Below are 72089 nucleotides of genomic sequence, written 5' to 3' on the forward strand. Positions count from 1 at the left end.
TTTGCCTCCCCAAAGCCATAAAAAGCAGTACTTATTTTGAGCATAATTGTAAGAGAAAGGTTAAATTACAGAAGCGGTAGAATTGAGACGAATTTTTTCTCAAAAGACAAAAATAATTATTCCACCAATAGCAATTAATTGAAGGCATATGAACTCAGCTTAAACTTCAAAGTACATTGTGGACTGCATTTTTATTGTACTTATAACTGACTAGGTTTAAGAAACTGCAAAGTTTAGACCTGTTATTGTCTACCATATTCAGGGTTCAACAGTTCAGTTGTAGAAGGGATTTCTCTCCATATAGGGACTATGTATATGTCTTATTTTTATATAATGATTTCATATACTTTTCTCTCCATTAAATCTTCTGGACAACGGAACACTGTAAGGCAGAAATTATTAATTGACATTTAGCCTCAGAGAGTTAAAGTGACCTAATTGACAAGTATTCTGAGTGCTTTCTCACTATACTCATTTGTGAAAACTGATAAACATCACAGAATATTTAGTTTGTATAATAAGAACAATTTACTCAAATGTCAACTTTTCCTGTACTAACAGGTACAAATTCACCATTGAGATCCCCACCCCCCCTGCAATAGCCAGCTTTTTGGAATGGTAAAAGAAAGATACCGATGTTAACATCTAGAAGAGCATTTATAAACATGTAGGAAATAATAAACCACCACTTTAAAAGGAACCAGACATATTGAGCTTTGCCCGCAAGCACACAGGAAAATCCATTACAGTAACTGGATTTTGATGCAGAGTTCAATGGGTCAATGCCATTGGAAAAGAAGGAATTGTACATTTGTAAAAACAGAGCAGCTGTGAGATGCAGGGTAGCCGGGGGGGTAAAGATGTGCTCCCTGGACTCAGACCTCTGGGCTGTCACCATCCTTGTGACAGTGCACAGCTCCTATGCAGGAGATAATCATACCTCCTTTTAGTAGCAGACTCATGTCCTCCAGAAAAGTTGTCCCATCTTAATCCCTTATAGCTGTGACTATGCTTCCTAGGAGACAAAGGGACTTTATAGATGTGATTACACTAAGGAGCTTGAGATGGAAAGATGAGCCTAGATTATGCCATCACAAGAGCTCTTAAGAAGGCAGGAGTGCAGAGAAGATGTGAACAGGGAAGCAGAACCAAGGGATAGGCTCATGAAACAAAATAAAACAAAACAAACAAACAAACAAACAAACAAACAAAAAGGCAAGGAAATGAATTATCCCCTAGAATTTGTCGAAGGAACACAGACCTGTTGACACCCTAATTTCAGCCCAGTGGAGCTGATTTCTGACCTCCAGAATTGTAAACTATTGTAATTAATAGCATTGTTTTCAATCACTAAATCTACAGTAATTTGTTGCAGCGGCAATAGGAAAATGATATACTACCTGATGGGGTTATGGCTGTAGTAAATCTATAGGAAGCACTTAGAATGGTGCCTCGGATGTGATGTATTATGTATCATCAGCTGTTATTGACATAAATCAGATTATTTAACTTCTCTGCTTAAAACATCAGTCTTCCCTGTACTCTGGGCATGCAATGAATTTGCCGTGTTATGTCTTTGAAAGGTTTGTATGCTTCTGCGCTTGCTGACTTCCCAGAGCCTGTCACTGACCTTCCTCACTCCTGCCCAGCCACGCCGAACCACTCCCAATTACTCCCAACCCAAGTGCTTTTGAACCTCGGGATGTTTGTCACAGCTGTTCTCTCAGCATTGAGAGTTTTTTCCTTCCCGTTTATCCCAGCTAAATCCCATCTCTATTTATATTCACTGAAATAGGTTGTCCTCAAAAAGGCCTTCCTTGAAAACAGAAATTATATCAGAGTATGCCCTTCTTAATGGCCAACCAGCACACAAAAAGAGGTTCAATATTATTAGTCATCAGGGAAATGCTAACCAAAAGCACAATTAGACACCACTGTATACCAACTGAGGGTGTTAAGGTAAAAAAGGCAGATTATAACAAGTGTCAGCAAGACTGTAGAGAAAATGGAATCCTGATATATTGTTGATGGGATTAAAAACTGTGGAGCCACTTTGGAAAATTATTTGGCAGTTTTAAAAATGTTAAACAAGCTCAAACCGGTTTGGCTCCATGGATAGAGCGTCTGCCTATGGACTGAAGGGTCCCAGGTTCGATTCTGGTCAAGGGCATGTACCTTTGTTGCAGGCACATCCCCAGTGGGGACTGTGCAGGAGGCAGCTGATTGATGTTTCTCTCTCATTGATGTTTCTAGCTCTCTATCTCTCTCTTCCTCTCTGTAAAAAAAATCAATAAAATATTTTTTTAAATGTTAAACAAGAGAAATGAAAATATATTTACCTGCATAAACCTGTACAAGAATGACTATTGCAGCATTATTCATAACAGTGAAAAATGTTAACAACACAAATGCATATCAATTAATGAGTGGATAATTACAATATGATACATTCACACAATGCAACATTACTGAGCAACACAAAGGAATAAAGTACTGATACTTGCCACGACAAAAGCGAACCTAGAAAATATACTAAGTGAGAAAACCAGTAATAGAAGCAAGGTCCCATTTACATGAAATGTCCAGAGTAGAAAAATCCATAGAAGCACAGAATAGATCAATGGTTATCAGAGAAGGGGAGTAGGGACTGGGGAGTGACTGCTAGTGGGTACTGGAGTTTCTTTCTGTAAAAAATATTCTCAAATTACGGTGATTTTTGCTAAACTCTGTAATTACATTAAATATACTAAATTGTATACTAAAAAGAATAAGTTTCATAGTATGGGAATTATATCTCACGAAAGTTATAATTTGAAAAGCATTTTAATTAACTTTGTGCTGTTGACAGTATTACAGATGCCCCATATTTCCACCCCTTCATCTCCATCCACCCAATCCCCACCCCACCCCAGGCCTTCACCACACTATTGTCTGTATTAACTGGCTGTACAGACATGCATATACATTCTTTGGCTAATCTCTTCTCGCCTCCCTCTGAGATTTGTCAGTCTGTTCCAGGCATCCGTGTCCCTGAACCTATTTTGTTTGTCAGTTTATTTTGTTCATTAGATTCCACTTATAAGTGAGATCAAGTGATATCTGTCTTTCTCTGACTGGCTTATTTCGCTTAGCATAATACTCTCCAGGTCCCTCCATACTGTCTCAAAGGGCAAGAGATTCTTCTTTTTTAAAGTCCATAGTATTGCACTGTGTAAATGTACCACAGCTTTTTATCCATTCATCTACTGATGGGCATTTGGGCTGTTTTCAGATCTTAGCTATTATAACTAATGCTTCTGTGTACATAAGGGTCCATATATTCTTTCTAGCTAGTGTTTTGGGATTCTTAGGATATATTCATAGAAGTGGGATCACTAAGTCAAATGGCAATTCCATTTTTAATTTTTTGAGGAAACTCCATACTGTTTTCCATAATGGCTGCACCAATTTGCATTTCTACCAGCAGTGAACTAGGGTTCCCTTTTCTCCACATCCTCGCCAGCACTTGTCATTTGTTGATTTGTTGATGATAGCCATTCTGACAGGTGTCAGGTGATACTTCATTGGAATTTTGATATGCAACTCTGATGATTAATGAACTAGATCATTTTTTCTTCATATTTCTCTTGGCCTTCTGTATGTCCTCTTTGGAAAAGCATCTATTCAGATCCTTTGTCCATTTTTTAAATTGTGGAAATAGCATCCCAGGCAAAGACAGAAAACAAGGGCCAACCCCCGAGGTAGAAGTACTCTGGCACGTTAAAAGCACACCAAAGAGGCCCAGGTGACTGGTATGCAATGAGCATAGTGGAGATTAGTAAGGATAAAGGAAGGTAACTCAATCCCACAGGCTGTATGCACACTTTTACTTTGGAGGAGACAGAAAGCACTGGAACATTTTAAAGAATGAGTAGAATGAAATGCTTACTTTGTAAGAGATCACATTGTTGTGCTTAAAATAGGTATGTGGGGAGAGGGCCAGATTCTGTCCAGAAGCCCAACATGCTATGATTCACATGGGTTATGATTCAGGTGACTTTGACCAGGGTGGTAGCAGTAGAAGTGATGTAAAGTGATGAGATTTGAGATATAATGGAAATCTAGATTCAACATGATTGTTATTGGTGGCCTCAATAAAAGGAATTTTAAAGGCATTGAAGGGACAAATCACTGTTCAGTGGCTTTACGACATAGATGAGCAGGAAAGGAATTAGTCAGACGTTATAGACAACAGTTTTGAAAAGTTTTGCTTTAAAGAGACCAGGGATGGAGAGGAAGTGGGGTCAATAGAAGGTTGTTTGTTCTTAGCAAGAAGAAATAACACCTTTTTTTACATTGATAGGAATGATATAGGAGAGAGGTAAGCTGATGGGAGAGAGAGGACAGGAAGCCAAAGCAACTGAGTAGAGGTGAGAGCTACTGCAACAAAAACAGCTGTTTCATTGGGAGCATGGACAATGAATTCATAGTGATGAAGGGAAGACAGAGGGTATAGGCTGTGAGGATGTGGATGAGTAGAGGGGGTCATGTATTTTAGGAATGCTGTTTCTTTTTGTTCCTATTAACTCATGAAATGGGATTCAAGGTATTCAGTGGAAAGTGGGGTTGACAAAAGCAGAGTTGGATATGTGAGGAAACAGCTGAGAGTAATAAGTAATCATCAAAAATGGGGGAAAGGAAAAGAGGGAGAAAGATAGAGAGAACTCAGTACTCAATATCCAAGTACAAGTGGGGGAACAAGTGTCTGAGGTTGTGTGAAGGACATTATTGATTGATGGATGGACAGGAAATCAAGGAGACCAGAGACCAGAACCTTATGTGTGGATTCACTGAAATCAGTCAACAGATATCATTATAGGAAAAGCAATGCAAGAGGAATCCAGAGCTAAAAACTGGATGTTTTACTGCACTGTTGGGTTTGAGTTTAAACCTCAATAAAATATTTTTATTGAACACTTAATAAGAATTTTGAAAATGTTTTATCTTCTTCCAATGATGGCTTTGTTTTCTTAAATCTTTCTTTAAACAGTTAAGAATGGTAATTTATGAATAGAATGTGGCTAGTATGTTATGTGAATTTTAAAAATTATACACATACCCAAACTTGGCATCTAAACTAGTCACCCAGCTATTTATACCTAGAAAAAAAAACGATTTCCATTGACTAGAAAATAAAAAAATAGCAATTTTAGTTCTTTGACCTAGGTGTACATAATAGTTTTAAAAAGCTGTGGCTAGTGAATTTAAAATATTGCATTGACTCCAATTGGTAAATGTCTAGCAAGAGAAGAATGTTAAGTAAAATCATAAAAGAAACAATCATAAAGTGAAATCTATCACAACCCATCATTTCAAATTGAGCCATTAATCTTCAGCAAGATGCCAACTGTGAATCACACGAATATTTGGATGTGAGAGGGCATCATCTATAATACCTAGTGTTAATAGGAAACCATCAAGCCCATGCTCAATTGCTCACTAGTGATGGCCATTGATCTGCTTTTATAGCAAGACGAAGACTTATGAATTCTGGACACCATTTTACAGCAGGTCTCTACATGCTTCCCCTTTAGGCACCTGCAAGATATTAATCAAACTCTAGCTATTTTTAGTTTCATCTGATTCAGTCCTTTCCAAATGGGATGCTGGGGAAGGGATATATAAGATTAATGCAGAGCCTAAGTTGATACTGAAGTGCTGAAAACTAGGCAGTGGAACAGGGATCCAATTAGTTTTGGCTATATTTCAAGTTGTAACTCTAATTCCTGAAGTGAGAAATGTAAAGCAAGCACAGAAATATTTATTAACTTTTGAGGACCCCAGTGACAACAGAATTCAGATGACTTTTTTGTGAGGAATCTCAACTTATATCATTGGAAATTACACAGACTGTGAAGTTTCTAGAATTAATCTTTAGTTCATATGTAGCAATGACTCCAATTTTGTTTAAAGTGTTTTCATTTGCCATTTTTACAAAAGTAAATTTAATGTGAAAGAATCAGAACTATTTGAGAATATGTACCGTATTTTTCGGACCATAAGACGCACTTTTTCCCCCCCCAAAAGTGGGGGGGAAAAGTCCCTGCGTCTTATGGTCCAAATATAGCCTACACATATACTTTAAAAAAAAAGTTTTTTTACTTGCCCGGCTCTGTGTGGTCTCTGTGTGCTTGCCCAGCTCTAAAATGGTTCTAAATGCTGCTGTTTACTTTACAGGGTTGATTACATGTGTTTATGACTGTGATGTTGGGTTTTAATGCACATAAAATATTTTAGGACACTATTTGTTTCAGAATCTTTTTTTCTTCATTTCCCTTCTCTAAAAACTGGTGCGTCTTATGGTCCAGTGCATCTTATGGTCCGAAAAATACGGTATGTGCTAAGGGCACCACTCAATCACCTTCACCAGTCATATATCCACTTATCTCTACATACCAAACTTTCTTTGAGTCCTTTAAAAATATGCTAAATTTAGCCTAAGTTTTTTTTTCCTACCTTCTAATTTAGATGTAAATAGAATGTACCTTCATCTTCTGCATATATACATTTCATAGGATTTCTTTCTAAATACTCTTGTTATTTTCTGAAAAATAAGTGAAAAAGATAGTAAATATTTTCAGTTTTTCAGGACATATGATCTCTGTTGCAGCTTCTCAAGTGTGTCATTGTAGCAAGAAAGCTTCCATTAGCCATACATAGGGAGAGAACTAGGATGGTGGCATAGGTAAACACTGTTACTTGCAGCGTCCCACAACTACATCAAAATTACAACTAAAATACAGAAAAACCATTATTCAGAACTCCCTGAAATCTGGCTGAATGGAGGTTCTATTGTACAATTGGAGAAGTAAAGAGGAGAGCAAATTGCTTTGTAACTAATTTTATTGAACACACAATTTTCAATGAATAATTGAACTGAGTGCTATGCTGAATTTTAAAAAAAAGTATTAAAAGGTAGTTAGCCTTATACTTGGATGATAAAGTTGTAAGATTCAGTCATAAAACTCCCTGCCAACATAATTGTCTACCAGTTTTGACTCCAAAAAAATTAAGGTATTTCTTTAGTTAATTCTGAGTCTTTGGGGAAGTTGGAGCTTGTCTTAGTCAGGATGGGATAGGTTGCAGTACAATAATAAACAACCCCCAAATGTCAGTGGCCCAAAAAAGATGAACCCAAAGAGGCCAACATTGAGACGCATCATAATTAAAATGTCAAGGATTAAAGACAAAGAAAGAATCTTAAAAGCTGTAATAAAAAAGCTGTTAGTTACCTGCAAGGAACCACCCATAATACTGTCAACAGAAACTTTGCAGACCAGAAGAGAGTGGCAAGAAATATTCAAAATGATTAATAGCAAGGACCTAGAACCAAGATTACACTATCCAGCAAAACTATCATTTAGAACTGAAGGTCAGATTAATAGATTCACAGAGAAAAATAATCTAAAGGAGTTTATCACCATCAAACCAGTATTACATGAATTATTGAAGGATATTCTTTAAGAAGAGGAAGAAGAGGAAGAGGAAGAAATAAGAATAAAGAAGGAAGAAGAAAAAGAGAAGAAGAAGAAGAAGCAGAAGAAGAAGAAGAAGAAGAAAAAGAAGAAGAAGAAGAAGAAGAAGAAGAAGAAGAAGAAGAAGAAGAAGAAGAAGAAGAAGAAGAAGAAGAAGAAGAAGAAGAAGAAATAAAAAATATGAACAATAAAATGTCAATGAATACATATTTACCAACATATGAACCTAAAAATCAAAATAAATGAACAAGGAGTCTAATAAACAATATTAACTGATTAATAAAATAGAACCAGAGGCATGGAAACATGGAACAGACTGACAAATCTCAGAAGGATTAGGGGATGAGGGGTGGAAAGAGATTAAGCAAAGATTATACATGCTTATATGCATTACCTGTGAACACAGGCAATAGGGTAGTGAAGGCCTGAGTTGGGGCAGGAACCAGGTGGAGGGGGCAATAAATATTTTTTTAAAGACTACTTGTGTAAAACATTAAAATAAGCAGCAGGCTGATTTTGGCCTTTGGGCCCTAGTGTGCCAAATCTTGCTCTAGATAATATTTCCAGTTTAAATCACATCCACAGAATTCCATAATATCAGCTATCATTATAGCATATATTTGGGACTATATTAATTAAATCAGCATTATATCTGGACAACTTGTCTGATTCTCTCCCTAACCATGAAATAAAATACATACCCAATTTATGCTCTGGGTTTATTTTCTTTTTATAAAAAAATAATTTCTATAATACTGATTCTGTAGGACTAGACATAAAAAAAGAAGAAACTAAACTAAATATGATACTTTTGTATATTCAAAAGCCTATTACCCCTGCTTTATATTCTAAGTAGAATTTTTATGTAAACATATTTCTCTTGTTCCATATAAACACAAAAAGATTTTTTAAAAAACTTAGTGTGATAAATGAAAGACATAATGGTAGCCACTGCAAAGCAGAACTGGATTTGAAACATTTTTTTTCTTCAAAAAATAAAATCATAACTGGCATGATCTAACATCCCTCTATCAGGAAAACACTAGCCCATGCCATATTAGGTCTCTGTTTGTTAGTTCAAAATAAAATAACTCTGAAATAGCCGCATATACAGGAGGCTATTAGGGGAAAAAGGGAGAAAGGGAGAAATACATATGTATATACCTTAATCTCCTAGAAGAAAAACAAAAAAGGTTACTATTTAATTTAAATCTCAGATTAATTTGTTTTCATGCAATATACAGGGGTAGGGAAAAGTAGGTTAAAATAATGGTAATAAATATACAATGATTAATAAATAAATAAGAATATAAGAATTAACTCTCACATGTTTACAACTGTAAGCATACTTTTGCCAACCCCTGTGTTTTGAATTACTGGGACAAAGAAGCAAATAACGAAGCCAATTATGAAAAATTAATTCAAGCATATAGTTATATAAGGGAATAAATTTCAATAAGACACAAGCATATTTTTGTTTCATGCCTCAGATTGCATGGGTATGGGGGAAAAGATATATGTATCCCACAATAGTGCAATGTTTTGGGGAACACATCTAGAACACTAATTAAAATCAATTTTATTGACTTAAGAAAGATCTATGTAAGAACTTTGTGTTCCAATGTACTCGGCTAGTTTGTCTCTGTAGATATTCCTGAATGCACTGATTATCTGGTTTCTAAGGAAACTAACTGAAGTTCTCTTGACCGCTTCATTGCTCACTTAGGGCATAACCAAGGACAAGAACTTAGTTCAAAGGCAGGAACATAGACTGCAGATGGGATGATTCAGTAAAAAAAATAACCCGTAATGTGTCCCAGTGTCCCAGAAAAATGTGGCAGTGCTGCTGTGTTCCAGTTGTTTTGACTGCAGTGTAACTGCCAGCAGCTGCAGAGATCGTGAAGACACTGAGCAGGACTGAGCACTGACAGCAGAGGAGCCAAGGGGCTTGTACACAGACAGATGCTGACTCCAAGCTGGCTCTGCCACTGCAAACCCTCTGAGCTTTTTCAGATTACATATTCATTCAACTGTTTTGGCTTTCTCGACTTTTTAGGGTGACCTATATGAAATTGCAAATATTAGTTGGTTTTTAAGCTATAAAATTAGCAATTTCATAATTCATCTTATATATCTACATCCTTCAGTGCCTATGATTAAATGAAATGTTTCTGTAAACTTGTAGATAGAGTAAAAATGCACTTATCATTTCTTTTACTTCCTCTGAGAAGAATTCTCTCTATATAAAACCCTAATATACAAATATTCCGAGTGGCAGAACAACTGAACAACCGCTTGCTATGACATGCTCTGACCACCAAGGGGCATGCGTGAAATACTGTAGGCATCAGCTGCAGTGGGGTGGTGGAGCAGGTGAGCAGGGGTGCCAGACCAAGGCTGGGCGCTGCTTGCTGTCATCTGGGCGAGCCTCTGGTGGTTACTGAAAATTCTTTGCTTCCATGTGCCGCAGTCCTGCCTAGCACTTGCACCTGCTGCCAGCACTAGAGACACTGCTCACACCTGTTGCCAGCTGCTGCCACCTGGTGCCAGTCCCTATTCCTTGGTATGGTCAGTGGGTATGAGCAGTGGCTGCTGGCCCTGGTTGCCCCTGAGGGCTTCTCCACTTTTCCCCCAGCTCCTGAGGGGTGAATGGGGCAGCAGCTGCAGCTCACACCCACTTCTGGCACTGGCCCCAATCACTCCATGACTTCAGCGGTGTGAGCAGGGCCAGCACCATTAGCACATGGGAGTGGTGGCAGCAGGAGAGGTGCTGCCAGCAGAGAGGGGACTGGGGGGCTGTAGTGGGAGGGGCCAGATGAGGGCCTGGGGATGGGCTGAACCCCTCCACTGAGCCCACTGCAGCCTTGCAGCCCACAGTTCCTTTCAAGTGCACAAATTCGTGCACTGGGCCCCTAGTTTAGTAATAATTGCAATTAATTATTTAATTCATTGATTTATATACATAAATTAACAAGTGACAATTTAATTTTTATCATTAAGGAAATATAAATTTCATTGTAGAATAATTTATTCTGCCATGTGTATACTCTGTAGTCCCGGGTCTTCATCAACAGTAGAGCTTGTGCCTATAGCCATGTCATCAGGTGGGGCATGTTCTGTCCAACAACATGTTGCCCTGATACAGTCTCATTGCTCATCTCTGACACCTGTCTTACTTCATGTTAGCCTGCATTTGGGAAGCTAATTGAAAAATACTGGCCAGTTCTGTCAAGATGTTGCAGTAACACCTCCATCCCCATGAACAAGCCTCCAGTCTAAAGCACAGCTCTGTTATTAACTGAAACGAGTTCTGTAGCTTATACATTCAGCCCCAGTAAAAGCCCGAAAGTGCAGTTCTGAATTATTGAGATGTTTCCTTAAAAATAATACACATTCATAAAATTATTTAACTCTTTGAGTACATATTTTCACAACATTATAAAACCTGAGGCTTTGGGTCCATTTTCCACTTGATACATCTTAAGGCTGAATAAATCCAAGGTGCGAGTTGCATGTTTGTATGGGAAGAGGATAGAGGCATGACAGCAGAAAATGGCCACTAATTCTCTAGGGTCATTACAGAACCTCCAATGGGTAGTTTTAGAACTGAAGAAACAAAGCATAATCCATAATTAATAATGAGGTATAATAGACTTGGTGATGTTTATAATTACAATTAAACCGCTTAAGGCAGTCAGTTCCCATTGGATTGTGGTAAGTGGTATGTGGTTGCAATACACTTCCTACTCAAATTTCTCAGCATGTTCATTAGATACTCTATTAAATTAAAAATACTCCAGAAAAACATGTAAAATCAGAAGCACACTTCACCCTTCACCTTCCGCGTATCTGGGTAATAAGAGCAAGAGAAGCCATAAACCAAAAGGTTTCAATCATACACTGGTTGGAAACCGAGGATGCTAAAGATGTTATTACTTTTTCATTCTTACCTGCTCCATGGGTTTCAGACTGTTCTCTTGGAAATAACTGGAGATATATAACATGAATCTTGGTGAATTTTCTGAAACTTTGAGATCCACCAGAAACTATACTGATACCAAAAATCTTGATCAAATTTTAAGAGAAAACAAAAAATTCACTGGTAATTTCTTATCAGACAAGTTCTGAGGTCCTTCTCAAGCCTTAAGCAGCCATTGACTATAATGGGTTGTTTTGGTATCTACTTTTAATTTTATGTATTATTTTATAGTTTACAATAATGATAATTAACTGAATAATGCATCCTGTTCTTGGTGATAATTACATGTTATCTTCAGAAGAAAATCCAAACAAGTGATGAATGATATACATTTTAAGTATCTTAATAATAAAATAAAAGATGTTTGCTGGTAGATATTTTGAGGAATTTTCAGTGCATCCTATATTTCTGCCATTTGCAGAAATATAAATCAATGTTATAAATCAATCCAGAATCATTTATTCCATGCCCAGTATTAGGGGTTTTGGAGCATTACTGCATAAGATAAAGCCCTGTTGAAAAATATCTACATTTCTTTGAGCCTTCCAGATAATCCAGTGTCCTTTGAGAATGCCCAGCTGCTGAAAGTAAATGGCCCAGAAGACAAAGCATACAGCTTGTAAAAACCTAACCAAAGTGCCATGGGAGTCTTTGGTGGTAAGCACCATATAAACATCTAGTCGGGACTGCATTCAGAGGGCAGAAGTTCCCAGGATAGCTTTGCATAGAGATGCCCAATAAAGAAGGAAGAAAGGGAATGTCACTAAAGATAAACCTGGACGTAATAATGTGTCTTGTACCCCAACTACTGCCTCCACAAGTATTTTATGGAATAAGCATGTGAAGAGACTTGGGAAGGTGGGAGGAGACTCTGTTTTCCTCCCTTTTCCAAGCACCATGTGCAGCCACTCTGCCCAGCCTGCATTTCTGGAGACAGCTTCTTGAGAGTTGAAGTCCTGAGTACACCAGTGTGAGGCATTGTCAGAAAAATCATCCCCAATGCTTCTCGCATTTGTCCCCAACACTGTAACTAAATCCATGCTGAAATAAACAGCAATGAGGGGCAGCATGAGTATGGAAATAAACTAGAAAATGCAGCAACTATGAATAAAGTGATATGGGCTGATGGCCTTTTTTGGAACAGGAATGGCAAACAGACCAGCCAATGGACAATTTAACTGGGAAATGGGATTTTTTTTTGGCCTGCATAATGTTAGATGACAAAGTATTTTTCAAAGTTTTAAAATCCATTCTCTACTACAAACTTCATCTAAAAACCTGAATTTCTAGTTCTTTGAAAACCAAGCAATCTGATGACCCTGGGCCTGCATTCCCCCTCCTCACTACATTGGCTAGAACAGAGAAGCAGGTGCCTGCTTACATCCAGCATGTTCTCTCCAAATTGCTGCCAACCATCACTCTTATTGTCTCCATGACCATGCACCATTTTTTTAGCACCTGCTGGTGTTGGAGATTAAGTCTCTCCAGTAGACTCTTATGTGCCTTTGAGCATCATCATCCAGTAAACCAAATACTGTCCTTCTCCAAAGGAATGCTGGCTCTAAAGCTGTAGTCACTGCCAGCTTCCTCAACAGGAAGCTTGTCCTAGTCTAGGCATAGACTTGGGAAGGAAGAAGAGCCAATCATTGGTGTTTCTGCATGTTGAGTGCCTATCTGGATGGCTACCTGCCTAACAACTAAATGTGCAGGCGTGTGTGCATCACCTCTCCGGGGGTAAATCTTTCTCCCAAATACAATAGAAAATCTGATTAATGTGATGGATTTTTCTCAAATTGCTTTGTTCGATATTTGAAGCAGTAACTCTTGGTTTTGCTTAAGTGGAAGTTTTAATAGTAACTACTACATTTAGAATACTATGTCCCAACCATCTCATATTTCTAACTGCATTTCATTTCCCCAACAACCCTAGAATGTAGGATAGCAAACATCTGTTGTTTTAGCTGACCAGAATCCTTTCTGCCTCCTCTTGTTAATAATATCCCCACTTCTCTTCACGGAATTACCTACCACCTTCCAAATCTCATCATGGTAATCTTTGCAGAGCTGTCAATCATTGTATTCTACCATAAGTCACAGGGTGGACTTATTACCCAACTATAGCCAATCAAACTCTAATGAATATCTGAATCTTGAGCAGAGTTGTGCTAGCACAAATAGAGATTGGTCAGATTCATCTCCATGGTGATTACATTAGTCCCTAGTCTGGATCTCATAGCTACTATGATTGCTATATTTTCAGATGTGAGTTATTCCTTTTCTATCAATACATTTATTTTGTCACTTAAAGTAGTTGGAGAATGCATCCATTGTTATAATCCATTGTGTTATTATTATGAGATAAATAAGATTTTTTGAATCTTGCCATTCTTAAGAAGGGCAAATCCATGGCATAGTGGTGTCAGAGTTCTGTCCTCAGAACTGTAAGATAATAAATTCATATTGATTAAGCCAACTAGATTGGTGGCAATTTGTTACAATAGCCATGAAATACTGATGATACACTAGATTTCACACAGAACATGTCACAGTGGCAAGAGAAATGCCATGAGCTGATTGGCTAAGGCATCAGTTAAGAAACCAAAGGAATTATTCTAGTGGGGAAAGCTGGAATAAGAATCAATGAGCTTACCTTTAGAGCTGAGGGAAGCAGTTACAGGATCCATGGCTGTCCTTCAATGGAGAGCAACATGTGGGTGGGCCGTCTAGAATATGTATTGTGGTTCACTCACCTCAGAAAAGATGTGAAACTTAAGGCAGATACTCTTAAGACTGTGGTTTGTTCAGTTCACAGGTTACTTCAAAATGTGGGTGTGTTTTTTTTCTTTTCTTTACAAGAGGGGTATGGATTAATTTTTCTTCCATGTTTTACAATTTCTCTTGATCAATATATTTTTAATGTCTGAGGAGGCTGTTGTTTGTTACAAGGCCTATCTGAAGTGAGGTGAATTATGTTTAGTGCTTGAAGACTGCTTACGTAATGCCTAATGGAGAAAAGAAGAACTGAATGGAAGAAAAATGAGGCTAAGATGCAATTATAACTGTTCATGAGAGTATGATGTTTTTATTACCTTGAGAGAACAATCTAGGAGCATAAACTCATGAAAAATAATGTAGCAATCTGTTTATTATATAATCTTAGTTCACTGAGGTCCTTCAATAGTTCTTTAAATGTTTATATATAAAGACCTCTATTTGAACTTGTATATTTATTTCTATATACAGTAAATACTATATAAATATTTACTATAGTTAATGCTATAATATATATATATATATATAAAAGCCTAAGTGACCATTCAACCATTCAACTGGTAACTATGACACATACTGACCACCTTAGGCAGATGCTCAATGCACAGACATGGAAACCTGAAACAGACTGATGAATCTCAGAGGGAAGAGGGGAGGGAAAAAGGGGGAAAGAGATTAATCAAAGATCTTATATGCATACTAGAGGTGAGGTGCATGGATTCATGCACTCGTGGGGTCCCTCAGGCCAGGCCAAATTCATGCTCTGGGCCTCCAACACCCCCAAGAGGTCCTGGATTTCAAGAGCCAGGCCGAGGGACCTTACAAATCTGTGCACCAGGACTCCAGTACCTATATAATGAGTATCTCAGAATATGAGATGATTCTGAGGTTCATAGAGAGTAACTATGAAATATAAGAAAGTCTATTTCTCTCTAAAGAAAAAATTAATGTCAACCCCCAGTAGGATGCAATAGATGTGGGAACAGTAAACTTGGTTAGCAATAGCGTTCGGTTTAATCAGTAAAATTAACACAGAGGCATACAGAGGCGAAGGAGAGAGACTCAGAATCAGACATCTTGGCAATTCCACCATGACAGGGCATTTGCCCAGGCATGTCCAGGGCCTACACAACTATCCCTCTAGACTAGGGGTGTCGAACTCAATCAGAGAAGGGGTCAAAATCTAAAATCCAGCCTAAATCGCGGGTCGAATGGTTTACTGAACAGTCATAAACTGTCATTGTGATGGAAACGCAGCGGAGTGCTGTGATGACAGCGCGGTGCGGGCCACATTGCAAGGCCTGGCGGGACGGATTTGGCCCGCGGGCCTTGTGTTTGACACATGTGCTCTAGACCATCATTGCCCTTCACCCACCAAGCCACCATGTGGTTACTAATGCAAATCCTCGGGTTCTTTGATGTCAAGACACACCATAGTGGACAGAAGATATGAACATATACTTACATGCCCCCAAATATACAAAGTAATTGATACTCTTATTACATCTAATTCAATGAGTTTGTCAACCAAAGACACATTGTCCCTGGGTTATACTGAAAGGGTTCAAGGCCAAAATAGATTTTGGACTTTGGCAAATTCGATTCAAGAGGGTCTCTCGCCTGACAATATCCTCACAGCTCACCAAGCCTTTGGCCTTTCCATTCAACAAAGTCTCCAACTTGTTAAATAAATCTTGGAGGTAGAGCGTAACAGTTTCTATGGAAAAGTGTATATAAATTACAAAAATTAAAAACCCTCTTGTAATAACAATTTAAAACTCAGGAGTTTTCTATACTTATGCTATCATTTTTTTAGCCGAATATTCTTTTCATATTCTAATTTTTATAAAATATGGTAAGCTCTGAATAGTGGCTATGCCTAGTAGAATATATTTTTCCAACTATTTCAGTATCCGTAATTTCTTTTTTCTCTTTTTATATATTTTCATTGACTTTACAGAGAGGAATTGAGAGGGACAGAGAGTTAGAAACGTCGATGAGAGAGAAACATCAGCCAGCTGCCTCCTGCACACTCCCCACTGGGGATGTGCCTGCAACCAAGGCACATGCCCTTGACAGGATTCGAACCCAGGACCCTTCAGTATGCAGGCGGACGCTCCATCCACTGAGCCAAACCGGTCCTGGCAGTGTCTGTAATTTCTTATGGTGGATCTCAATTGGCTTGATCTGGCACCACTCTACTGCTCCCCAGGGGCCTTTGGAAATATGGGAGGTGGAGAAGAAAAGGAAGGAGTGTTCTCTTATCACCAGCACTAGGAGGTAGTCCTGGTACCTAGGTCCTGGGTCAGACACAGTTAACTTGCTGCAACATCAGGAAAAGTCACACACAGCAAAGGACAACAGAGAACTGTCTTGTCCTAAAGGCCAAATGCGTTTCTGTTGAGAGACATTGTTCTTGGTGCCTGATGATGTAAGGACTGATGTGACTTTCTGAGATTATGATTCAAAACAGGAAGACGCTGCAGGTTTGAATACATTTCAAAAGCATTACCAGTTTCACTGACCACTTCCATATCACTATATGTAACATTGTGTGTGTGTGTGTGTCGCTGGCTTTGTATAAGTTCCTTTATCTTAACAGGCTCTAACCATAAAAATATTTTCTCTCCTTTTTCAGTGGCTAGAGCCTGATGACATAGCCCCCTGGTCTGTAGGAAATGAAGTTCATTCTAGTTAATCTGATCAATTAAAACGGCCAAATCAGAGCATTCATCTTGACAACAGGAAGCTGCAACATTGGAAACAAGGGCACTGTCCTAACTTACCTTAGCACCGATCATTGTGTTTTTAGCTATTCACACCATGCTTCTTTCCGTTAGACTTAATCATCCAAAGAGGACAGTACAGGGAGAACCTCTGAACACCCATGCATCTTCTCCCCCAGTTTCAAAGCCCAGCGCTCTATGCACACTTTGCTGATGTGGAAATAGGTTGAGATACAACTAGCAGGCGTCCTCAAACTTTTTAAAGTGGGGGCCAGATCACGGTCCCTCAGAGAGCTGGAGGGCCGGACTATATGAACTACTAATTCCTACTGTAACACCTCGGCTGCGCTCACTGCCCACAAAACCTGGCGGGCCGGATCAGACTCCTCTGTGGGCCGCATGTGGCCCGCGGGCCGTAGTTTGAAGACCCCTGAGTCTAGGGGCTGATCAAGTACCAGAGTGGGGCTGACCCTTCACACAAAGGCGCTCATTGCAGGGCCTGGTGCAGCTGGGTCTCACAGGCCTGCGCTAGACAAAGACTCTTCAGCTGAAACCCTTTATGAGTCAGGTCTAAACAATCACACCATCAGTTGGCATTACAGCATTCCATCTTTTTAAACGGGGTGACCAAAGATCAGTCCCAGGCAGTGAACTTTCTAATTGTTGCAAATACCATGTAAATGCCCGACTTGTCGTGCCGCAAGGTTTTCGGGAGATAAAAGTTAATTCGGAAACAAAGTTCTTTTCACGAAACATTATTGCGATGATTTTTTAATCTCTTGCCAAATGAAAAAAAAAAAGAAAGAAAGAAAAAGTTTAATTTCTGCCCAACAATCTCAAAATCAGCAAGACAAAGACAAATAATCCAACCCCCAAAGCCAACAAAAGACCCATTTACTGTCTGACACCCAGGGTGGACTTTGAAGCCACACTTCTCCAACAATCACTGTATTATGCCCGTAGAATAATGCAAACCTGTTAATGCGGGGTTTGTTAAATCAATTTGAATTCAAATCAGAATATATCAGGATAGAATGCTGCCGGAACAACAAGTCACCAGGGCTAATCACACACAGAGAAACAAACTAGCTCACTAACAAAAAGTCTTTCCAGGAGCAGCCAGTGAAAACAAGATTAAAACATAATGGAACTAAATGCTGCCCACATGAGCCTAATTCTATGGTACAAAAGCTTGGTTTCAAAATGAAAGAAAACTTGATCCACATGACTTTCAGGAACTTAAATGTGATTCATGATGTCCCTCCTGCCCACAAACTGACAATTCACAAAAGGACATATTCATCTTGACAAACTTTTCTCAAGTTCTTTATGTTTTTAACTTAAACTATTAATGTGATAGAAGCAAGCTATAGTTTTTAAATGTGTACATGTGTAAACATGTTTCTATTTATTTTTAACATTATTTTTATTGTTGACTATTACAGATTTCTCCACCCCTTTGCCCACCTCCACCCAGCCCCTGTCTCCTCCCTCTGGCTTCACCACACTGTTATATGTGTATCTATGGATTATGCATGTATATTCTTCGGCTAATCTCTTCACCTTCCTCATGTTTTTAAACCAGAGCATGTATTCATTTTTAGAAGGACTAAAGCACACATTGTACATTCTAACATAACTTCTCCATTACTAAAATGCTTCATGTTAGGCCACAGTTCTATTGCATTGAAAGCACTGGTGATCCAAGCCCACTTTTTTTTTTTTTTTTTTAAATAAATGGAATTACAACCAACAAGATATTCAAGATGAAAAGTCAGTTGAGGGTTAAGAAAACTCTGATTGTCATTTTATGAACTCTTTTGAAAGCTTCCCTCACAACCATTACAATATCTTCTGGACATTCCAGATGTTCTCTCTCTCTCTCTTTCTTTCTCTCTCTCTCTCTCTCATAGACACTATCCCTTAAATTTTCAAATTCTGTCTGAAACAAGTTTTCAGATTTTATCAAGTTCAAAGTACTTGATTAGGGATTAGAAACCCCAGTCAACCTAAATTTCTAAATATAATATTGATACAAATACGAGTAATAAAATTACAGGAGACTGTTTCTCTTAAAACTTGGGGAAATAAATTATGATTAAATAGAACAATTTTAAATGTCTATGATTATATTTAAATTCAGCATATATAAAATATGTAAAACAAATCAATCACATGCCTGTCTATATAGTAAAGCATTAATTCAACTCAGAAGATTTTTATGGATTTCAAAGAATGTATTGCATATGAATTATTTATATATCTTAAAAATACAAGAAACTATCAAATCTAGTTTTTAAAATTGACAATAGACTAACAGGAAATGTAAAAATCATTTAACAGTCACGTGATTGATTAAAGTATTACTAATACAAGAGAATGATCATGTCAAGATGATTATGCCATACTATTTTTTAATCAATCTTCAAATTTTGAGTACTTGAGCCAAAAGACTTCTAATCCTCTACAAATTTATAAAATGCAATGAAAAGATGATTTAGCACCAGAATTCTAGGGATCAGAAGTTCTCATAACTATGACAGTAAATAATTCTCTTCTACTAATATCGATATCAATGCAATCTCTTCAATTGTTGCATTTCAGATTGCAATATTTGAGGTACAAGTGTGGAAGCACATTCGGTGAATTATAATAAAAAATTAAGACTAAAAATTGAGACTGTTAGATTTAATTACATAAGAAGTCAGTTTTCTAATATCGATAACAAGGATGAGTGGTCTCCCATGAAGCACAGAAGGTCAGTATAACATTGATAACTTGAATTTTTTCTACCTACACATAACATAAATCTATTGAGGATGAACAGAAATTGTTTCCATTCAAACTTTGGTTCCACTCTACTTACTGCTCTATGCTTGCCTTGGCTTTTCGCATGCCAGCCTTCCCTGTTCCCTGAACTTGCTCTTCTGTCTTCACACAGAGCCTTAGCACAGCACTTCCCTCTGTTTGAGTCATCCCCTTGCCACCTCTAACCCTTTCCTAGTTCTTCCTCAAGGAAACTTTCTGATTTTACCACTAGGTCAGGTTCCCCTCTCACGTACTCTCAGAGCACTTTTCTTTCTTGGCACTACTCAACGTTTTTGCTGAGGAAATGACGTTGAACAGTTGTAAACTGTTAACTCGAAAAAGGACTGAATTATGTCTAATTCCTACACTGTTATGTCCCTGAGATGTAGCACAGCGTGGTATATAGGGTTAACTGCCTGAATGGAGGAGTGAATGAGGGAAAGAAGAAAATGAACCAAGTACTAAAGTGGCTTTGGGGTTACCTGGACTTAATAACTTTAAGATTGAGAAGTTTGAAGATTTAATTGTCACACCCAGATGTTATATTTTGTTGAAAAAACATACATATATGGCCATAGATATGCACATCATATGATGAATGCTGAACTACTAATTTTATGATCTGATCACTGTTACAAGAAAACTACATTTTCTTACTTTTTATTTTGTCCTGGTTTCTTAACTCAAAGTCCCGGTTTTCCATCTGTAATTTGCTAAACAATATTTCTGCATCTTCTTTCAGTTTAAATATTTGCTTATTCTTTCATTGAGCAAACATATAATGAACACCTAGTATGTGTTATCCAAATAAATATAGTATTTTAAAGATTGCTGTGAGTGTACTGGTCAAGTAGTAAGAATTATTATTTATAATCCCTGAAAGGAGACATTCTATTCTTAGAAATTTTTATCCTTGCATGAGAATAATATGTTCCATTTGTCTTTAAAGAAAGAGAAAGAGAGAGGGAAAAGAAGAGGGAGAAGGAAAGGGAGAGGGAGAGAGAGAGGGAGAAGGAGAGGGAGAGGGAGAGGGAGAGGGAGAGGCAGAGGGAGAGGGAGAGGCAGAGGGAGAGAAAGAGGGAGAGGGAGAGGGAAAGAGGGAGAGGGAGAGGGAGAGGGAGAGGGAGAGAGATATCAATCCAAGAGAGAAACATGGATCTATTGCCTCCTGTATGCACCCCTACCGGGAATCAAACCTTCAGAGGGCAACACTACAACTAACTGAGCCACTTGGGGCCAGGGCTATTCTTATATATAATTCTTATTCTAAATCAATTAGGATAAAATGATGTGACCTTGTGTAAGTCAGTAAACTTCTCAGAGGATAAGTTCCAAATATATAAAGATTTGGGTAATAAGGGCAGACTTTGAGATCACTTGGGGCTCTAAAACAATGTAATTCCCATCTATTATATAGGCCCTATGCTGAATGATTTCCCATTCAGAGACTGACAATGTAAGTATAGAGCAAAAGTAGAGCTCAGTAAACGTTCTCCAATTGCATTCACTAAAAGACGTTCTGCTTACTAGCAAGAGAGAAGGGACATTCATAAAACATGATGGTGAAGTTGTAGAAACTTTTAATATGCTGTTCCTTCTTTCTTTATGAAAAAGGTTAGCTGTAATCAGACATATTGGAATATGCTGCCTAGAAAAAGAACATAGGAAGCCAAGACCAACAGAAAGTAATTGAAGGATACTTTCAAGTGCAAGATGAATTCAAACATTAGAAAGAAACTGTCACATTGTTACCCTAAAGAGTGCTCGAAGGCTGAAAACAGTCCATCTATTTTTTAAACAAGGGGGCAGGGTTGAAGAAAAAATGTTCTTGAACAGAGGCATCTTACATGTTTTTATGATAGGGTTTCAGTGCCTATTTTCATAATATTTTCCATGAGGTTTCTACGCACATATAGCATAGGAACCAAACTGGACTGTTCAATTATTCTTCAATCACACCTCATGATTCCTTCCTCTGTTCCTTTAATTAACTCTCTCCTCCTGAAGTGTCCACTTCTCATACTACCTCTCATCAACTCCTGCTGAAACCTATCCGCTGTTACCTCTTAAAGCCCTTCATGATGTCCTCCATCCTGAGCTCTGAACCATTCTAGAACTTCATACCTTCCCACCTGCTATCATGGTTGTTGATTTATTTGTCATATGCCTTCCTTCCCATCCCACCCTCGCCTGGTTTTATAAAGTCTGACCCTAAGCTCTGTGTACTTTCATCTATAGCAGGTAATGGCATAGAACCGTTTCCATACCATGTGCTCAGCTGATGTTTCTGTATTTATGAAGTTGAGTGAATGTTATGAGAGACACTGGGGCATCACAATTGCTGATCTGCTCAGTGGCCAAAACCTAGCTCAAGCATCCTTGAGAAGTTTTCCAAAGACCTGTTACGATGCCTTGTTCTTATTCTTATTCTCCTTCAAATCCCTCAGGGTACATACAGGAAGAAGGGAGAATCCCTTTGAACAGTACTGACTGAGAAAAAGAAGTTATTCTGGCACTGTCAGAACCTGGGTTTCATGTGAAAGATGATTAGTCTGGACTAAGTATCTTTATTTTTCTAGCACTAAAGTGTAATGATTTAAAAACACACACACACAAAAAAAAAACACCATGTTATAACCTGGAAGAAAGATGGTGCTACTCAGCTATGCCAAACAGTGCCGAAACTGGCCAGCAGAAAGCACAGAGAGTGGTCTCCAGCCAGAGCACAGGATTCTCCTCTCCTCCTTTTCTGAACACACAGACACTGAGCCACACGGCCATGCTGTGTCCCCAGCTCACTGTCTCTGCCACCGGATTCAGGCATGTGTCCCACCTGGCAGGCATCCTACGCAGCGCCTGCAACTTGAACTCCTTAAGGAATTCAAATTCTTCAGACGGAGAGGGTTAGCTTTCTGTTGGAAGTTTATGGAATGCCAGTTCAAAGGTAGGATTTGAATATTCGAGTGTTCTAATCAAGATACATAAATATTTTATTACTCCACTACTGTTCTTTCAGTTTACTTAAAGACGTGAAATCACACAGATTTAATCAAGTTCATTGTTTGAAAGGAGAGAAATTAGCATTCAGAGTGCTTCGCATAAGAGTCCCAGCGCTGCAAGGTCAGTGTTCAGACGGAAGTGGGTGACAAGTGCATTGTGCTTGAGGCCTTAGTTCAGCTCATTATTCCTTATAGAAACCCTTTATGTCTACATGCTAGTTGGAAGGTAAATTAAAAACAAAAACAAAAGAAAAGTTAGTTTCTTCCTACTCTGCTCTCTGTTTATTCGTATTCTGTAAATATTTGTTGAAGTAATTTTACATCTGTATCTAAATATTAAAATACAATTTGTTTTAACATAGGATATAGTTTTTTGAGCCATGCATATAAAATAGTACTACGGTATTAAGAAGACTTTATAACACAGTGATGACTGCCTTAAAGGAAAATAAAATTATAAAACACTAAGGCCATTTTTTAAAATTGTGCATAGAACCAGTGATTGTGCATTTAAGGCAATTAAAAGATTTATTGAAAGTTGGGTTAAAAGTAGATTGACAATGGTATTAAAGAATAAAGTGTCATTTATTTGGCGCTACTTTGTGAATGTTTCCCATCTACAAAATCATCTCATGATATAGTATATATACACAATATACTTCCAATTACAACTCAGACGTAATATAACCTACAAAAATCACATGGCTATCATCCACATACAGTGATCCTACTTTGAAAAGAATGAAAATTAGCAATCCGTTAGGGTGCGAGAACGTTTTCTTTTCTCCCCAAAAGAAAATATTAGCACCATACCAGGTAACATAATCTAAAACTATTGGCCTCCTCGGACTTCTTAAATACCTAAATATAAACCTTTTATTTGTTTGTTTGTTTGTTTGTTTGTTTCCCAAAGCACAAATATTAATTTGCAAAAAAATCAGTTCTACAGTAGTTAATAATTCTTTCCTTTGTCTGCATGTCTTTCAGAGTCAGGGGAAAAAAAAAAACATAGGAAGTAAAAACTTTCGCAGGGTATGAAAATAAAAAACCGAAGCCAACCCAGCGCCCTTCAGCAGTGAGTGCCCACCGAGGCGAAGGTGGACATCTCACGGCGGATGGTGCTGAACGGGGACAGCTCCAGCTCCGTGGTGTACTCGTTGTCGTTGTCGTTGTCGCTGGCGGCCGCCGAGGAGGACTTGTGCGCGCACTCTTCGCAGCAGCAGCAGCAGCAGTCCAGGAAGGCGCGGCTGAAGGGCTTGCACAGGCAGAAGAGGACCACGGGGGTGACGCAGGACTTGAAGAACAGCAGGAACTGGCTGATGATGTGCAGCAGGTCCATGGTCTGCGGGGACACGCCGGTGGCCATGTAGGCGGCCACGATGTTGTAGATGTTCTCGGGGACGATGCAGAAGCCGTAGAGGATGGCCAGCGCCACCACCGTGCAGTTCATCTGGCTCTCCAGCTGGATCTGCCGCCGGTGCCCGCGGGCGCAGGCCTTCTCGGCCTGGCGGATCTTGCGCGCCGTCACCAGGGAGCAGGTGATGGTGAAGAGCGTGGGCAGGCAGAAGTAGCAGCCGAAGTACCACCAGAGCCGCGCGCCATCGTAGGTGAGCGCCAGCACGTAGATGGTGTCCGGCAGGTCCGGGGAGATCCGGATGGCGCAGCGCTCGGCGGGCGCCTGGCCCCCGGAGCCCGGGTCCTCCCTGCTCAGCTGGCGGAGGACCACTTCGGGCAGCGCCAGCAGGAGGGCGCCCACCCAGATGACCGCCAGCTTAGCGGTGGTGGAGGAACAGTTCTCGATCATCTCGTAGTACATCTGCACGTTGGTGGCGGCCCTGAAGCGGTCTATGCACAAAGCGCATAAGGTGAAGGTCGTGACGCCCAGCGAGGCCACCTGTGGGAGGAGCACAGAATAAGGGTGATATCACTGTCAGAAGGAAAGTTGAAAATGAGAGGGGGGGAGGGGGAGGAGGGGGGAAGTAGTGCTTCAGGGCCATAGAATAAAAAATAAAAAAATAAAAATTAGAGCTGGAAGGATCTGTAAAGGTCATTTAGTCCAACATCATTTTGTATTTTATAATAAAAGGCTAATATGCAGATAGACCAAACAGGGGAACAACCAAACAACCGGTAGCTATGACTAGCGCTGACCACCAGGGGGATATGATGGGCGTTGGCAGCAGGTGGTAGAGTGTGGAACATGATGGGTGGCAGCTATGGTGGGATGGTGGAACAGGTGAGCGGGAGCGCCAGACCAAGGTGGGACACCAGTTACTGTCATCCTGTTGAGCCTCTGGTGGTTACTGAAAATTCTTTGCTCCTGCACACCATGGCCCTGCCCTGCGCTCACATCTGCTGCGGGTGCTAGCCTCGCTTGCACCCAGCACTGGCCTTGATCACCTGGCACTTTCAGCACTCATGAGTGGCGGCTGCTGGCCCCATTGAGGGCTTCTCCACCTACCTCTGCTCCTGAGGGGCAATCAGAGCAGCAGCCACTGCCGGATCTGTGCCTTCAGCAGGTGCCAGGAGGACTGGAGCTATCAGCAAGTGGGAGCAGCAGAGTGGAAGTAGGGCTGCTGGCAGGAGGGGCTGAGACCCGCCCCTGTGCCCACTGCAGCTTTAAGACCTACAGTTCCTTTCAAGGTGCACAAATTCATGCACTGGGCCTCTAATTATAGATAAGAACACAGGATCCCAAGAATTTCAGTCATCATGAAAATGCCTGCCACCAGTTGGGCTAGATAAGGAGTAAGGATCACTGAGTGTATCCCACTGTCATTAAAAAGGATGGCCATGTTGTCCAGTGTGAGGGTCATTACCGTGCCTTACACACAGGTGTTCAAGAGCTATTGTTTCCAACAAGCTAGATATGAGTAGAGATCTCTTCCAATTTCTCCTAAATATAAATGAAAATATTTTAATACTATTGTTTGCATATATCTATGGGAAACAGAAAAGGGAAATTCACCAGAGGTCATAATCAAAGAGAAAACAAAAATTTCAAACAGGTCAGTAAACTCTCCTCCACACCTCTCCACCCACAGGCTTCAACCCCTATCCCCACCCCATGCTGCACGGTTGCCCTAATGGCATCTGCTAATCCTGGCGAGATTTCCAGGTCATTTACACTAGAAGGATGGGTCCAGGTGCCTAAGTACATAGGTAGCAAACAAAACTGTGGCCACTGGGAGTGGGAATTAGGTCAAAGATTCCTTGTGAATTTGGAAAGCCCTGAATAGTGACATTTTCATGGTTATAAAAAGAAAATAAACAATCAAGCCAGATAGTGGGGGAACCTGTCTGGATTTTAGGATTCGGTTCTAGGTGAATGGGGGAGTTGAAGGGGAAGGAAAAATTCCAACTAAAAGCCTGAATTCACACTGGACTGGAGCCAGAAATCACACCAGCTACGTGGCTCAGAGAAACCCACAATGCAGTTTAAAATCGTCCCAGGCACTGGAAAAGTGAACATGAAGTCGACTTTAAAACCAGGCTTCACAGCTGATCGATGATGTCTCTCTCATCGATGTTTCTGACTCTCTATCCCTCTCTCTTCCTCTCTGTAAAAACTCAATAAAATATATTTTAAAAAAATAAAAATAATAATAATAAAACCAGACCTCAAAAAAATCACTCAGATAAAATCCAGGGAATGTGAATTTACAATTAAAAATCCCAATATGGCCCTGGCTGGCCTGACTCAGTTGGTTGAACTAGTCCTGCATGGAAAGGTCAATGGCTCAGTTCCGGTCAGGGCACACACCTAGGTTATGGTTTGGTCCCTGGTTAGGGTGCATATGGGAGGCAACTGATAGATGTTTTCTCTCTCTCTCTCCCTCTTTCCCTTTCTCCCTTTCTCCTTCTCCCTTCTCTCTCCAAAATAAAAAAAATACATATTTAAAAATAAATAAATAAACAAATAATAAAAATCACAATATACACTAATCCACCACTCTGAGCTCATGTGCCAGAGGAAAAAAAGTTACAGAATCAGACAGAAGTGCAATTATCATGAAATAAATATGCTCATCAAATTTAAAGAAATATGAGAAATATGAGATAATGAGGGGGCATCAAAGAAAATAGGAGATATAAAAAAATAACCATGAAAAAAAAAGCATATAGAAACCAGATACAATGTCTAAATACTCAGCCACAGGAAAACTTCAGATCCGAAAATGCTGATGCTGACTGCATAGAGCACTGTATTCAAAGAGGAACTGCTCTTAAACCCATAAAGTCTAGACATCTCAATAAGTCAAGTTGAAAGTTAAGAACCAAAAGCATGTACGTATTTTTTTTCATACAGAGACTTTTACAAGAATAAAAATACATGTTCCTAGTGAAAACATACTATCATTCAACATTCTATATAAAATATTTATTGAGCATCATACATATCCTATATAATAAAGAAGTAATATGCAAATTGACCATCACTCCAACACACAAGATGGCCATCCTCATGTGGACACAAGATGGCTACCTCCATGTGGACACAAGATAACCACCACAAGATGGCCTACAGAAGAGGACAGTTGGGGGCAACCAGGCCGGCAGAGGAGGGCAGTTAGGGATGACCAGGCTGGCAAAGGAGGGCAGTTAGGAGTGACCAGGCCAGCAGGGGAAAAGTTAAACATCAATCAGGCTGGCAGGGGAATGATTAGGGGGTGATCAGGCTGGCAGGCAGGTGGGCCAGCAGTTGGGAGCAAGCAGTCCTAGATTGTGAGAGAGATGTCTGACTGCCCATTTAGGCCCAATCCCAGGGACGGGCAGTTGGAAATCCCTCAAGGGGTCCCAGATTGGAGAGGGTGCAGGCTGGGCTGAGGGACACCCCTCCCCCCATGCATGAATTTCATGCATCGTGTACTCTAATAGGCATACATTAAGCACAAACACACATTTATTAATAGTGACTCTGTGCCCAGCACTCTGCTAGATATTGGGGATACACAAAGGAATAATAAGCAGTTTTCTCACTCAGGAAGGCCATAGTCAACCAAGAAGGAGGAAGCTGGTTCTCACAGTGACCATCTGGCAAAATTTTCTCAACCATTTTTGGGAAATGGAAGTGATTTTATGTTTAATAAATGTGGTCATTAATCCTGGAGAGTATCATGCTAAGTGAAATAAGTCAGTCAGAGAGAGACAAGATCTCACCCATGTGTGGAATCCAAGTAACAAAATAAACTGGCATAGAAGCATGGAACAGAGTGTGGACTCTTGGAGGGAAAGAGAGGGAGGGTGGGTGGGTGGGAAGTAATCAATCAAGAACCTTGTCTGCATATATGCATGACCACAGCTACAGACACTGGGATGGTGAGGGCCTAGGACGGGGGATAGGGGCAGGCTGGAGAGGGCCAATGGGGGACATTTGCAATACTTTAAACAATAGAGGATTATTTTTTTTTTAATGTGGTCATTATTTATATATTTAATCAAGGACAATAAATAGAAGGTAAAATATTCATAAGGATTAGGAGAAAACGAGACTAAAAGAAAACTCCCTACATAGATGGCATGCTTTGGGTCGTACCCAAGGCACCTGGGCATAGGCATTCCCTTTGCCCTCAGCTCGTGGCGATGTGTAAGAAGCACAGCTATAGGTCATGCCTCAGCAGGGACTACATATATATGATGTAGATAACTAATTTTTTAGAACTCAAAGGGATCATGTTGACAAAAGGAAAGCCATTTGTTACAGCAATTTTAGCTCTCAAACCAGGAGTTGTTTCTGTACTGCATTCAAGCTGTCACTCTCCCGAGAAAATAGCAACGTGCCTTGCGGAATTTTTTTTTTTTTTTTTTTTTTTTTTTTTGAGAGAGAGAGAAAATAAGTTTATTTTCAAAACAATAGAGTCAAGAGGGTTTTTCTTAAACAAAATACTAATGAAAACCTCCACCAGATAATTGCTTGCCTGTAGTGTCATCTACAGGCAAGGTCTTAATGGTAGTAACTGTTACATAAAAGTTCAGTTTAAATACTATTATTTATTTTTTTTTTTTTGGTAACTTCTGTAAAGTTTAGAAAAATGCCACCTCTCTTCTCAGTGTGATCTTCTGTCGGGCTTCATTTTGGTGAAAGCCAGCAGCATCTTATAAATGATTATACCTAGCATCTTTGTAGCAAAAGCCTTTTTTTCTTCTGTAAAGTTCTAGATCTCCCCCAGAATTCTTCACTGTTACACATCTTTGGGAATTACTTGAAGGTTTTTCATAGCTGCCCAATGTCGTTCCAATTAAGAAAAGAGAAGATCTGCAGGATTATGTTGGCAGGCGTGCGAACTAACTAATCAAATTTTCCCTGACACAGACTCAAAGAATAATTCCGTTCTTTCCCAAACACGTTCTGCATCTGCCATGCAGTCACGGGCTCAGCAGAAAATCTTTGGGGTGTTTCCTCAATCTCTCTGGTTCCAAACGGAGCAAACCCATCCATGACTTCCAGATGACCTCAGTTTTGGTGACGACCGGGTGGTGGAAGTTTTTGCTAGGTGAACCTCGCTTTCAAATCTCATACACAACGTTGGGCATGGTCTCCTCCTGAAGCTCCAGCATCCAGCAAGCCTTCTGGATTCTGAGAGTTCCAACATCAAGTTGTCTCTCCTCTTCTTACACTCTACACATTAGTCAGTGTCTGCTACTTCTAATATGGAAAATAAGGACAGTGTACCCATGCCCTGACTATTCTCCTGTTGGTGAAGACAATCTGAAAATGAGATGTAATGAGGGGGTTCAACTATGTGAAAAGCAAAAAATGAAGAAATAATATGACTAACAATGGTCTAAGTCAATGCAGATCAAGAGGTCTTGATGGAGTTTATAACCACAATTCCTATTTAACAAAATCTTCAGAAAGTATTCCATGAACAATATAAGAAATATCAATCTAATGTGACTAATAAAGTCATCTTTATATTCATGTTTTAAAAATCAACCCTCAAATTAATAAGTTCACCTTAATGAAAATTTATTTTGAGCTTTTAGCGCCAAAAGCTCAAAATAATTTTTAAAATTGAAATCTAGCCCTACCCAGTTTGGATCAGTAGATAAGAGTATCCAGGGTCCCAGGTTTGATTTCGGTCAAGGACACATACCAGTACCTTTCAGGCTCCTCTCCGGCCCCAGCCCCAATCAGGGTGCATACGGGAGGCAACCAAACCAACACATGTGTTTCTCTCACATGGATGTTCCTCTCTGACTTTCCCTCTCTCTTCCATTCTCCCTAAAAATCAATGGAAAAATATCTTGGAGTGAGGATTAACAAAAATAACAAAATTGAGGTCTACACTGTAAGACTGTCTATGATCAGATTATGGTTCTTTTTTTTTTAACATCTGTAATTATCACATTTGAATGAAAATCTGAGAATTACCTGGCATTTTCTGAAAGTCTACATTGAACAGTATTATGTAGAAATTGCAGGACATATTCTATTTTAGAGATTTTTGAAACTTTTCATTTACATTTTAGCTTTTAAAATATTTTGGTTCGTTTTCCTGTAAAAAGGTAAAACAAAACAAAAATCCCCAAATTACCAAATATGCACAAATCCTCATCATGGCTTTCTGCACATTTGCCTGCCACTTTATAGCACAAGTCAGTCCACAAATACAAAGCTTCAAAAATGCTGTGCGCTCTCTAAATTAGGAATAACATTTCTATGAAAAGAACAGCTTGGTGACATAAAAATACTAGCAACTCTAAAGAGAGGCAATCTCTTAGAGGCTCAAAACATCTATTTCCTTGGTAGTTTTCTGTCATTACTTACAAAAAAACACACCCGGGATAGCATCTTCTCCCCAATTACTCTACCAAATTTTAAATCTAGAGATTTAAAATCTGGATCAGTTATCCCAAGAGCCAGCTAGCATTTGCATACCTAACCACAAGTCAGTTGCAAAGCATTTCTTGAGAGGTAATAACAAATGAATGTGGGTGGACATATATGAAGACTGATGTGTATGATGGCCACTCCTAGATATCAGAAGCTGCGCTACACATCCACTCTTACTTTGAAGATGTTCACTGCTTCGAAAGCAAAGCAGGGCTACCTGGGGTTGTATTTCACCTCCCAGGATAACGAAAACAGGACACAGTTTAAGCAAGATTTGCATGCGCTCCAACTTTTTGTTCAGCAGCTCTTCTCCACTGTTTCCCTTTGAAGATGCTCAGTTCTTACAAATGATTATACCTATCATCTGTTCCCAGAAGCTGTAGTCCTGAGTCAGAACCTCAGACATGTCTGATCTGTAATATTCTTGATGATTCGTTGGTTGAGGGAACCTCAATGTCCCCAATTTGCCCAGTTTTCACAGACCAATTTCAGGAAGCTCCTGCATCCCGCTTCCTGTTTTCAAATTGGACTTCCCTCTGACAGTATTCTCTGTCTTCAAGATCCAGCGGAAAGAGGATGAACTGTCCAGGAAGTTTGCAAGAGCTACAGAGAGATTATTAAAGGAGCCTCTAAGGAGAAGGCTGCCCCAAATGCAGACAGCGCTTACAAGGCAGTTGCCACAGCAACCTCAGTTTAATGCCAGTCCTAGATGTCTATCTGCTCCCTCCTGCCATCACTGCCTGCAGTGTTTTTACTTCACATATTTCCCCCCATCAATTCACGTATGCACTCAATTGTATGATGAGAGAGAACCATAAAGGTGCAAAGTTCCTGCTCAGCAGTCTCCCAAAACATTTACAGAAAGCTTTAAACATCTGTAAAGGATAAACGGCATACCTCAGATATTAATTGATAAAAGTCATTTGGATAATGGATAATGGGCTAATTTCTGCTTACTCGGATATGAAATGTATCCATGTAATTAAAACTGCTAAATGTTGGAGTAACATGAAAATATTTCTATCACAATTTTTAAATATACTTGTTTCCATACAGCTCATTAGAAATTCTATCAAGATGAATGGGGCAATTACATATAATTATAAAACTGTATCATGAATACTGGGTCTTCTGCATTTAATGACCATATCTGATTGCTAAAATTCAATATCACTGTGAGATATGCTCTTGGGATTAAAGCTGCTAAGCAGTAGCTTAGATGGTTAGTTCTTTGAAGCAACATCCTGAGAGATGAAATGAGTAAGATGCAATCTCTTATTAATTAAACTGCAATGGGAGGAATAATTAACATCCACAAAAGCAGAACGGCAAACACTTGGAGTAGACAAGGCTATTAATTTTGAGCCTCACCCTCAGAGGGAAGCTGGAAGTAGAAAAGTTTAACTACAGGGGAAAGAAGATATTGAGCATTTTCAAAGGATTGGCATCAAAACACAGAAACAAGAAGAATCAAAATCAACAACTCTAAAATATTTCTTTCAAATAGAGTTGTTCTATGCCAGAGTCACAGCAGTGACGGTCCTCCCCACTCGGGCTAGGGCAGCATCGTAGCCGGGAGGCTTGGGGGGTGGGGGTGGAGGGGCTGCAGCATTGCCTCAAGGCGCCCACAGGAGCAAGGAAAGTCGAGCTCTCAGGTGGGAAAGTGGCAGCTCCGGTGTCCAGTGGCCTTCCCCATCGGTGATGTTCCTGATGCCAGACCCACTTCCCATCGAGAGATAACCTGGCCCACCATATTCACGTGGTGCTGCATTAAGTCCCTGCTCATTCAAAAAGATATGAACAAAGAGCATACACTTTATGAAAGACATTTACCTATGAAGATCCTATATTGCTCTCTTTCTCAGAAGCTTATTGCAGACACATAAGAAAGCATTGTGGTGCTGGCTGATGTGGCTCAGTTGGTTAGAGTTTTGTCCAGTGTACTGAAGGGTCATGGGTTCAATTTCTGGTCCCGACACATACCCAGGTTGTGGGTGAAATCCCAAGTCGGGGTGCATCTCTCTCTTTCTCTCTCTCTCTCTCTCTCTCTCTCTCTCTCTCTCTCTCTCTCTCTCTCTCTCTCTCTCTCTCTCTCCCCTCTTTCCTCTCCCTCTACCTCTTCCTCTCCTTGCCTATCTCTCTAAAATCAATAAAGCATGACTTCATGTGAGGATTAAAAATATTTAAAAAAAAAAAGAAGAAAGTATTATGAATGAGAGGAAGCTGTGAAACAGAAACACAGATCACATGAGGTCCAACTCTTAATCATGTCAAGAGTATCTTTTACTAAACTTTCTCGTATAAATCAGTGATAACTCTAATGGGATAAAATAGACCAATGTAGTAATTCTTTTTTTTTTTTAATATATTTTTTATGGATTTCAGAGAAGAAGGTGGGGGGAAATAAACATCCATGGTGAGAGAGAATCTTTGATAGCCTGCCTCCCGCATGCCCCCTATTGGGGATCAAGCCTGCACCCTAGGCTTGTGCCCTGACTGTGACCTCCTGGTTTACTGGACGACGCTCAACAACTGAATCACACCAGCAAGGCTAGACCAATGTACTTCTAAGGAAAATTTCTTTCATATGAAATTAAATCTACATGTTTTAAGTACAGCAAAGCTACTGAAATACACTGATTTTTATAAAATAGGGAAATCTCTAACTAAAGTCATGACAATTGTACTCTAGCCTAACATATTTTACCTCAAAATGATGTTTAAGTGCATCTATTTCTGTGCTATCCTTTGTTTACAAGTAACTCTGCAAACAAGGGCATTATTGTTAAGGAAACCCATTCATTTGGGCCATGAATGATTATCTATTATGAGTCCGTGGTTACAGGCCTAACAATCAGTCAGGAAAAGAAAAAAAAAAAAAAAAAGCAGGTGGAGCACAGGGTAGTGTTTTCCTTTGAAAACTCTAAATGGCTGCAGCTTATATGCCTCTGGCTTCCTCCTCCATTTTCCATAATCCTGTTCCTTTCAGCACTTTAGGCAACTTCCCCAGGAAGAGACGCTGCTTTGAGCACCAGTGGGGACAGTGTGTTGTTCAGAGCCACTGTTTACCAGACAGCGCTGAATGAGATGGCCTTTATCTGAAGGTCTTTATTTCAGAGTGCGTGCAAATCGGGATCCTATGACAGTGACACACTTCCACGAGTGTTTCCGAGCCACACAGAGTGCGTAGGAGTGATGTGCCTCACCCCAACCTGCAGCACTCAGCTCTGAAATGAAACAGCTCTTCACAGACATTCCTTTTGCCAGCATCAAGATTCAATCTGATCCACCCACATAGCTTAAATGTCCATTTACTCCAATCTGACCCACCCACATAGCCTAAATGTCCATTATTTGTAGACACTTACCAATCTAGTTCATCTATACATGATCTCAATGCCACGGGGGAAAATATTTTGAAGCCATTAACTGTCATTACTGCCTCATTCTCCTCCTTCCTCTGTCTTGCTTATGCCTGGTAAAATGCTCTTACTTATTTTAAAAACAATTGAGACCATTTAAAAGCCAACATATCACCCCCAAACTTGTCTTGATTCTGTAAATTTTTCTTTACCATTATAGTCGCACCTTGACATAAGGTTTCCTACCAATTGTGACTCCTGGTAGTAAAAAAATAATATTTACACTAAGTCATCTAAAATGTTATAATTTAATTATAAGTATAATTAAATGCTCATTGGTATAAAAATACAAATGAAGCAAGGTTAATATCATTTGTCCGAAGATGAAAAACTCATCTATTGGAAACAACAAGTCTTAAGGGAGTTATATGTTCCATAATTATTCTCAATAATTAGAAATTCATTTCAAAATATAATATTTACCCTAACCCAAAGTCCAGTTTTCAATGGTTGGTTTTATTATGATATTTCTAATCAATCATCAAGTTACCTAGAATTTCATTTTTTTACCTTGGGGTTCTGATGAGTTTCTAAAGAATAAGTAACAAATGTGTTCCCTGTGTCTAATGACATGCATTTGCATGATGGTGAACCTACTCCATTTGTGCTTGTGTGATTATGATTTGAAGATACTGATAAGCCATATTTGAAGACAAAATTTTTCTGTAAATTTTTTTAGTAGTCTAATCAGAAGTACTACTCATGCTCATTCAAACCTCTTACAAGAGACAAATATCTCTAAATCTCACAACTTGTTGTGAATTGATTAACAGGATGTTCTTCCTGTATGGGAGTGATCTGTCCCCAGGAGAAGACAGCAAAAGTAGGAGGAAAGGCAGAAAGCAGAGAAGGAAGAGGAGGGAGTAAAAGTGTGGCCCTAAGCACAGTCACAGATGTAATAAAAATGAATCACTCCAGGCAGAGATCAAATCAATGGCCTTGGCCTCATTAATGCTATGAACCACTGAAATGTGCTGACAAGTAACACTGAAAACGACTAGACAGTCACAAATTAAAAATATTCTGTCTCAAGAATAAGCCTGGTACTGTGATTATATCCTGGGTTTAATGGGAAGTATCTGTACCTGCTTTGCAAATGGGAAGACGCCACAGTTGAGGTTGCCAGGATCCCTTCCTCCACTCCACCTTGAAATTTTAGATGAGATCATCTCTTCTGGCATGAAGAATACCATTCTAATTAGGATACTTAAGAGTTAGTCTTGGCAATAAAGTTGAGTTAATTATGGGACGTTGGAGGTCAGTTCTTAGGAAGTGAAAGGACAGAAGAAGTGCCATTGCACTTCTTCTCCCTGGGGATGGGACACCTCACTGCACAGCAGCCTGTCCATCTGTCTCCCCACAGTCCACATCCCAAACGCAGATCCCTGTGTGTCCAATATGACACTGCTGGATCTATAATAGTTGCAACACACAGAAGAGCTATTTAAAGTGGAAACATTCTGCCGGGACCTGTTTGGCTCAGTGGATAGAGCGTCGGCCTGCGGACTGAAAGGTCCCGGGTTCGATTCCGGGCAAGGGCATGTACCTTGGCTGCGGGCACATCCCCAGTGGGGGGTGTGCAAGAGGCAGCTGATCGATGATTCTCTCTCATCGATGTTTCTAACTCTCTATCCCTCTCTCTCTCTATCCCTCTCTCTTCCTCTTCTGTGAAAAATCAATAATATATATATATATATATATATATATATATATATATATATATATAAATAAAAGTGGAAACATTCTATCAAGGACCAGGCAGCCTAAGGGCCAACGACAAGGTAGACCCATACCTCCTCCACCTTGGGTAGACATATAAACACAGACATATTTGATTTTTTTTTTTTTTTTTTTTTTAAGGATGCTTTGTAGACTCTTGACAGCCCTCAGAAACTCAGGATAAGTCTTCACTCTGACTGTGTGCTTGAGAGATTAATCCAGTTCTTGGAAAAACATTCTTCATGTTCTCCTTCCCACTACTCAGTGATAGGGTCTAAAGTACCTCCCTAGTCAGTCTTTCTTCCTAGGGTCCCTAAGGTCAAACTAAATAATAGGTATACCATTCAGATTTTCAGAAGGAATGGACTCAGTGTGATGTACTAATGTTACACCGCTACATAAGCTAGTCATTTAAATACAATTTTTAAATTTGATTTAATTAATGTCCTATGGTTAATAAGGGTGGTTATCTCAGAAATTATATTCCAAATAATAAGTAAATATTTAAGAATATTCAGAATAATTCTGTTTTCAAAACAAAATTTAGAAAAGACTGTCATATTGATGAAATAATTTTGCCAATTATTCGTGTAGGTCTCCTATGCCAGGAAAGGTTTAGAAAATAAGAATGCAAGAGTTAAAATATTTTCATTGATGTAACTTTTCACCACAGATCTAGGCTGCATGGCATTTATGATGACTAACTATAAAAAATATTCAGAAAGAATTAGAGGGAGCACAGTTTTTATTTTAATTTTTCTTTGATCGTTACCAAGTACAATTGTGAGCTGACCTATTCCAAGGCCATTCCTGAATTTCCATATTACCTTGTTTAAATCTTTGTTATAGTTTTCATCACATGGGAAAATATTATTTTACTTTCCCATAACATTAGTAGCAGTGACTCCACTCCTCTATGTCCTTCATCTCTAGACACTTTTTCAGTTCTTCCCCTCTCCCTTTCACTCCAGTCTCCTCCTAACATAGTGTCTATCATAGAAAAAAGAAGCCAAATAAATATTTGATGAATGAATGTATAGTGAACAAATGAATGAATGATGACATATATGGAAAGGGATGATAGAAAATGAATTATTCAAACTGTTTTTCAGTTATTGGGTGCTGCTGTTCTATATATAATCCTCAAAAACTCAATGCCAACTAATATTTCTAAAAGGGAGATAAAGAAAAATCATGTTCATGTTTGTACCTCATTGACTAGCTGTAGAAAAGTATGACATTCTTTTTACAAACAATAGTTGAAAAATTATTTGAATTTCACATTTGAATATCATAAAGCTTTTATTTCTTACATGGGACCCAAATTCAGTAAACTTCACCAAACACTGCTCATACAAGGAATTATAAATAAGAGCATATTCTATAGCATTTTTTTCCCCTTTCTGTGGGAGTTATCAGCTAAATATTTCCATTTGCATGGGGATGCCGAACATAATTATAAAGGGATTAATGGAAAGCATTAAATATTTTTTAAGCACCATTTTCACACACTGAGTCTACTTTCCCTGAGAATATTAGTAACTTTCAAATTGCTCATAAAACTGTATGTTTCCACTTAAAAGTCCATTAGAATACCTAACAGCTAATCCAACACTCAAGCAAACTTCCCATCTGCCAAAATCAATGTGCTATTACATGAATGTAGGGACTCAAGGGGAACCTGTGAAGAATTGCCTACCTGTGTGGTATTATCATCTTCTGCTTTCAGTACCTTCCTTTCTTACCCATTGGTGCTTACAATCTCTAAAGCAATGAAAGGGCCATTTGTTTCATTCACTTTAAAACCAGTATTTCTAAAGCCACAGGAAGAAACTGGCTCTTTTCATCACAAGAGAGTCCAGACCTTTCCCAAATCAGTTCTAGTCCAGAGACCCTGGTGAAAAGCATTCCCTTTATTCATTTTCCATCCTCACGCAGGAATCTGTATCCAAGTAAAAGTAAAAAACAGAGAGCTGGAATTGTCTTAGAACTATGTGAAGTCTTCTGCCCTACCACACACCATGAGGGTGTGCTTTCTTTAAGCTAAGGAGTCTATATAATTCAAAGCCTTCCATTAAGGTCCAAAGAAATAAATATTTAGCAGTGGATCTGTTTCAGAGGATGCATCGACTCTGATTGGCTTCCATCAAGTAATGAGCAAAGAGCTATTACACTTGCCAGGTTCAATGTCTGAATATTGGCTTTTACCATTTGTTAGATGGTGTGATAGGAAACTCCACTTCCATTCAGCTACTGTAATCCAGACCTCTATTCCATCTCTTTCTCTCCTCTCTCTCTCTCTCTCTCTCTCTCTCTCTCTCTCTCTCTCTCTCTCTCTCTCTCTCTCTCATCTCAGTCTCTATCTCTATACCTAACTCTAGTTCTATCTTTCCCTCTTTCTCTCTCTCCACAAACAAATCTTGATTTGAGTATAGTTTTTGTCTGATGACTATCTCATAACCCAGTTTAAAATAATGTGTATGTTGGGATGCCTTCTCTCCTATCCCCCTTTCATACCACTCCATTTGCTCTTGGTCCTTATGGGACTTATCACTAAGCCACAAAGCATCATAATCCTGGAATAAAAATGAAGCAGTTAGTCCTGGCCAGCAAGCTCAGTGGTTAGAGCATTGGCCTGAGCTCTGAAGGGTCTCCGGTTTGATATCTGGTCAAAGACACATACCTGGGTTGTAGGTTCAATCCCTGAGGCCCCAGTAGGTGTGTTCTGGAGGTAACCAATCTATGTGTCTCTCTCACATGCATGTTTCTCTCTCCCGAACTCTCTTCCCCTTCCCCCCTCCTTCCACTCTCTCTAAAAAAAAAAAAAAATCAATGGAAAAAATATTCTCCAGTGATGATTAGGAAAAAGGAAGAAGCTGAGTTATCAATTACAAGTGCTCCCAGTATATTTCCACTCAAAGCAATATTAAATATTGATAAAACTTCCTTTCTAGTGATAGATCCTGGACACTGGGTGCTTTCCTCAAGCCTATGTCTTCAAATTGAAATAAAAAGGACAGTTGAAGGCCAATTGCAAAAATCTATTAATTTCTGCTGAAGAAATTTCTCCTATTTTTCTATACAAACCCAACCCCTTCCCAAATTCTACCACATCCTTAAGATTCCACTAATCTTCACATTATAGGGGGGAGGGGGAAAAACTGTAGTAAAAAAATGAAAATAATGCAAAAGAGGAGATTTACAAAGATCAATAAAAATGCATTGTGGTTACTATGGACAACAGTATGGAGGTTTCTCAAACATTTCAAAATAGAACAACCATATGATCTAGCAATTCCACTTCGAGGAAATTATCTAAAGAAAACAAAAGTACGAAACTGAAAAGATATATACACCCTCATGTTTATTGCAGCATACAATTGCCAAGATAATGGAAACAACCTAAGTATCCATTGATAGATAAATGAATATGAATAAAAAAGATGTGGCATATATATATAGTCCAGTGCATGAATTCATACACATTGAAAGGAACTGTAGGCCTCGAGGCTGCAGTAGGCACAGAGGCAGGTCTTGGCCCATCCTCTGCACCCCCACCTGGCCCCTCCCACTGCAGCCCCGCTCCTGCTGCCATCACTCCCACAAATGACAGCACTGGCCCTGCTCACACCTGCTGATGGTGTGGAATGATTGGGGCTGGCGCCCTCAGTGGGTGCAAGCAGCAACTGCTGCCCCATTCTCCCCTCAGGAGCAGGGGGAGGTGGAGAAGCCCTCAGGGGCTATCAGGGCCAGCAGCTGCTGCTCACACCCACTGATGGCATCAAGTGATTGGGACTAGTGCTGGGAACTGGCAGCAGGTGCAAGTGCTGGACAGGACTGCAGCACGCAGGAGCAAAGAATTTTCAGTAACCACCAGAGGCTTACCCCAATGACAGAGACCGATACCCTGCCTTGGTCTGGTGCCCCCCCTTCACCTGCTCCACATCCTGCCATGTACCTCAAATGCCCTCTGGTGATCAGCACACATCATAACGACCGGTTATTCAACTGTTCTGCCATTTGGTTCTATTTGCATATTAGCTTTTTATTATATAGGAGGATATATTGCAATATATATAAATATATATATATACATACATACATATATATACATACATACATATATATACACACATATATGTAATGTATATGTGTGTATATATATATATGTATATATACACAATGGGATATTATTCAGACATAAAAAATAATAAAATCTTTCCATATGCAACAGTATGGATGGTCTCAAGGTCATTATGCTAAGTGAAATAGCTCACACAAATATTGCATGACTACACTTATATACGGAATCAAAACAAAACAAAACAAAACAAAACAAAAAAAACAAGTTCATAAACTGATTATATAGACTGATGAACAAGAACAGACCCAGAGATAAGGAGCCATGGGTCAGACTGTTGGACCTCAAAGGGAGGGTGGGGATAAAAGGGAGAGATCAACCAAAGGACTTATGTGCACACATATGAGCCTAACCAATGGTCAAAAACAATAGGGGGGTGGGGGCAAGCATGTGGGGGAGGGCGGGCAGGGGATTGGAATGAGGGTTGAGGACAAATATGTGATACCTTAATCAATAAAGAAATTTTAAAAAAAGAATTACATGCCCCCCCCCCCCCAAATAAATAAATAAATAAATAAATAAATAAATAAATAAACTGATTGCTGGGTGCCAGAGGCAGGAGTTGGAGACAGGATGGAAGAGATGATTGAAGGGGGTCAAAGGTTCAAACTTCCAGTGATAAATAAATGCATTACAAGTGTAATGCACAGCATGGTTATAATAGGTAATAGTACTGTATCACATATTTGAAAGCTGTTAAGAAAGTAAATATTACAAGTTCTCATCACAAGAAAATATTGGTATCTATGTAATATGAGAAGTATTAACTAGACCTATTGTAGTAATTATTTTACAATGCATATATATATCAAATAATTATGCTGTATACCTGAAACTAATATAATGTTATATGTCAATAATACCTCAATAAAAATAAATTATGGATAAAATTTTAAAATGAGAAATATTATAAATAACTCTGAAAACAAAAGAAATGGTAAATCATACATTGCAAATCAATAAGAAGGTGTGTGGTAAAAAAAAAAATTAAAAAAAATAAAGGAAAATAGCCAACAAATAAAATAAATATAAATGAAAAAAAGGCAAATGCTAGATAATAAAAGGAGATGCAATCTCAAATAATTTTTAGAAGTTCTTGTGGTCAAGAGGAAAATGATTGGGAAGAGGTAAGTTTTGGAGAAAGTTTAAACAAATTTTTTATTTCTTTAAACCTTCATTTGTTTAAATTTGTAATATTCTTTACTAATTAAAACACTTTGTGATTTTAAGGACATAAAATATAACTTATAGAACTTTACTTGATCACTAAAATAATTATGTTTTAAAAGTGCAGTTGTCTAGGGTTATTGCAATTTTTTTTAAAAAATAATGCTATCAACTGTAGAACCTTACTGTCAATTTATGAGAAACAAGATGAAAGTTCTATAATAATAAAAGCATAATATGCTAATTAGACCAGGTGACCTACCAGACAACCTTCTAGACCAAGCAGGGACTGTGAGGGAAGCCCGGGTTCCAGGTGCCAGAGGGAAGCCGGTGCCGGAAGTTGGGGGAAGGAAGGCCTGCTCTTGCACATATTTTGTGCATCGGGCCTCTAGTAATATAAGAAGCTATAAAGGCCATCATCTATCAATTGAAGCATGCAAATTGACTGCACCTTTGCTACGCCTACCAGCCCCGCCCACCAGCCAATCAGGGTGGGTATGCAAATTAACCCAGCCAAGATGGCGGTTAACTTACATATCCAGTCCAGAGTGAAGACTGAAGACCATAGAAAGAAGCCAAGAGCTGCAGAGAAGCAAGCAGGGCAGCGGAGAAGGGAGGAAGGCAGAAGACTGGAGCGGGAAGCCCTATTGCAGGAACCTTCCTGCAAGGGGCATCTAGTTATTTTATAATCATCTATTGGATATAGAAATATATTTTAAAGATGCCAAAAAACAGAAATAAAAATAAATGTATTCAGGGAACCCTTTTGCCTCAAAGATGTTAGTCTAATAGTAAATGTCCACATTAAGTGCTGAGACAAAGAGTCTGATTGCCACTGACTAGGTACATTAGTATATACTTAGGATGGTCCTTTCTTTTCTCTGAGCCTCATGTTTCATCTTTAAGATCAAGGAGTTGGATTAAAATGCCATCTGATTCTAATTTAACATGATAGTTCAAAAGCTACAGTGGTGGAAGCTTTGGTTCCCCACCCAGATTGCCGCCCTAATGAAGGGCTGATTCACCCAGCCACTAGCACTACTGGTGGTTGACGGCTCTTACCTGCATCCCTCTCTAGAAGTTGCCCTTGACCAAAAAGATCCACCCAGCTCAACGTAGTGGCCCCTTTCTGGGAGCCACTTGTATCCAATGACTGGTCCATTAGGGGACACAGAGTGCGGGCCCTCACGCCTCCATTCAGGATATCTCTGCAGGCCACCTCAGACTGGGAGCTCCCTGTGGTCTTTGTGGCATCTGCAGCACAGTTCAGCTTCTCCTTCTGCCCAGTCCAGCATGCTCCACTCCCTACTCGGCATTGAACTTGAGTGTACCCAACATACTTCCTGCAAGCAAATTCCCACATTAGGGTCTGCTCTGGGGGAAACCTGAGATGGAACAAGCACTAAATAAATCTCTGCGACTTCTGTGAAAATAACAGTGTCTCCTGGAGGCAGAAATATTTTATTTTGGGTTTTGGACTGTACTTATTGTCATAATCAGGAATTATGAAGCTGTTAATAGTCCAATACAATAGGTCCTTGGGTTACCTCGTAGATATGTTCCTACCGTGTGACAAAATGTGATTTTTGTCATAAGTCAGAACACACCTACATAAGCACCTACGTCACTCACATGGAGCACATACACAGCAGTAATGAAGTGAAACAGTAAAATAATTTAAAAGAAAGATAATTCCTGATCTTACTTGTGGTAAATAAATAATAATAAAAAAAACATAAAACACATATGTACATATGTTGAAATAACGGAACTTTTTTTTATATAAATAAATGGGAGATGGCAACATAACCACAAAACAACGTACGTCGAGTCCAACATAACTCAAGGACTGTCTGTAATTGCTTTCACAAAGCATGATAAAATATTTTAAAACTATTTCAGAGAAATAAGATTAGGTAGAAATGTAGAGAACATATTCTACATTTTAGATGAGAAATTGAAATTTTCACTCACTAGTTTAACAGTAAAAATATTATACATATTGTTGTCTAATTTTTCAATTAAAAAAATAGCGAATCTTTTTTTCCCCCAAACCTTTGCTTCTCTAAAAATAAAATAGAGCCTGGTACCAATAACTTTTTTTTTTTTTTACATAAGTCTATAAAGAAGAAAAAATACAGAGACCAAAAATAGCCATATTTATATATAAAAGGCTAGACTGATCCTACATCCGTCCAACCATCTGACCGACCAACCAACTGGCCAGTACATATGACCAGCACTAGCAATTTAAAAATAAATGTTGACTCGCACATGTGAGTACATATAAAGCTCTCTTAGTGGTGCCAATTGCACATGTGTGTTTTGATTTGTTATTGTTGATCATGAATTTGATTGTTTTTGTGGACATTTCTATTACAGAGAAAGGGCAAATAGTAATGTTAAAATATTTCTTCTAATTAATTTTCTTTCCATGTGCATGAATCCATGCACCAGGCCACTAGTGTATATAACAAGAGGTAAAAACAAGTATTCTTAAGGAGCAGAGAATTAAATTAGAAGATGAAATACAAATGAAAGCACAGGACATATTTTTTAAAACTTATTAGAATTTGAATGAAAACCCATACATAATAAATATCATTGTTCACAATTTATAGGTATTACTTTAACCAGTTTTTGTGTGAATTCGGTGGAATTCTTTTCTTTTAAAGTTTTTTTTAAGAACTTTAGTAAAAATGTTTCTTTCCCCAGTTTCTCTTTTTCTGTCTTCTTGATTACTTTTTCCTCTAATGATAAAGGTTTCATGTCCAATACATATGCCTTTCCTATTGGAGAAACTCCCCCGTTCATTTTATAGTTTACTATTGCCTCTTCTTTACATATCTTAATTTCTTCTACATTCTTAAACAAAGGAACTTTTAAATTGAAATGGACCTTGAAAAGGCAATTGGTAGACACATTTTCACTAACATAAATTCAACTGCCTCCTCTGCAATTCCACATGGGATGGTCTACCAAATAACCTGGATATTTCTGAGCTCCTCGGAGCTTGGCAACCAGAGAAATCCTGAATCCTGGTAAAACAGGAACAGCTGATTTAGCAAGCATGGCATGATTGTGCCTCTGATCCCTGCCAGGATAACACAGGGTCTTATTTACTGACTCTTGTCTTGGTGCTTCTAAGTAGGTCCTGTTACTGTGTACTTACCCCCTAGCCTTAGGCCTGGAACAATGTTGAACATAGTGTCACTGGCCCTGGTGCCAGACAGGATCAGGGGCTCTGGAATATTTACAGTTTCCCTTCTTCTGCTTCCATAAATGAAACAAGCCGTATGAATGGAGGAAACCAAGGGCCAGCTGGCTAAAGGCACAACTGGCAGCAGAGCACTTGGGCTCTGTCCAAGAGCTGGTGTTTAAAGAGAGGCCATTTAAAGAGCACATTCCAACCGCCATAATAGCAGTGCAGGACGCTGGCTGTATGATGAAACAGGCACATTTTACGCAGAAAGATTTTCGTTTCCAAAGTTTAGAACCTATTATATATAAATGCCCCACTTCTTAAAAAATCTTCTAGTTTTAGAGTCAATCCCTTAAAATAGCCAATGGCAAATGGCAAACATATATACTTTGATAATGTTAAATAAATTCTGTCCCAGGATGGCCGAAGTGTTATTTTGGCTTAAGCTCATTCATACAAAATAAGTAAAAAGTGTTGAGAAATGGAGAAGGAAACAGAAAAGACAAGAAATGACACCAGAGTTTAGATGGGACAGCATGGCAGATGGCCAAAGACACTTAAACTAATTTGGGAGGTCATTAATATACCATGAGGCCAACTGACAAATAGAGGCAGATTTCCTTTGTTGAATAAAATATTACTCCTATTTTGATAGTTAAGAAAAAAATGCAATAATCTCTTGAGGGGGGAAATCATCTTGGAGCCTGGAAATCTAGAAGACAAATTATACAGGTTTTTTTTTTTCTTGCTGGGTTTTGATCATGACAACCATGCGCTGGCCTTTTATTAACTCTAGAATCTCTGCTTGGTGCCAAATCAGAAATATACGTGACACTATATTCAAGGAAATAAATTTAAAATCAAAACAATTCGCCCTCACTGGTTTGGCTCAATGGATAGAGCGATGGCCTGTGGACTCAAGAGTTGCAGGTTTGATTTTGGTCAAGAGTAGGTATGTATTATACCTTGGTTTCAGGCACATCCCCAGTAGGAGGTGTGCAGGAGGCAGCTGATTGATGTTTCTCACTCTCGTCGATGTTACTAACTCTCTATCCCTCTCCCTTCCCCTCTGTAAAAAAAAATCAATAAAATATATTAAAAATTAAATAAATAAAATCAAAACAATTCTACATTTTAGGAGATCATAATTATTGCACAATCTGGGAGCAGATGAGTTTGAAAGTGAACAAAGCTACCCCTCTTGATAGATGATGATAGATAGATAGATAGATAGATAGATAGATGATAGATAGATAATTGGCAAGAGAAATGAAGGGGAAGGGGGGAAAGGAGTTCAACAGTCAGGGAGGTACCTGGCGCAGCCGTCCTGATACTATAAAACCGGGAAATGGGTAAAGCCACTAGTTGGAGACCCCGTGGAAGGTATTACCTCGATGTAGGGCACAATCTTGCAGGAGAAGTCTTCCAGCAGCCATTTCTTGGTCAGCTCATGGAAGATGACGAGCGGGAGGCAGAAGAAGATGATCAGGAAGTCCCAGAAGGCCAGGTTAGCCAGGAGGGAGTTGGAGATGCTGCGCATGTAGTAGTTGTGGCACACGATGCACATCACCGCCAGGTTGCCTATGATGCCGGTGCCGAAGATCACCACCGACAGACACATGACCGCGTACGCCCCGTACGACTCCGGGGTCAGCGGGTAGAAGGGGTTCTTGAGGCGCAGGCGCCGGCTGGTGCTGTTGCGCCGGCGGGGATCCTCGCGTTCGTGCACCCCTTCCCCCGAGGAGGACCCATTCTGAGCCAGCGCCCTCCCGGGGGGCGCGATCACCCGCCCTTCGCGCCCCAGGGGTCCGCGGACCGCCTTGGAGGGCGAGTCGCGGTGGGAACCCTGGTGCCTCCCGGCTCTCCTGGGCCAGTAATAGAGGTCGCTGGCTTCTCCGGGTTCCGTCCTCACCCCGGGCTCCTGGCTGCGCCCCAAAATGCCAGCGCCCCTGGGACCCTTCTCCTTCTCCTCTGAGGTCTGCAGGAAGAGCTGGAGGCCAGTGGGGTTCCCTCTCCCCAGAGGCCCGGGGGGCTCCGGATCCCGGGCCCCTCTCCACCTCCAGGAGCCGCCGGGTGGTCTGGCTGGAGGTCCCGAGGGCTCCGCTGCCGCCGCCGCCTCCGCTCCTCGGCCCGCCCTGGGGCCGCCGCTCCGGGCCGCTGGCAGGTCCCCCGAGGGCGCGGCGTGCTCCGCGGCTCCCGGCTCCCGCACCCGGGGCGCGCGGGCGCGCAGAGGGGCATCCCCGCCGCGCCGCTGGCCCAATGCAGGTGAGCAGCTCGCCCCCAGACAAGTTGCGTTCCGGGGCGCAGGGGCGGACCCGCGAGCAGCCGAGGCGGAGACCTGGAGCAGGAGCAGGAGCGGGAGCAGGAGCTGGAGCAGCCGCCGCGGGGTGCGGGCGGGAGGCGCGCTCCTGCCCGGCATGGCTCGCGGCTCCCGCTTAGGACCGACACCTGCTGCCCAAGTTGCTGCTGAGAGTGAGACACATGTCACCTACCCCCGGCCCGGAGATATACCCGGAGCTTTGGGGGGGAGGGGGTGGGACGGGGGTCACCACCCTCCGGCGCTACGATCCTTCCTCGTCCGGCGCCCGGTGCATGTCTCAGCCAAATCTACCCGAGCGCGGCGAGTCCCCGCGGTGCCGAGAGGGACGCTCCGCTCCGCTCCCGGCGGCTGCTGACCTTGAAAAGTTGCAGCCGACACCTGACTGCCGATGAAATGTTGCGCCTGGGAGAAGCCCCGCGCTCCTCCCCGCCTCGGGGCGATGCCTTCTCGGTAACGGAGGCTCTGCCTATTCACATCCCGGTGACGCTGCCGCTCCGGGGCCGGCGGGGTGAGCCGGGGGGAGAAGTTCACCGCCTCCCGGTGACTAGTAGCTGCAAGCCCGTCCCCGCGCGCTGGAAACAGGTTGCCAAACAGCCAGCCGCTGCACAGCTGCGTCCGGGAAACTCTTGCCTCCCTTCCCCACCCCCAACCCCCCCAACCCGGGCGCCGGGCGAGGCCACAGCTGCCCGGGAGAATGGGGACTGGAAACCCGCAGCCGCGGTCAAAGTTGCTGCTCCTCCGGCTCAAAGTTGGCCAGGAGGAGGCGCGGGCTGCGGGGCGGAGAGTCCCCGCGGAGAAGGCACCGGGGAGGGGAGGGGTGGAGATGAGAGGCGGGCGCTGCTCCTCGGTGCACGGTGCCCGCGGGCTCAGGAGCGTGTGGCTGCGGCAGCCGGTGCAGCCCGGGCGGGGAGCGCGGTGCCTGGAGCCGCCGCGGACGAGGCGGTGCCGGGTCGGGCAGGGAGGGGGCGGCGGCCCGGCCTCTCCCCGCGGCTCCGGCCGCTGCGCGCTCTGCCTCCTCCCCCCCGCCGGCCTCCTCCGATCGACGCCGGTTTGTGGGGAGACGGGATCCCCTGGTGGTTGACGGCTCCCTAATCCTGCACACGTTTCCTGCCAGCCCTTTGTAGCGGCTTCCACTCCCGGGAGCTGGCAGCCTGCAGGGAACAGGGGCGGAGGAGGCAGGCTCGGATCCGGAGCTGCTCGAGGCCAGGGATGGGTCGGACGTGCTCGTTCCCCAGGTGTGGGAACCAGCCCGACCGGTCCGGGTCCGGGAGAAGGGAGGGGGAGAGACCGGAGAGATCACTGCCCATCCATCCGCCGGGCCGGTGCGCATGCCCAGGCCTCGGGTCCCCGCGGGCAGCACAGCGAGGCGCGCACCGCCCTGGGTATTCCCGGAGAGAAGGGACGCTCCCAGGTTTCATCCGGAGAGAACGGGCAGCTGCTAGGGCGGGATGCAGAATGAGAAGCCTCAGTGTCCACCCTGACCTCGAAGGCGGTTGGGAAGCAGTCTACCAGGCGCTGCTTAGCACCATCCAGAACATAGTGAACGTGGCTTTGCTTGATGAAGTCCTGGGAGATGATAGATCGGGGGAAATTCGCTTGAACAAATGTGTCACCATAGCTGACCGTGCCTTTCCAGCCTTTAACAAACCCCGCAGTTGCCAGGGTGTAGTTATTAAAGTGGGCGGATGCACAAATCGCTTGAGAGAAAGAAACAGTGTAAGAGACAAACACATATTGAAATGAGAGACAGGATGAAAAGCAAGGAAAAATATGATGCCAATTGTAGTCAATAGAATAATGGCCCTCCAGAAGATGGCCACGTCCTAATTGCTAATATCTGTGAGCATGGCGAAAGGGTCTTTGCAGCGGTGGTTTAGTTAGAGTTTGGGATGGGGAGAGTATCACGGACTATCCAGGTGGGCCCTTGAAGTCACAGGGGAAGGCGGGAGGGTTAGACTGAAGTGGAGCCATGAGCCAAGAAATGCTGGGCATTTGCCAAAACAGGTTTGGCTCAGTGGAAAGAGCATCGGCCTGCGGACTGAAGGATCCCAGGTTCGATTCTGGTCAAGGGGATGTACCTTGGTTGTGGGCAAATAGATGTTTCTAACTCTTTATCCCTCTCTCATCCTCTCTATAAAAAATCAATAAAATATATATATTTTAAAATGCTGGGAATCTATTGAATCTGGAAAAGGCCCCTACTTGCTCAATTTAGACTTCTAACCTCCGGAACTGTAAATAATGAATTTGTGTTGTTTTAACCCACTAACTTTGTGGCAATTTGTTGTAGCAGCAATAGTAAACTAATATACCAATTAATCTGACAAGGTAGATTAACAAGAATAATTTTATAGGAAAATACAAACTAACAAAAATAATTCAGGAAGAAATGTCTTAGAAACAAGTAGAACTATAACATTAAAGAAATTAGATCATTCATCATGCTCTACTCACAAGGAAGCACTAGACCATAGCAAATCCAAAGAAATAAATATACATTTATACAAAGTGTTTAGAATAAAATATATATTTATACAAAATTCATTTTGTGAAGCCAGAATATCCTTACTATCAAAATCAATGACAGAAAAAGAGAAAAAAAATATAAGTTTATTTACTTATATTGTTATTCATTTATATACACTGATTAATTAATTCACATGAATTAATTCAGTAAACAAATATTCTGCCCGAGTTATGTAAGGTAGATTAATGAACAAATTAAGGTCTGCCCTCACTGAATTTATATGCTCTTGGAGGAGATAGGCAATAAGCAAATAAATATGTAATGTCAGATGATGGTAAGTACTATGAAAAGAAAAAAAAAATAAAGAGTAAAGGAATACAGCAATTAATGGGAAAAGCTGCTCCTTTATAAAGATGGTAGTGAAAGCCTCTGTAATAAAGTAATGTTTTAGTATTTATACACTCATACCCAAAAATAGCAAAGAAAATTCTGACAAGTTGATTTCAACACCAACTGTTTGTTGTTATTGTTGTTGACTATAGCATTTAATAGGGCTTGTCCAAGGAATGCCAAGATACCTTAACATTTACAACATTTAAAAATATATATTTTATTGATTTTTTACAGAGAGGAAGAGAGAGGGATAGAGAATTAGAAACATCCATGAGAGAGAAACATAGATCAACTGCCTCCTGCACACCCCCTACTGGGGATGTGCCTGCAACCAAGGTACATGCCCTTGACTGGAATCGAACCTGGGACCTTTCATTCCACAGGCTGACACTTTATCCACTGAGCCAAATCTGTTTTTGGCACATTTACAACATTTTAAAAAATAATTAATGAAATTGAGATATTGAAGGAGAAAGATATATTCATCTCAACAGACACAGGGAAAAAAAAAAACTTGGTTAAATTCAACCATCATTATTAAATCTGTTAGCAAACTATAAACAGAGATGTTTCCTTAATATACTAAATGTTAACTAATAAAACACAGCAAAGATCTGTGTAAAATTTGGTTTATTTGACAGGAAATGATAAAGTGGTGGTAAAGAACCTCAAGAAGACAGCATCATTCTCAAAGCGGTCAGATGCAGCTGAGATCTCCAACGTGGAGAGAGGTTTAGGAAAATCCTGGAGGCTGGGATGCCTTCTGTCTGAGATGATCCCTCATTATTCATAAGAAATCTCCTCCTTAACCTGAAGGATGGTGCCTTCCCACTTGGATGACTGCCATGCTCTGGCACCTTAAAAAAAGACTTAGTGACCATGAATAAAATCACAGAGAACTGAAGCCACTCTGTTGGAGCTTGCACAGTGTCCATCACTATCCTTTTGGGAAACACAATTTTCTCATCAGTAAGACAAAGAAACTCATACCTGGTCTCAGCTTTGCTCACTCAAGTTGTTATAATAAGTAGGCACATTTGAAAAGACTTCATCAGTGTACAATATTTGTTTGCTTTTAGGAATTCAACTATTTCTTGCTGTTAGCAAAATTTCAATGCCATCAAGAACATATAAGCCTTGATAAATTAGTCTAAAGACATAAGTTTATTTTATAAGAAAATTTAGAAAGCATTCACTGTCAAAGGAAAAATAAATGTCTTTCAAATCTTTTCCCAAAGCTTATTGCATCTGTAATTACATTTTTTAAATGAAAGTTGTCACAGCTCATCTGTACTCGGAAAATATGGTGGCTAATCATTGTCTGGTTCACATCAGAGGTTATTTGTCTGTAAAAAACTGATTTGAACATGGATTTTTTTGTGTCAGCATGCCACAGGGTTTCTAATATATAATATTGATTTTTTATATACAAAAGAGAACATGTAAATTATTACCTGTCTTGGCATTTCTATACAATCTATTAACTTCACTTACTGTTTGGTATGCTGAAATAAGACATATTACAAAATAAGAGAAATGACTACTTTAAGTTTTAAGATATATCATCGAACAGGAAAAGTGTTACTCAATACTCAGTTTACTTCTCAGATAATTATTCTTTTTTTTCTTTTCTTTTTTTTTTTTGGCTCCAGAGAATACAAATGGACCATTTCTCTGAGAGAAATTCTAACATGCAACCAATAGGTTATTATTTTCTGAGATTCAAAATATGTCTTTATTAAAAGATCGTGGCTGCTTTCTCTATCCGTCCCTAAATTACTAATTGTTAGTTTGAAAGCCTTTTATTGACTATCTTTCCCCTTTGCCACATGTAACAGCCCCTTTCGAATCAATGACAAAAATGGTACTGTTAGAGATAAATCGCCAATATGATTATGTCTATACTCAAAATTCAACTGTAAATATATAATTATATAAAATTTAATATGAAAGAACAAAAATTAAAGTAATCCTTTATTTATGACAGAAAAAAAATGTGTCTGTTGGGCTCCATAAAATACATCTGGACCACTATACCATATTGCATAGCCAAGTGTTTCTTTGTTAACTGGAAAGAAACATGAATGCAAAAAAGAGATAAAATTAAAGATGAATTAACACACATATGCATTCTAACCTATAGCAACTCTCTATGAAAGTAAATGCTCTGAAATGCAGTCTCTCCTTGTGATGAAAATCCATTGAGAAACAAAGATACCAGTTGGCAATGAGCCAGTAAGTACAGCTGGCGACCAGAGGATCTCAAGCTTTAAGCCCTTATAGCATCTCAAGTAATATGTCCCCCTTAGCTATTCATTTAGCTTTAAATTCTATAAATAATCATAGTACGCAGAACTTTTCAACAGTATCCAAAGAAAAATGTGATATTATAAATATACATATTTTATATCCTTCTATTATTTGGATCCAAGCTGTTTATTGATTCAATAAGATTCCTTCTAAGACTCTCCGAAACAAATCCTCCTATTCTACTATTGCTGGGTCTCTGACCAAGGATTATTCTTTAAGTCAGCTTTCTGTGTAATGTTGACACTGAATAATACTCAAGCAAATAAAGCCAAACTACAGGAGCATTCTTTTAAAAAAGTTTTCAATATTAGCTAATTTGAATTTGTAGCAAATTGACTAGAATGTAATTTTTCTCTACAAAACCAGTGAAGAACATTTACAGATTTCTATATGGAAATTGAAGAGCTGAGAAAGAAGGATTTTAAGTGAGGAACACGTCACTGATTTGGCTCTCCCGGCAACATTCTTGACCAGTAGTTAACATGCACTGGGGTAGATGGTGCTGAGGCAGGGTAGTAAGAAGCCAGAAAGATTCTTAGGCAAGTGGAAGGGGGAAACGGAGACATATAGCTGGACAAACTGGTTGAGCAACTAACTTATAGCCACATACAGAAGGTTACCAGGATGGAAAGTCCTGGGTGGCCTTTTCTCCCCGACATATCAGTGGTCCTGCCATTTAGACTCACTGACCTCTCCTCCCTCGAGATGACATCTAAACCTCAGTTGTATTTCAGCTCCAGATAATGCCAGGACCAGCTGCCATGACTAATGACCCCCTGCTCTAGCTCGGATACATCAGTGGAGACAATGACCCTAACAGAATACACCTGGGAAAGCTGATGGCCATGCTGTGAGATTCACCGCTGGGACCTTCCCTACAAACCCTCACCCTTGAATGTCCTATGGCTCTCCCTCCTTGGGCATGCCGGAACCTTTCCTCTCCACCTCTTCTTCCCTCCAGATGTGTTGCCTTTACCTTTCTCTCTCCTAGGCTCCAAGGAACCTTCTTCTTGCCTCTGAAACTTGTTCCCTGAGCCCATTTCTGCTATGGATCACTTATTCTACCTCTGTGACTTTCTAAATAAACTTTCTCTTAGAGTTTGAGTCTTACCTCTGAATTCTTTCTTAAGAACTCAAGTACCGAGGTTATTCAACTGAGGTTCGTCTGACTGCACGGTTCTAACACCTGATGCTGTTTTGCTACCACCAACGGGTTCATGTTCATCCCTTCATGAATTCAATATCCGTCCCTAAGCATCCACCTTCAGGGGCAGGGAAGCCTTTCACTTTCACTCTCAGGTAACAAAGTAGCCCATCGACTCCTCTTATAGTTAGAGAAAGGACATGAATGTGATAATGTGACTGAGGCCCTTCCCAGGGAGGTGACCCTGACGATTGTGTCCACAAGGGTGGCCCCATGTAGGCAGTGTAGGGAAGATGCTTTTTAGCTCACTGGAGAAAAGACCAGGCATTTGCTCTGTGACGGACTTCTTTAATGAATATATAGGACTTCATAAAAAATTTTATTTATAAAATAAGAGAATTTGGCTGCTAATTAGAAATTAAAGATCAATGGTCTAGCACAAACCCTTCATTTTTGAAATAAGGAAACTGACCAAAGTGGGTGAGATTCTCTGTTCTCCTTCGTGCAGTGCAGCACAAGTAGACTTTGAACTAAAAACCAAGTTCTCTGAGAGGGAAGGGGGAGGCAATCAGTCAGTGGGTCAGGAATGCTTCCTGAAGGAGGTGGGAGATAAAAGGGCAGAGAGGGAGGAGTTGGTTATCGAAGTGGGAGGAAGAGGATGAATCTGTGTTGCAAGCAGAGGGATTGCCCCTCAGAAAAGCCAGGGAGAAGAGAAAAAGGAAGATTATGGAGCAAGGAGCACTACAGTGTTGCTAGCATAGTGTAGGAGAATTATGTTTAAAATATAATTTTACTGGTTTCAGAGAGGAAGGGAGAGGGAGACAGACATAAACATCAATGATGAGAGAGAATCAGTGATTGGCTGCCTTCTGCACCCCGCCCCGCAACAGGTGAGCCAAACTCACAATCGGGCCAGGAATGGAACCTCGACCTCCTGTTAAGAGGTCAACGCTCAACCACTGAGCTACACCAGCCAGACTGTAGGAGAATTTTTGTTCTTAAAAAGCTTAGTGTCAATTTAATTTTTTGAAGAGTACTTAATAAAGAAAGTAATTACATGATATTTGACTCGGCGATCTACTTATCCTGAGTCTGGTAATATTTAACTATAGATCCATCTTTTATTTATTCAACAATATTTATGGCTTACCTCTTCTGTGCCAGGAATTGTGTTGTGTGTGCAAGATGTATAGTGGTAAACAAAACAGCTATGGTCCATCTCCTCAAGGAGCTTACACTATAATAGAAAATTCAATCAGGCAAGTAGGCACTAAATTAGAATCTGCCATGTGCCATGACAAAGTTAGTTCTAGAATAGGGTAGGGGAGCCTGCTAATGAAAACATAAAGAGCTGTCTTATGCAGACTGTATAAATAGGGTGATAGTAGAGTCCCTCGAGACCTGCAGGTGAATGGGGTGGAAGAGGGGAGGGGAGAGTTGGACATCCAGAAGAAACTAGGACAGAGCTGAAATTTAACAAGATATACACTACAACAGTGGCAGCAGTACAATGTGCCTGGGAATAGAGTTAAAAGTGAAGTAGGGAGAGTCAGGTCAGAGGCAATAAAAGGACACATAATGAATACACTTGAAAGCCAGTGATTTCCCCAGAGCATCTCCCGATAAGGATGCCCTGAGGGAGAGACAGGAGTCAATGGAGGTGCAGGAAACCATCTGAACAACAATCCACCCTTTAACTCTCTTCCTTCTGCCTTTCCTTTCTTCCAGCATCCCCTCTTCTTTTCCACCTCAAATCCTAAAAGGCTAATATGTGAATCCACCGAATGGCAGAATGACCAGTTACATGACCTGAACTGACCGCCAGGGGGCTCCCATGGGGTGGTCACTGCTCAGCCAGAATCCCTGAGCTGGGCTCCTGGCTGGCGAGCACAGGGGCAGTGGCCAGAGCCTCTCCCTCCTCTGAGGCAGGGCTAAGGATGTCTGACTCTTTCATTAAGTACCAGGCAAGTAGTAATGAAATTCGTGCACTCGGAGGGGTGGGAGTGGGGGAGGGGGGGAGGTCCTTCAGCCTGGATTGTAAGAGGGCAGAGGTCAGGCCAAGGGACTCCGCCAGTGCATGATCAAGGGCTGGCGAGGGACATGTTGTCTTGGGCGTGTCTCTTATCTTCCTGTACTCATGCATCTTCATTTGTAAATGGCTAAGGCATTTAAAAAATGTAATATTCCAAAAATACTAATTGTTTAAATGATCACAGAATGTCTATACTAGTGTTATACATTTTTATATTATTTATAAAAATATCTCTTTGGTACAAGACCTTTGTAGAAAAAAAAAATTAAAAACTCTAATATAGATGACCAGCATTACTACTAATATTTATGAGTTATAAAGAAATAATGGCTTGTTATAATAACACGTTGCTTATGTCTGTATGATGCATGTACTATTAGCTAAAAACATGGACCATGTTTAAAACCATTGGGTTAAATGTGGTCTGTGCACTTATGGACTGAGAATGATTGAAAATATTTATTGTGACTTTTCAGGTGGTACATCGTATGCGTGGTTTTATTTTCATATTTTTTTCAAATTCCTATAAAAATGTTATTCTTAAGATGAGGAAAAAGTAAAAATTTTAAAGCATGTTGTCCTCTTGGAATTAATCGAAATTTTGAATTCACTGAGTGCTTCATTCACCTCTAAGACATGGTCCACCCTGTCTCTGACAGCTACTCCCCAGCAGCCCTAGACACTCGGCTCCCTCCCTCTCTTTGAACTGTGTTGCTTACAAAGTCAAAATCAGTTGTGTCTGTTTTTTCACAAGTGAAAGCCAGTTATTTTTACCATTCTAATTATTTAAGTTAACGTTATGTAAAAGCTAATGAGATAACTATGAAAAAAAAGTGTTGTTATCTTTGAATATTTTATAAAGAAATGATTAAAATGCTATTAAATTTTGGTGGTGGTGAGATAAGTATGAAATAGTAGGATAAAAACTTAAAATGCTTATACTTTTAGATTGTTTTACAAGTGATAGGTCTTTTTTTTTTAATGAAACTTAAACTGGAAATGAAAATGATGTGTTATGGGTGTGGTGTATGCAAGAAGGAAGATGAGGTTCTTGCATTAGAAGGCAACACTCAAATGGTTGGTGAATGAGCAATAAATGTATAGGTTTATCTTAAATAATAAAGGTTAATATGTAAATTGACCAAACAACAGAATGACTGGTCGCTATGACATGCACTGACCACCAGGGGGCAGACGCTCAATGCAGGAGCTGCCTCCTTATGGGCAGTGCACTCCCAGAGGGAAAGTGCCACTCAGCCAGAAGCTGGGCTCACGGCTGTGAGCACAGCGGTGGCGTAGGTAGCCACTACTGCCTCTGCAGCAGTGCTAAGAACTCCTCAGGGGATGTCTGATTGCTGGCTTAGGCAGACATCCCCCAAGGGATCCCAGACTGTGAGACACCCTCCCCCCCAGTGTATGAATGTTATGCACCGGGCCTCTAGTATTACTATAAAGTATTCAAGGTACGTGTTAATCACTCTTTAATGAGTCCTCACATTCATTGGTTTTCAATTATGTAACCAACTATAGATTTTCCTTGAATTAAATAAGAGAATTCCTATTATACTATTTATTTATATGCCAATATGTTAAATAATTATTCTGTGGCCCCTTTCCTACTACATCTATCTTACCTCAAACCCTTCCTTTCTTTTCAAATCCTTTAATTATCAACAAAGTTTAGATACAATATAAAGACCTAAAGAAAACAGAATGAGCAAAATTATCTCAGAAGTGCCCATTAACAATCCGTTTTTAATCCTGACCATTATTGTAATCACTACAATTTTTAGGGAATTCATTTCTTGGTCAAATCAGTCCATTCACTCAACTTTGTTGGCTCTTTTAGAGCAAAGATTATTACTAGCCTATATATTAAAAGCCAAATACACTAAGTATCAGGTTGTCTGGTTTCCATTCAACCAATAAAAGCATAATATGCTAATAATATGCTAATGCTGCTCAACCACTCACTATGACATGCACTGACCACCAGGGGGAAGATCCTCCAACTAGTAGGTTAGCTTGCTGCTGTGGTCCAGCTGATTGGGACTGAGCAAGACAGTCTGGACACACCCTGGAGCCCTCCCATGGACCCTCCCCAGCTGGCCAACCTTCAGTGTCCCTCCCCGGCCCCAATCATGCACTGGTGGAGTCCCTTTGCCTGACCTCTGCCCTCTCACAATCCGGGCTGAAGGACTCTCTCCCCCAACCCCAGTGCACAAATTTTGTGCACCAGGCCTTTAGTAGTTTATATTTTTAAATGTTTAAATAAAAAGCATTTTACATTGACCAAATTAAATAAAGTGTTACCATTTTTAAGAATAGTTTGTAAGGGGAGAAATATAGAGATATAATTATTTTAAGTGTTTTTGGGTTTTTTTTTATATGTTTTCTAAAAATTGATTTTAGAGAGAGGACGGGAGAGGGAGAGAAGAAGAGAAACGTCAATGATGAGAGAGAATCACTGATTGGTTGCCTCCTGCACACCCCCTACTGGGGATCTAGCCTGCAACCTGAGCATGTACCTAGATCTGGAATTGAACCATGATCTAGTTCAGTGGTCAGCAAACTGCGGCTCACGAGCCACATGTAGCTCTTTGGCCCCTTGAGTTTTTAGCAAAGGCCAGCTTAGGAGTACCCTAATTAATTTAATAACAATTTACCTACCTATATAGTTTAAGTTAAAAAAATTTGGCTCTCAAAAGAAATTTCAATCATTGTACTATTGATATTTGGCTCTGTTAACTAATGAGTTTGCTGACCATTGTCCTAGTTCATAGATCAACCTCAACCACTGAGTCACAAGGCCAGGCTTATGTGCTTATTGATTCAACAAATATTTTCTGTCTGTTATGTGAAAGACAGTGTACTTATACATATATTAAAAAAGAAGAAAAAAAATCACCTTATATAAGAAACCTGATATGCCTATTGTCCTTACTCTGGGGAAGCTTTCTTTTGATTACTTTAAATAAGAAGTATAAAATAGACTATGTAAAAAGTGAAGTGAAAGCCAATAGCATAGCTAAAATAATTCTCTGAAAAAAAGCATGTTTCCATGAATAATGTGAAGACAAATGCATTAAATTGAAAACAGTGGGCAAGAAAAACAAGAAAATAAAAATAACAAGGGAAGCTCTCAGGATTTAGATTAACGGTTATTGTTGTTTTAATCTGTATTCAACAGGCTAAAAATTCATCATAGTTTTCTACTAAAACCTGTACACTGAATCAATGCGTGGCATTTTCTCACTGTGTGTCTTCAGCAATGCATTGCCAGTGACAGCATTTGATCTTGAGCCTTCCCCACAGGAGAGCTACAGCCCTTGGGGTGAAGAATTTTCTAAAGCAGCAGATCTGCCATCCCTGATCTGTCAGGGTGAGTCAGACAGACATTCCACTCCCTGAGGACAACCAGAAAACAAATAGACATCAAACAAAATGCAAACAAATTCATCAAAGGCATTTGACAAATTAGTAGGTGCCCTAAGGCATCAAAAGCAAGGGCAAGAAACAAATAGCACTTCATTCATTATAATCTTTTGATTTCAATATCCCAAGCATAAATTAAACCATCTTTTATGTCTTCTGATATTTAATTACATAAATATGCCAAAGGCGGTTTGGCTCAGTGGTAGAACGTCGGTCTGCGGACTAAAAGGCCCCAGGTTCGATTCTGATCAAGGGCATGTACATTGGTTGCGGGCACATCCCCGGTGGGGGGTGTGCAGGAGGCAGCTGGTCGATGCTTCTCTCTCATCGATGTTTCTAGCTCTCTATCTCTCTTCCTTCCTCCTCTCTGTGAAATATCAATAAAATATATTAAAAAAAAATAATTACACAAATACATGGGCTTGAAACCTAGCCAGCATTACATGTTCTCACACACTGCTAATACTCATTGTTCACTCTTTCTACAAATGTTCATCAAGCTTCTACCACTCCAAAGCACAGTGCTGGGCGCTGGAAGAATTTCATGGTGAACAGAAGACAACAGGACTCTCTTTACCAAGCCCTGAGTCTACCGGGTGGGATTGGTGAAGCAGGCATAGTAATTAAATTTTCACAGAAGCAAACATGAAACTGCAGTAAATACAAATTTGATGGCGAGCTATGTGATTCAGAGAATCTATGTTTTTAACTCACCCAGAAGGTCAAAGATGGCCTGTATAAGAAGTTCAGAGGGATTCTTAGAAGTTAATTACTCAAAGAGGGAGGGAAAGATACCCCAGTCAGAGGAAACATCCACCTTTTGGAGCATGGTGACAAGAGGGGGTCTCATCTGATGAGGCTGAACGGAAGTCATTGGCTAATGCAGAGCGTGCCAAGGTGCTGTGGCATGCTATGGGTTTGAAAGAGAGATGAAGGAGCCAGAGCATGAAGGATCTCACAGTTATGATACATATGATACATGGTTTTGCCTCTATCTTGAGAGCTATATAAAGTCAAAGCAGTATATGACGTGTGTGTGTGTGTGTGTGTGTGTGTGTGTGTGTGTGTGTGTTTTCATGCATGGGTGTGTCTATTGGTGGTGAGGGTGTCAAGCTACTTGAGTGGCCTGCCTTGATCCATTTTCTTTCATGCTCTTATACTTTACATAATCGTTTCTTAATTTTACCAACAAACAACTGTCCTTATTAACAGTTTCTCCATATGGAAAGAGGAACTGAAGTTGAATATAAAGTATCAATAGTTTATATCTAAATTGTGGAAAGCACAAAGATGGCATCATTTATGAAGAAAATATTAAGCCAGTATCAATTACAGGTTTTGCATGTCATTTGTAACATAATGTAACTGAATGACTTTTTTATATGAATGGTCTGTATTCCAAAATACAGGTGTGGCAAAAGTAGGTTTACAGTTGCTTGTATGGAAAATACTACAACAATTAATAAATAATACAAGAATAAACACCGTGTTTCATGTTCTCACAACTGTAAACCTACTTTTCCCTTCCCTGTAGTACAATTTGCTTTTCATATGAAGAGGATCAAGAAAAAGCTTGTTCTGACTAAAACCAATTAAATACTTGAATAATCACACTAACCATATACACTGTTGTTCCTGAGCAAAATAATGAATAAAATATTATATACCCACCAGTATTGATTACATTAAAAGTGAGTAGTTTTCCTATTTTAGATAATTTAAGCTAGAGTACTTGTACAAGAGGTTGGGGATATAAAAGATCTGAGTATACTCTAAGCATAGCACATTGAACAATATACAAACTATCACCTTTTTATAATTCTATCTAACAAAAGAGTAATATGCAAATTAATAATCACTCTGCTACACCCACAAGCCACGCCAACTAGCCAATCAGGAGCAAGTATACAAATTAACTAATATGGCTGCGGCCACTGAGTGAGCAGGTGGCTTGGGTTTCCCCCAACAATGAAGGAAGCCAAGCTTTCCACACACCCTGCCAGGCCCAGGCCTCTGCTTCAGGCTACAAAGTTTTAATTATAGAAGATAAATAAATTGCAGATACCAGGGCCTCCGCTTGGGTTGCCAGGGAGCATGGCTGGCCTGCAAATCACCACTGGCCCCTAGCCCAGGCCATCCCATGCCCCAAGGTTTCCATTTTCATTTTTCTTGAAAATATACAGGGTGCCCCCCAAAAATATATATATACTCATGTTAACAGCTGATAGCTCAATTCTGAAAATGAAATGTACTTTAATAAGCACTGCCTTTATAATTATTCAGTGTGTATATACATTTTGGGGATATCCTATACATACCCCCTTGCACTATTTTATGAACATTAGAAACCTATTGAAATATGTCTTTTCTATATGGAAACCTCTGTTTCCAGATGTTTGTTATTTCTGAGAAGAAATTTTATGTGAACTATTGAATTCATCCTGTTACATTTAAGTATGCCCCTGGTTTTGATGCTCAGTCCTCTGCAGAAACTAAATGTCTGTTGACTTGCTAAAAGCAAGAACATAATGCTCCCACTTTGGGCACTAATGACAGCGATTGGGATGATAAGATGAGTACTGTACCTCAAAGCCTTTAGAATGTATAACCCATAAAACTAACTCAGAAGGACAGGAGCCTAGAAGTTATCAATATAGTTACTGTAGAGACTCGGTCTTAAGGCCTGGGAGTGTACAATCCTCACTCTCATTGTTAACTAAAACAAATGTTTCCAAGCTATCAGTAACACTCTAAGTAAAGAAGGGAAGCTCATGACAATCATCATACAAATTAAAACAGAACAGAAGGAATGCAGGAAGATTCCAAGTGTTGAGTTCCCAAAATATGTCCCTAAAATCCTTCCTTAAAAAGAGCAGTGGCAGTTCAATGCTTCAGCCCTCCAAAGATCACCAACTTGAACTCTGTATTTCAGAACACTCAAAGGATATGGGAAGGGGGAAATCCAGACTCCACAGTTAAAATCTATTTCGTTTTCAGGCTTATGGCCTTCTTCATTTTTTAGAATCTTAGCAGGAGTAAAACTGTCCTAACCCAGCAGCCCTAATTACCCAGGGAGTCCAGTCAGAAGACACTCGTCCAGTCCATCTAGCTTTAGTCCAACACACTCAAGATTGAGGGCTGGGCTCTAGCTCGTTTAGCTCAGAGGATAGAGCATCGGCCTGTGGACTGAAGGATTCTAGTCAAGGGCACTTGCCTGGGTTGTGGGCTCAATCCCCAGTAGGGGACATGCAGGAGGCAGCCAATCAATGATTCTCTCTCATCATTGATGTTTTTCTCTCCCTCTCCCTTCCTCTCTGAAATCAATAAAAATCTATTCAGCTCACCCATGTGGGAATGCACATGGGTGAGCTGAATAGAAAGCCCTCCTTTTTCAGTCTGAGTGGGCACTGAAACTTTAGTCTTTCTCTGAGACGACCCAGAATCTCTGAAAACATCCACACGGCTGTGAAAGGTCCTCCCGCCCCAGCTGGGTTAGGCCTAATCATATTTCTCAAGGTCTCCACATGACGGCATTGCCCTGATGCTACTGAACGTGTTGGGTGTTTCTTCTGACCGGCGTGGCTTCTCACGCCTGATTTTCTCCTGGAGGGTTAGGTGAGGAGCTCCCTCGCCTGCCTCGCAGAAGGTCATGCCAGGGTGGACTGCCTCCCACGGCCAATTTGTTCCATTCGGTCACGTGGAGTCTGGCTAGATCTTTCCTGTATTGATAGCCCTTCTTTCGGAAACCCAATTTTTATGTATAAATAAATGCATAATTGAAATATCAACCATAGAGTGTATGTAGAAACAAAATGTATAACTTGCTCATGGGGTACAGATTTTCTTCAGAAAAACAAATATTATTTCATATCAGGTTTTGGAATGAATAGGAATCTGTTCAGTTGTGAATTATGTGCACTTCCAATCTGAAATTGTTACAGAGGAAATTGTGGCAGTTAATCAACATGCAAATTACATGTTTATGTATGAGTTAAAATACATTTTGACAGAAATATGCATGCCAAATATTAAAATTTAAGGCTCTAGCCTTGTAATGAAAGTGACTCAAACCACAGGAAGATCTGCCTTACCTGTAGATATATTGAAGGTCAAGAGAGTTTTAATTAATACTTGCCAGATAATTTTTTTTCTAGGTGATATAAAATGAAATATTCAAAATGCAGGAAGTCAGAAAACACTCATACTCAAAATCTGCCACTTCCATCATAATACATGGTTATAAGATCCATCCCAGTAAATATCATTTTTAGATATGTGTTCAGGATTAAAATGGGTACATTTAAATGATCATTCTGAGATAGAATTTCTGTTCATAAATATTTAAAAATGGACCCCCATTTCTGAATACAACACCACCTTTCTTTTATTCAGAATCTTGTAAAGTTCAACTTTCCTTAGAAACTTTACAAGATTCTGAATAAAAGAAAGGCGTTGTGTCCTGGCAGATAGCTCAGTTGGTTAGAGCCTAGTCCCAATACGTCAAGGTTGCAGGTTCAATCCCTGGTTAGAGTACATTCAAGAATCCACAAATGTATGTATGAATAAGTGGAAGAAAGAAAATTTTAATTAATATTTTTCTTTCTCTTTCTCTCTAAAATCAATAAAATTTTAAAAAGCAGTTTCTATGAAAAGGTGTGAGATTAAAATCAAAACACAAAGTAATTAAAGTAATTTGCATTTGGAAGATCCTCCAGCTAATATGATTAAAGCAAAGTTAAATGTTAGCTACTGTTCTGTATTAGACAGTGTGCTAATTGCATTACATTCATTATTCTCTTTAAATGTTTGGGAATGGAAGGAAATTGAAAAACTGAGACCAAAGGAATGAAATAACTTGACCAGATCACATTGTCAAGAAGTAAGAGAGCTATGTTCTCAATCAAGGTCTGGTCCCAGACTCCTTACACTGAACCACTACACTGCACATCTCAGACTAAATGATAGACTAACAATAGCTTTCTCCCACAGTTCCTTGTCATTTCCTGGGTACACTTCAGGTTAATGAATTTGGTGTGGAACTAAAGGTGGAGTTACAAGATCCAGGATAGCACCTGTAATGCCAAGAAACAGGAAAATGACTAGCTTTTGGTGTGAGAGACAACAGGATGTTAAAAGAGGGTAACTCTGAAGAAGATAAGTAGATCTGGGCAGGCTCTGGGCAGAGACTAATTTAACAAATAATAGGGCTTTGGTGAGACAGCCAGGTATACAGTAGAGAATGGAAAAGGTGTTAGAAAATGCAGGATGACAAACTTAAAATGTATATTAAGGACATTTAATTATAAAGCGGAGACAAAAGTGAACCAGGAATTCAGAGCCAAGACTCAAAGTATAAGAGAAAGTTTGTGTAGACAGCCACAGAGGTGGAAGTGAGCTGTAGAAGAAACGGGCTCAGGAAACAAGTTACAGAGGCAGAGGAAGGGCCCTTGGAGTGGAGGAGAGAGATACCTGCCTTGAGAGACCAAAGAGGGAGAAGTCTGAGCATGCTCGGGGGGGGGGGGGGGGGGGGGGGGGGGGAGAGAGAGAGAGAGAGAGAGAGAGAGAGAGAGAGAGAGAGAGAGAGAGAGAGAGAGAGAGGGAGAGAGGACTCACTCTGAGGGTGGGGAAACACACAGGCCTGCTCCATAGAGGGAGCTTTTATCTGAGGTCTCAGGGGAGGATCTCAATAGAATACTCATCAGCTTTCCCCTTGTGCCTCCTCAGGTTTCTAGTCTTCACTGATTGGTCAATGCCAAGGGCTCATTAGTCATTGCAGCTTGTCCTGATGTCAGTCATGACTCATCCTGTCTGATTTTGCTGCTTCTCCTGGTCTGGAGCTGAGACCAGCTGAAGTCTAGATGGCACCTCCAGAGGTTAGTGCCTCAGGGAGTGGTCATGCAAGGGCTTGTAGTTTTGCCCATTGGAGGGCACCAGGCCTCTCTGTCCTTGTGACTCTGCACCTGGCCCATCGTTCCTGCTCTGCTTACGCCTGTCTAGCTGCCTACCACATATTTAGTATCCCACTTGGGATAGGCAATTTTTAATATGTTACCCCATTTAATTTGCTCCAAGAACAAATACTTTGGAATATTTTTTCCTCATTGTTATTGCTTCAGGTACCAAACATTTCGAAGAACACTGGGATGATAGAATTTAGAGTCAATGTTAGAGCCCACACTCTTTGATTGCAAATGCTGCCATATGTTTAAGTTCAAGGAGAAAGGGAGTATTAAAAATAGATGTTTTAGGTGATTTTGAATAAATTTTCTGCATATAATTTCTATTTTTTTTTTTACCATTTTAACCATTTATAACTTTATAGTTCGATAGTGCTAAGTACATTCACATTGTCTGATTTCCAGAATTCTTTTCATCTTACAAAATGGAAACTCTATTTAGCAACTTTCACATTCTCCCCTCTCCCAACTGCATTTTATCTTTTGAACATGAGATTTATTAGTTTAATCTACTTTTTTTATATTGAATCTATTGGTTAATAAAATTATGTAGGTTTCAGGTATACAATTCTATACCACATCAACTGTATATTGTGTTGTGTGTTCACCACCACAAGTCAAATCTCCTTCCATCACCACTTCTCCCCCGTTTCCCCTCTTCTACCTCCCTTTCTCCCTTCACACCCATCCACCTTCCCCCCACCCCCCCTTCCCCAAGTCTGATAATCACCATGCAATTGTCTGTATCTATGAGTTTTGGATGTTTGGGTATGTTTTTTTATGTTTTGTTTGTTTGTTTGTTTTTTGCTTAATCCCTTCACCTTTTTCACCCAGCCTTGCAACACCCTCTCCCCTATGACAGCTTGTAACAGCTGTACATATTTATGAAAAGAAGTGAAAATTTTTTTCTAAAATTTCCTACTTTGCATTCCTTTAAAGAAGAAAATATCTGTATTTTCTTGTGAATTGAATTGTATTTTTATAAGTTCAAAATGACCTTTTTTGTTTCAGTCCTCTCCATCTTTAAAGGAAGGTCTATTCTTGAAATGGGGTCTATCAGGGAAGGATGTAGAGCCCTCTTGGGTATTCTGGGTGCAGACGAAGAGGAAAGGGGTGAATTTAGAGGTGCATACTATTTCTTCAGTATTATTTTCTTTGTTTTGATTGGCAGGGAAAATTAACTAAGATAGGGTACTATTTTTGTGCGCATGATAAACCAGGACATGTTAAATCTGGAGGATGTGTCATACTTACTGTGGTTTTAGCACCAAATCAGATCCCTGAGCTCCCCAGATGGCGAGCATCAGAGGTGTCTATGAGAGCTTCTCAACACAGGGGAAGGTGACAGGTAGGGACACAGAGCCTGGCTCACAGCGGATCTCTCATGACTTGCCTTATGATGTCCTGCTGGCCCCAAAGGACTCCAGCATTTCTGAAAGATGCTCCACCTTCCACACAGCCTTGGCTTCACAGAAATGCGCTAGATGGCCTGGAGACATTTGATTACATTTTAAAAGAATATCTCTCTAGGTTGCAAAATGAAAATACCCCAAATAATGTGCTCTTTTTATTAATTTCTCCCTTATCTCAGAGAGGAAGAATATGTTGAGAAGATTATCATAATGCTGTGATGTCATGAGACAACTTTCTCAGGCTGTTGAAGAAAGACACCTTTATCCTGCTAGGGTTTCTCCTCATGTAAGCAGAGAAAAGTTACAAAAACGTGTTGATGCTTTCATTTGACTATGAGTTGATACACGATCCTTACAGGATTTGGAAAAGCATAGACAGGTTCGAAAATCTAAAACTGTTCGCATTCAGACGTGCTCTGCCTATATTTTGGGTATGATTTCGAGGGAAGGGGCTGTCTTGTTTTTGCTGCATTCCCAGTTTTCATCACAGCGCTCTGGAAATGTGCTTGTTGGAAAAATGCGTGAACACACATACTGAACGGGATTCGAGTGCGTGAAGGCTCGAACTGGATTCAAGTGTGCTGAGTCCCAGTCGGGGAGGGGTGGGCCCAGCAACCTCATCTTCTCTACCGGCCTCCACTTCCATACTTTGTGGTCAAGGCTGGTGCCACGCCACTGCCGTCTGTGGGAGGTGATCCCTGGGGTTGTGCAATGTGGCCTCTTATTCAGCCTGGACAGTCCTCTGTCTTCAGTAAAATGGCACCTAAGATTCTATACTAACTTTAAATACTTATACCAACATGAAGTATTGCCTTTCTTCCAGACTCGTTTGCCTTGTATGAAAGCCTAAGGCCTTGAACCAAACAAGGGAAGCTTTTCTGAGTTCAATCCTTTATGAGGTGTTCTTTGGCAGAGAGGAATTTATGGTAAAGAGCCAGATTAAGGCAAGTATGAAGTGGATAGTAGCTTTTCAAAAAGCTTTGATCTATTAAGAGCGGATCCGGGGGAATCCTGTCACGGATGGCTTTCCTTTTAAGAGAAGGAACTGAATTATAGTTTCACCTCCTCTGCCATGTGCCTTCAGGTGTGGTCTGGCTCTGAAAGATGTTTTACCCCGGTCTTAGGATACCCGAGTGCTGTGTCATAAAGATAAGAATACATGGAAGCCAGGTTTAGGTAAATTTTAAGCACCTCACCTGTGTTATTTCTGTAAGAACCAAATCTTTTCAAAGGAGTTTAGATTATGATATGTGTCACATTCCCATTTGGGGATCTTAGAGTAGAATGTAATTTTGCACATTCAATATTGGAAATTCAGTGATTTCGAATAGGTGTCAGTTATGGTCTGTGGAACCATAAAATAAGCATTAAAATAGCTCACCAAATATCCTGGCATAAAAAATGCATTTTGATTTGCATTTAGATTTAACTAAAACCACAGGGACTGAACACTAGTGGTGTATTACATCCTTATTCTTTGTTTAAATCTCTAGTATGATAAGAAGAGACAGTACATGGAGTCATAGCTCATTCCAAAATTAGGTGCTACCAACTATTAAGAAACTTTCTTAATAACTCTGAAAACAACTTATAAATATACAGGGACTGACATATTAAATATGACCACTCGAGTGATAAAAGCATTGATAAATCCACTGACTTATTTGCATTTTAGTTGTACGTGACTCAAATGAAGGCACTGAAGAGACTTTTAAAGACTACGTTACAAAAAACTGTCCCCATAATATTTACTTGACTTCTTCTTTTCACCATCACTTTAGAGTTGTTTGCAATCAGACAAAATGTTTTCTCTCTTTCTCAGTGCCTGCATTCTGTACTGTTTTCCTCCCCTTGCCCCTTAGTCAAGCTGTTCCCAGGGTTAAGACCACTGACTGTTTCATGTTATAGGTCAAGGTGCTTCAACCCACATGCTTTCAGGGCCAGGCAGGTAAAATAAAGAAAGAAAAGAGATGCAGACTCCATACCTTGAACTATTTTGAAAACACTGGTTCTGAATCTTTTACCTGAAAGGAATCATCTGGGAGATTATTAAACATCCAAATTACTGAGCCTCAGCCTCACAGATTCAGTTCAATTTAAAAAAAAAAAAAACAAAAAAAAAAAACCCACAAAAACAATAACAAAAACCTAGGTTTGGGCCCTGGCCGGGTAGCTCAGTTGGCTCAAGCATCATCCAAATACACCAAGGTTACAGTTCCATCCCTGGTCAGGTCCCATACAAGAAGCAACTAAGGAATGCACAAATAAGTGGAACAAATTTCTCTCTCTCTCTCTCTCTCTCTCTCTCCCTTTCTCTCTCTCTCTCTCTCTCTCTCTCTCTCTCTCTCTCTCTCTCTCTCTCTCTCTCTCTCTCTCCTTCCATTCTTCTTCCTCGCTAAAAGTAATAAACACACACACACATACACAGACCTAGGTTTTGTTTAGATGCAAATTTCTGGGTCCTGGAAATCACTTTAAGGGCTAATATCACGTTAGGTGCTAATAAATTCTAGAATTCCCAAATATTTTATCCATTCTAAAAATATTGCTGAGCACCTATCATACACCAGGAACTCCTAGGACTGGGTCAACAGCCGTGAACAAATCAGCCTCCCTGCCTCTAAGGAGCACATGCTCTGTTGGGGAAAGGAAAGAGGGTATAAACCAATAAATGGATGTCAGCTGGGTAAGTGCAAGGGAGAAACTGTGTCAGGCGTGAGATGAGGCGTGATAGGGTAGACTGGTCTTTTATATGGTCAGAGGCTGCCTTTCTGACGGGTTGCTTTGGGACAGGGGATGTGAGGCAGTCACCAGGGAACCTGCAACAGTTCACCAATGTTCAGACTAAAGTAACACCAAGACTAGATCCTTGAAGGGAAAGTTGCCTAGAGCACTGAAAAAACAAGGAGACTAGTGTTTGGAGGGGAGTGAGAGGAGAAAGTGATAGTAATAGATGTGAGGGGGCAGGAAGGAAATGGATCACAACGGGGAGTGAAGGCCATGGACTCACTCTGTGACATTAGAAACATTGGAAAACACAGTGTCTGCCTTTCATTTTGACGGGTCAGCCTGGCTGCTGTGTGGAGGGTACAGTTTGGGGCAATGTGGAAGCAGGAAGGGCATTTGGGGAAATATGGCTCTGACCAGGCAAGAGAAGAAGGAGAACACGATGGTCAAATGTTGGATATATTCAGAGAGCAAGCCACTATGATTTCTCAAATGAGCTATGCATGAAAGAGATCAAGGATAAGATCCAACGTTGGGGCATTCGGAGTTCGGCAAACCCGGTGTAGGTGAAATATTCTCCCAGCAAATCCCCAGGTGGGCACCGTGTGAATCTTGTTTTACTCATGAGAAAGCCACACCTTCCCTGGGGCAGGGAAGGTGATGCTACAGCACATATCTTCCAGAGGCTGACTCCTTAAGACCCACTTCCTACCTGGCATGAAACACTGGACACAGGACCTGCCTGCTACTTCACTACCTGTGTCAGAAAAAGAAAAGGTAAGAGCTCATTTTCGCAGTGGTATGTATACCAGAAGGGAATTTTTTGATTTTCTCCGGTTGTAATGCATTATGGCTCCTAATAATTCTTGCATAAGCAGAGATACTTGGAATGCTTTGATCATTAGTGAAACCCAAATAAAAACGTACCTCAAAGAGAGCTGAAGGTGGACAGCCAGCTGAGAACTCCCTGCCTTCTTTCTCCCACCTGCAGGGCTGCCTCCCACCACTCCGGATCAAGTTGCTGCATTTTAAAATGACTGTTATTCATCACAGAAATCATTGGGTAGTGGGTTAATGCAAAAATTCATCTCGTTACTCATAAATATAAGGTTTGCCTTTTTGAATAGCATGATCTAACTTTTGTTATTTGATAACAGCAATGTAAACTGTTGCATTTTCATGCATAAATGTTGTTCAAAACCTGTAGCACCCCAGAGGTTAGGAATGAGTTGCTTTTACAATGTTTTCTTTATTTAGTGCCTGTTTTCTTGCCCCATTTTTTAAAGGTTGTGTCTTTTATTGTAAACCACATCAAATCCCTCTTGGGGAGACACTGTATGAATAAGTGAATACAAATGCATAAGCAGGTTTTTATTTACCAATTTTGTGTGTTCTTTATCTTAACCTCCATTTAAAGTTTGGTCATTGTGCCAGGACCGGTTTGGCTCAATGGATAGAGCGTCGGCTTGGGGACTGAAGGGTCCCGGGTTCGATTCCGGTCAAGGGCATGTACCTTGGTTGCGGGCATATCCCCAGTAGGGGGTATGCAAGAGGCAGCTGATCGATGACTCTCTCTCATCGATGTTTCTAACTCTCTATCTCTCTCCCTTCCTCTCTGTATAAAATCAATAAAATATATTAAAAAAAAAAAAAGTTTGGTCATTGTACAGAATATTTATCAATTATTCCAAAACTTAAGAACAAGTTTATCATTCTAGAACCTTGACTAAAGGGGAATAAACATATAGTATTTCCTATCAAATAAACATATAGTATTTCCTATCAAATTAAATAAAATCACAACGATGCCTAATACAAGCTGTATTTTCATCTTACTCCACAAGTTGGATTTTGTAAGGTGTGTTACCTTGCCTAGAAGCTTGGGACAGAAAGTCGTTTAAGAGGTCATTAAGCTAGGCAAGAGATTTTAAATTCTAGAAAGATTGCCCTCCAATGGAGGACAAAAATCTGCAGAAGAATAGTTATATGTAATGACGACAAGTTGGCTTTTATGTGAGAGTTCACATTTCAAAAGGAAAAAAAATCATTGTAAACATGTAAGAAAAAAAGACGGTATATACTTGAACTTTAAGATTAGATATGAAAAGGTACTTGTTCAGAACTACACTATTTGATGGGATATTTTATGAAGAGATGATAAATAGGTTTTCAATGAACACATGCTCCAAACCTTCAAAATATTGTGAATAGCTGAAAAGAAACTTTTCATACAGTTAAAAAATGTCTTTGTCAGTCGATGACTAGAATGTCAAGTAAATTACAATATAGTACCCCGCAAAGTTAACTCAAAACAGAATAAAAGCAAGCGCCACCGCCACTCCCCCTAACCCCCTCACACACACACACACCTCCCAATGTGACTTTCTGGCCTAGATTCCAGGGGGAAAAAACAGAAATTAAGATGTTGCTATTGTCTAAAAATATAATAGCAGAGGAGTTTCTGAACTGCCCACGTTTCACCCACTGGCACATCTGAGGGAGAGCTCCCATGTACATCGGTGCATTATTCTTGTCATGTAATTGATGCCTAGCACGTCTCAACCCATCAAATGCAGTCCTGAATGGAAGGGACATTTGTCTCCATGTAAGAGGATCATCACTTTGAAACTGCAAGTGATCTCACATTTCCTAACAGCTCAAATGACAAAATTGAGGGTGCTACCGATTCACTCCAGGCTGCCAAGAGACAGAATCTACATACCAGAGCACACTGGAGTCCCAACTCCATTTCCAAGGAGCAGAAGGCCGAGATCACTGTGCCCAGTCTTACTGGCTGACTAGGTTTCCATTTTCCCGAGGTGTAGGAGGATCTATCCAGAGATCCTGAGGGGAGGGCACAGGAAGAGATATTTTACTTTCCCTAAAATGATGTTCTAGATAGAACTTCAGTGACCTCACTACCTTCACAGAGCCTGAATTTCATAGTAAAAGTATTACAGAAGGCATTTTCCTTTCTGACATTAACATAATTCTTTTGACAATGAACTCTTTAAACTATGAAAGAATATTTCAAGGCAACTATGTCTTAGCAGAGTTCTGATATGTATTAGGAAGCCTGGACAGGCTTTCAAAATTCTGTTCACCTGAAATCCTCCAGAAAATATTCTGAAACCAGATCCCAGGGGCTCCATGTTTATTTAAAGGGGAGGGGAAACACCAATTAAAATACAGACTAAAATAATATTATGAATAACTATAAAGTAATAAAGTTCACAAAAGAGGTATTCGGAATACATCCTTACAAAAGTGTACTGGCACAATAAGAAATAGAACCCTTACTCTATGTGTATTGACATAAAAAATGTCTACTCCGTGAAGTGACAAAAGCAAGTTGCAGAAATATATTTATAGTGTGATCCAAGTTTATGTATTTATAGCTATTTAAAAACAATTTTTACATTTATCTTTATTGTTGGAAGTATTACAGATGTCCCCTTTGTTTTTTCTCATTGGCCCCTTTGACAGGGTACCCACCCCTCCAGGACTTTACCACTCTATTGTCTGTGTCCATGGGTACGATTATATGCTGTTTCCCGGTTAATCACTTCCCATCTTCCCTCTGACGTTCATCAGTCTGTTCCATGC

At 40.3% G+C, this 72089-nt stretch overlaps 1 protein-coding gene across 1 annotated transcript; it reads right to left on the reverse strand.

Moving 5' to 3' along the window:
• Window positions 1-23364: 23364 nt before the first annotated feature.
• Window positions 23365-60574, reverse strand: GPR37 (G protein-coupled receptor 37). The gene is made up of 3 exons (XM_036425887.1): window positions 60569-60574; window positions 45677-46714; window positions 23365-24692 (listed from the first exon to the last, which is right to left on the reverse strand). Exons 2-3 carry the CDS (start codon window positions 46703-46705, stop codon window positions 23868-23870), a joined length of 1854 nt encoding a protein of 617 aa, XP_036281780.1. The 5' UTR covers window positions 46706-46714; window positions 60569-60574; the 3' UTR covers window positions 23365-23867.
• Between the last annotated feature and the right edge of the window lie 11515 nt (window positions 60575-72089).

The sequence above is a fragment of the Pipistrellus kuhlii genome, unplaced genomic scaffold, assembly GCF_014108245.1.
Source record: "Pipistrellus kuhlii isolate mPipKuh1 unplaced genomic scaffold, mPipKuh1.p scaffold_m20_p_10, whole genome shotgun sequence".
NCBI lineage: Eukaryota > Metazoa > Chordata > Mammalia > Chiroptera > Vespertilionidae > Pipistrellus > Pipistrellus kuhlii.

Excerpts from the sequence above, each read along its gene's own strand:
- GPR37 (XM_036425887.1), bottom strand. The coding sequence starts at position 46,705 with ATGCCGGGCAGGAGCGCGCCTCCCGCCCGCACCCCGCGGCGGCTGCTC. Across the intron at positions 24,693-45,676 it reads AGATTGTGCCCTACATCGAG|GTGGCCTCGCTGGGCGTCAC; the intron begins GTAATACCTTCC and ends CTCCTCCCACAG.